General features: G+C 38.3%; 1 gene segment (V, D, J or C); it reads right to left on the reverse strand.

Moving 5' to 3' along the window:
• Nucleotides 1–9,342: 9,342 nt before the first annotated feature.
• Nucleotides 9,343–56,243, reverse strand: LOC110312026 (immunoglobulin lambda variable 4-3-like). The segment is given in 4 exon segments: nucleotides 9,343–9,794; nucleotides 11,095–11,129; nucleotides 55,743–56,064; nucleotides 56,168–56,243. Coding segments are annotated over 4 exon segments (720 nt in total).
• Between the last annotated feature and the right edge of the window lie 15,846 nt (nucleotides 56,244–72,089).

The following is a 72,089-nucleotide window of genomic DNA, read 5'->3' on the forward strand; positions in this document are numbered from 1 at the left end:
TATTACTAAAATGTCTCCTGGTGATATTCTTCTATCTCATAGATTGGTGCTTTATTCAGCCATCATCAGGGAGGCTACCTCATGCATCAGGGTTAGGGTTAGTGTTAGGGTTAGGCATTAGGGTTAGGCGTTAGGGGTAGGGTTAGAGTTAGGTCCCAGAAATGTTGGGGGATCTACAGTATTTTAAAATATCCTCCATGGCAAAAAGTTGCACAGCCTCTGCCCCAAAGGACAGCTTTGAATTTACTGCTGCATGAGTTAACTGGAATATTTGCATCCTAAATTTAGTTTGAAACTGTAATATATTTTATATCATATAACAATTTCAAGACTACATTTGATGGCTTAAGGCCTGGCTCTATGGCTTAGACATTAAAATTACTTGGCACAAACTGTGATGACCTGAATTTGATCCCTGAAATTTACATGGTAGAAGAGGACATCTGTCTACTTAACTTGCCCTCTGACAATGTTCTCTCTCTGTCTCTCTGCCTCTGTCTCTTTCTCTCTCTCCTTTTGTATCTCTCTCCATATCTCAAATAATATTATTTTAATCTTTTTAAATTTTTAATACAAATTTTAGGAATGAATAACATAATTAAGCCAAACAATGGCCTTCAAATGGACAAGATTAAGAAAAGCTATGTCCCCGGTACTACCGGAGAATCCCGCAATACCTCTACTGGGCATATATCCAGAAGATGTTCCAACTTGTAAGAAGGACACATGCTCCACTATGTTCATAGCAACCTTATTTATAATAGCCAGAAGCTGGAAAGAACCCAGATGCCCCTCAACAGAGGAATGGATACAGAAAATGTGGTACATTTACACAATGGAGTACTACTCAGCTATTAAAAAGAATGAATTTATGAAATTCCTAGGCAAATTGATGGACATGGAGGGTATCATCCTGAGTGAGGTAACCCAATCACAAAAGAACTCACATGATATGTACTCACTGATAAGTGGATATTAGCCAAGAAACTTTGAATACCCAAGATACAAGTTGCAAAACACTGAAACTAAAGAAGAACGAAGTCCAAAGTGTGGTCACTTTGCCCCTTCTTAGAGTTGGGAACAAAACACCCATGGAAGGAGTTACAGAGACAAAGTTTGGAGCTGAGACAAAAGGATGGACCAACTAGAGACTGCTGCACCCGGGGATCTATTCCATAATCAGCCACCAAACGCAGACACTATTGCACATGCCAGCAAGATTTTGTTGAAAGGACCCTGATATAGCTGTCTCTTGTGAGGCTATGCCAGTGCCTGGCAAACACAGAAGTAGATGCTCACAGTCAGCTATTGAATGGAACACGGGGCCCCTAATGGAGGAACTAGAGAAAGTACCCAAGGAGCTAAAGGGGTCTGCAACCCTATAGGTGGAACAACACTATGAACTAACCAGTACCCCCCAGAGCTCGTGTCTCTAGCTGCATATGTAGCAGAAGATGGCCTAGTCGGTCATCATTGGGAAGAGAAGTTCCTTGGTCCTGCAAACTTTATATGCCTCAGTACAGGGGAACACCAGGGCCAAGAAGTGAGAGGTGTGGGGAGGGGAGGGTATGGGGGACTTTTGGGATAGCATTTGAAATGTAAATGAAGAAAATACCTAATTAAAAAAATTCATTGAAAGCAAACTACAGTAAAACAACCCCAGAAAAAAACCAGAAAACCCACCAACCTACCAACCAACCAACCAAACAAACAAACAAACAAACAAACATAAAGGAAAAGAAAAGAAAAGAAAAGGAAAGAAAAGAAAAGAAAAGAAAGGAAAAGAAAAGAAAAACTATGTTCCAAGACAGCCATGCATGATAGCTGGCTATGTGCATAGATGTCAACATGAGAATTCAATTATTATAAAAAGACATTCAGTTCAAGTTGCCTTTCTGAGATGTAGCCACCTCTACTGAAAACACCCTTTCCAAAAAGCCACTCTGTGGCTTTTATGTGTTCCACAGGAGAAACACTGTGTAAGCAATTTAGAGAGAAAACCCCTAATTGACATCTCAGGGAGGCAGAGACTGTGGGCTGCATTTTATGTGGGAAGGTTCTAGCCTGGTAAAGAAAGAGAAGTTTAAAATTAGGACTTCCCAAGCAATAGTAGGATAAGAACACATTCAGGAGTCTCTATTTTAAAGTTCCTTTCGATTTTAGAATCAAGGAAAGTATATTAGAAACACCATAAATAATCAAAGAACCTCATGCATGACATTTGGGCAGGGTTTGAAAAAGACACTACTAATTGTTTATCCATTGAAATGTTTGTATTTCCTGTTTATGAAATGTAATCATATTTTTTTATGTTTGATATTCAGAATAAAATGGATATATTTAGAGGGGAATATGGAACACATGGAATTAACTTCAATGTATCATCTGTGTTTGGTAAATCAAAGATACTTGAAAGTGAATTATTATTTTGCAAAAATATGTCATGCATTTCATAGGAGTTTCCCATGGTTTCTTGATAATGTCAACTTGTTTAGTTCTCACTTGTAAAATGTTCTTCTGGCTGTGTGTCTCACATGTATGTAAGTATTTCAACTTGTGCCCATGTGAAAAGTGTAGTTTTGGCTTTGGGTCAAGTTATCTGTAAGTATCTGCCTTAGAAATGAAGCTGTACTTCCAGCTTATCTTTAGTTCTTCTCTATTCCCCACTGTGGCTAACTACTAGCTGTAGCTAATTACAAGCTGTATAATTAGACCTACTTTCTTCTCAAGTAAGATAGGTCTCCATCTCATGTTTGAACTTCAGAGACAATGAGTTCCTTTGCATCACAATTTCCAGCAGAAAAAGAAATGAACTCTGTCCTCAATGGGTTGGGTGAATGGGCAGATGGAGAGGTGAAATCTCACAGTGCAATTTCCTTTTATCCTTGGGTATGAGCCTTTAGCTAAAGACATCACTGGGCCTCATATTATCCTAAAAATATAGGTGGATACATGACTAGCAATATGAATAGCACCATGTACGATGCTTGCTTATAATAAACTTGTTAGAAAAGACTTGGGTATAATAAAGGCTAAGAAAAGGAATGTGTGATTGAGGAAGGTACCTTTCATGATGGTCCCCAGAGGGATGCATGGCATTGAAGCCATTTCCCTATTATAAATCAAAATTCCATGATTTCTTCTCTGGGACCTTAAAGCCATTTGAAACTAAGTATGAAATAAGAAAAAAAAGGAAGAAAATATTTTTAGGTTATAATAAGTATATTATTGGTCAATGATTGAGTTCAGAGTGAAGGGCTATTACAGTTGTTCTCAACCTTCCTAATGCTGTGATTCCTTAATTCACTTCCTAATATTGTGGTGACCCCCAGCCATCATATTTTTTTTTCATTTTTTACTTATTCACTTTACATTCTACTCATTGCCCACCTACTGGTTGGCCCCTCCCGTAATATTTCTCACATATTCCCTCTCCTCCTCTGAGCAGGTGGGGATGGACACCTGGGGATACAGCACTTCAAGTCTTTTCAAGCTTAGGCACTTTCTCTCCCACTGAAGCCAGATAAGGCAGTCTAGCTAGATGGACATATCTCAAACACAGGCAAAAGCTTTATGTATAGCTCTGCTCTAGTTGTTTGGGACCCACATGAAGACCAAGCTGCACATCTGCTACATATGTGCAGGAGGCCTAGAATCATCCTGTTCTTGGTTGGTGGTTAAGTGTCTGAGGGCTCCAAAGTTCCAGATTAGTTGATTCTGTTGGTTTTTAGATTAGTTGATTAGTTGATTCTGTTGGAGTTCCTATCTTCTTAGGAGCTGCAATCCTTCCTTCTATTCTTCTATAAGAAGAATCACAAATTCCATTCACTGTTTGGATGTGGGTATCTGTATCGGTCTGAGTCAGAAAGTGGGTGGCGCGTCTCAGAAAATCACCATGCTAGACTCCTGTCTTCAAGCATAACAGAGTATCATTAACAGTGTCAGAGAGTAGTGCTTGCCCATGGGATGGGTTTCAAGTTGAGTCAGTTATTGGTCATCCATTCCCTCAGTCTCTGCTCTATTCCCAATCCCTGCTATAAAATTATTTTTTGTTGCTACTTTGTAACTGTGAAGAATCATAATGTAAAATAACTGTGCTTTCTGAAGGTCTTGGGCAACCTGTGTAGAAGGGTCATTTGACTCTCCCAGTGAGTTGCAACCCACAGATTGAGAACCACTGGGATAAAATAAATAAATGTAGGAGAGGAAAATCTTAGAGCTCATAACTCCAGCCCACAATTGTAATGTGAATACTAGAACAGACTCTACAGGGACACTATCATTTCCCCTGTAATCCCTGAATCTAGAAGTGGTAGATCTTATGAGATCACGACTAATCTGACAGCAGAATGAAATAGCTTCTCATTATGTATTTGTTGTTTTTAGAGGGCACTGATGAGTCCTCATTCTTTGTTTAAAAGGTACCCTCTGCCTTATAGGCCACAATCATAATGTCTATAAAAACCACTTAGGGACATCTTGGTCTGTGAGAAGAACAAAAACTGAATCCCAGTTCAAGCAACTGTGCTGCTGTGTCTTTTGGCTGAATGCAAACTAGAGTGACCTGTGGACTCCACAGTTTCCAACAACCTAAGAAATATTAATATTATTTTAAGTTATCTTTCAACTTCTTTCAGATAGAAAACAAAGCTATAATTACTGAAACATAGTAGAGAGATTGTTCAGTGATACACAAATAAAGCTAAGAATACAAATAGGAAAAATTAGAATAATCAACAAATACCTTTTGATATTAGCCTTAAACATTAATGATTTTAACCCTCCAACCAAAGGACACACATAAGTTGAATAGACTAAGAAACAAAGCCATCTTTCTAATGCATAAATATAAAGAAGCAAGAAGTGATAGTGCCAGGATGCAAAACACTATGGATTTGTGATATGTATGGATATGTGTAAACAACATTATTCCTTTCTGATGTAAAAGGACTCCTGAGAAAGGATCCTACCTCAACAAGAATCACTTATGGACACTTTTCCTGTGTCCAAATACTAAAGAACTATAGAGCAATGGTGTTGAACAATGTCCGTATTTTAATGGGTTGACCTAGTTCATTTGAAGAGGCCTGGGAAAACCTCAGGAAACAGGTGCACATTGAATTATTATGACTGGAGCCAGGGAAGCAATGAGATTTGGCGGGATGGAAATTCTAAGAACAACCTTGTTATCTGTAGGATACTCAGATATTTAGCCAACCCTGTAACACTTAGCTATGACATTATATAACAAATCCTAAAATCTAGTTCTAAAGTAGAAACCTTCATGAACCCCACGTACACTATCTTTAGCCTGGTTTGTTTGACTGGATAGATCATGATAAACTTCCAATTTCCTGCTACTATATGTTTTGACTTGAATGATAGAAATTGTGATCTAATACAGAATTGTCCCTATTTCTAAGTTGCAATTTTAAGACATGATAATGAGGCACTAATAGATTGTTGGAAATGGAATTGAAACATGATTAGGTCTGTGAAAGAATAGGATTTTGGAATTCTATAATACTTGTATAATACTAAGTTGTGATCAGATGTCCAGATGAGCGTTTAGAAATCTGTGTGCATGTGAAGGTGGCACTACCTGGGATGATGATACAGGTTATGACCTTGCTTTCAAAGTATAGGGTGCCAGGCATCCCACGAATTACTCTGAATTCCAGTGACATATACACTAAAACAAATAAACTAGAGGAGAATTTCAGGTTGTGAACGGACATTTTATCGTGCAATTTGAGGTTAGGGATAAGGGCTATGGTAGGCAAAAATACTAGAGGTATACTTTGGCATGGTTCTGTTCTCAGCCTTTGTGGGTAAGATGAGGGTCAGATGACCTAGGAACACTCAGCACGGAACAAACTCTTCCCCACAGTGTTTCCTTCATGAGTGACATGGCAGCTGTAACTGCTATGAGATTCCCACACTTCTGCTGTGAAGAGCAGGCAACTGCTAGCCATGTACTTGTTGTCACTCTGTTTGGGAGGCTGGGTAGTCTCTACAACCTGAGTGATAGGGGTACCATCTGCCTTCCAGACAACTGTCACAGCAGCTGCATAGATCTCAATGATCATACACACCAGTGTGGCCCTTTTAGTCTTGAGCTCTTCAGAGGAAGGTGGGAATAGATTAACTGAGGGTATAGCCTTGGACTGGCCTGCAAGATGGAAAAAGAGAAGGTCAGAATCTTGGTCTTTCAGTAGAAATCCTGGAGGCGATATGTAAAGTGTTTTGGGGTTTAGTGACCAAGTTTGAACATTGAGTACAGAAGATGGTGTATGAATTTTTTCTACCTATGCCCTATGTGTCTAGGAATTATAAACCCATGCATTTGTGTGACACATCACCTGACACACGCTTGCCATTGACCTCAAATACAGACACCTGGCCCTCTGTTTCCTGCTCTTCTATCCTCTCTGGATTTTATGTATATCTGCAGTCTTCCTACCCCACCCTGAGGACAGTTCTGATGGAAAAACACTACTATAAGTAACCTAAACTGTAAACCCCTGAGTTTGTTTTTATCCAAATCTGTGCCTCCTGGGTACAAGCATAGCATGTACTTACTTGAACTATTTCTCATTCTGCAGAATGAAAGATGATTCACATCTCTGGTTGAGTTGCATCATTTTCATGCCTCAGGACCATATCTATGTGAACTCAGTTGCTGTATCTTCTAAGCAGTCTTTTAGAGAGACCTAGGAACCAAGATTCCCTGTGATATTATCTCTCCTCTCTTGAATTTCTATGGCCAGAGCTCTTTTCCATTTCTACTCCTTATTAAAATTCCTGAGTTTTAGGTTGGATGCTGCTCCGTCCATTGTCTGTCCATGGAGGCTCTGGGATTCATTCTATATCCCAACTTCCTAGGAACTTAATCTTGAGTTCCATTGTACAGGTTATCTGGCCTTTAACATGTTCTTCCTCAAAGCTTTTATGCTGAGTGTTTTGTGCTCTACAAATTCAACAGCTGTGTCTCCCTCTATGTCTCTGGTTTTCCTTCCACATGAAATGGCAATTCAATTTATTCCTCACAAAGTTCAACAGAAAAATTAGACATTCAAAAGTGATGGTACAAAGGAGCATTTATCAAAGTCCTGCATATCCCAACAGAATTATAGACAGACAATGACAGTTTATCTGTTTCAGTCCCCTTTCTTTGAGATTAGACTTGAAAGGCTACAGGGAGCAGTCTGAAATGAGACAGCATGTAGAGAAGAAAGAGATTATTCATCTAGAGTGAATTTTAGGCATCAAGTAGAATACAGAATGAGAAATTATCCAACAAATATCGCCTCAAAGCTTGGAGACAATAATCACAAAGGAGGGAGGAGTCACTCGCCTAGGACAGTCAATCTGGTTCCACCTCCGAACACCCAACACTGTGATACAGACTAATGCAAAAAACCCTGCATGTACCTTATTTTCCAGTTGCATCCATGTGTGTAGGTGGGGATGATTCTAGAATGGTGGTGACATCACTGCAATATCCTTCTTTCCAGGTTCCATATGTCCTCTTAACAAGCCTTGCCAGAAAATCATCCATGAATTTTCCATACCCTGTAAGGAAGAAGCTTTTCAGAGGATAAGAAAGAATAGAGAAGAGCCCTCAGTGACAGCTTGAGTAGACCACCACATGCATGGAATCTATGCAAAGTCTGGAGTCTATTAACTCAATCTCTCCAGCTCATGCCTGGCAAAGAGTAAAGAGAGACATCTGAGGCACTTCAGGAGAGAACAGTTGAAGAACACACACAACCATAAGTATTAATCCTCATTTCATCTTCTTTCACATGGTAGAATCATTGCCAATAATATACTAAACAACGTAGGATCATGATGCATACCCATTTGTTGACCATTTTATGAAGAAATGGAAGTATTCAATAACTTCTTTTGAGATTATTATTATTATTATTTATTTATTTATTTTTTTTGGTTTTTCGAGACAGGGTTTCTCTGTATATCCCTGGCTGTCCTGGTAGAGATTATTTTTTAGACATTCTCTTTTTCAGCTCAGAGGTATAATTTTAGCTAACAGGATATAGGCTCTGGAGTGGGTTTTCTTAACATGATATAGAAAAGAATTTTCTGTTATGGTTAAAGTTATAGTTATATTATAGCTATAATTATATAATTATAGTTATAGTTTTGAATCAAAATCCAGGTAAAATGTGTGTTAGAGTCTGCTTGGTGGGGATATGGGAACATTACTATTTCTGTGTTTCCTAATTTTTTTTTGTTCAAACTTATCAGTGAAAACTTGAAACAAGACAATGAGTCTCTGAGAAATAGATGGGTATGGATGAGTGTTGACATTGTCCCCAACAAGGAACATTACTGTGAGGGTACCCAGGATTTTCACTTTCAACTATTAGGCACAGATATTTTCATGGCCTAGCATCAGAAAGGGAATGTAGGGCACAGATCCCAAAAGTTCCTCCTGGCTCAGAAACTTGGAATTTGGATGCCTCAGATCAAGGTCTATTTTGTCAACTGTTACTTTGACTCATTTTAGAAGAATGTTCCTGATTTTGAAGACTATGCTATGGGTCTGTATGACCCACCAAAGAGTTGTGAATGTATTCAGTGTCTATATTGCTTATGAGCTGAAGAGGATGATGACTCCAAATCCTGCATACTAATTACATATTGACCTGGATATAGACTGAATTATAGAAGGTTGAATGTCAGGTTCAAAGACTTTGGTTGGGCAGTGCACACTGGCATGCTGATACACATGAGAGGACTTAGACAGTAAAATTGTGTCTGTTACACCTAAGTTTACCCAAGAAAATGACTTGAATTTAGCTCCCAAGTCACATTTAGTCTTACTTAACCTCACCTGACATTACCTTGAGTAGTCTTTGACTCTGAATCCACTTCCAATGCACAATTATTTGATTCCCCTTCTGAGATTAGGTTGAATGTATTTCTTAGTAGACACAGTTATTATGCTTGAGTGTTTATCCCATCACATGTCCCAGTATTGATGACCATGAACACCAATGTTCTGAAGCATATAATAAAGTTCTGTAACTTTATTTCAAGAACTCACACATTTGGGGAATTTCTATATATTAAGTTAATTGTTTAACTCTAAAACAAATATCTTACCTGATATGCATTCTAAATGGGTGTCCTTACATTGCAAGACTCAGAGAACAGTGAAGAACAAGGGAAAGGTCACTGCTGGGGTGATACTCTCATTATGTTTCAAATGTGAACTAATTTCTCACTGGTAACCATGATCCTTCCTCTCCATATTGTAAATTCAAAGGGTTGAAAATTAAATATATAATGATAACAAATGGGACAAAATAATACTTCTGATTAACTAATGATATTTTATTTAATATTCAGTGGGCAGGAAATAAGGGTTAAGATAGCTAATATAAAGAAGAGACCCCACTCTGGGTCCTACAGCTGCAGGGTTCCCAGGCTAAGAAGAAACCTGGGTTCTTAGAGACATTCTGCAGGAGACAGACTCTTCTCCACAGTGTCCCCTTCATGTGTAACTTGACAGGTAAAACTGTTGTGAGATCTCCACTGGTCCGATGTCAAATGTAGGAAGCTGCTGGCCATGAACTTGTTGCCCTCTTTGGTGGGATTTGAAGTGTCCACACCCTGGGTGATAGGTGTACCATTTGCCTTCCAGGCCACTGTCACACCACTCGGGGAAAAATTGGAAATCAGGCACACGAGTGTGGCTTTGTTTTCCTTGAGCTCCTCAGGGGAAGGTGGAAACACTGTGAGTGTGGGAGTGGACTTGGGCTGACCTGTGTGAATAAAAGAAGGGATTGATTCAGGAGACAATATAAAAATATCAAAATCTCAGTGACTGCTCAATTTGGCCACGCTTTTTACCTGGCACCTTTTCGTTTTTCTCACCTGCCCCATTGAGCCTGCTTGAATACAGACAATCTTCTTATTAGTCTTTTTCAAAACACATTCCCAAGTTACATGTCCTTGACTCTTCCTTTCTGCCTCAATTCCACTATTAGCAGGTATGGCTGTGCTCTATACACCCTATTGTTTTTAATCTAACTTGGGTTTGCACCACATCTGATCACCTTCCCCATAGTAGTTATTTCCTCTTTGTTCCTGTGGTGATCAGAGCTCTCTGGTAAACAGGGTAGATCTCACCTTTTTTTCCAGACTGCATTTTGATTGAGGAGGTCCCTTCTTTATCCCCAGCACCTGGGGATACTGAATCTCTAATTATCTTGGACAGCAAATTCTCTATATGAATATGTAGCGTTTCCAATATGTAGTGGTTTCCAACCAGAAAATATCAGAGGCTACTCTGGGGCTGGTGCCTACTGCACATTTTTATCTGACCACAATACTCTTCACTATGTTCTAGAGTTTTCTTTCCTCAGGAAGTAGAGCACAGCAGCCACTTGTTCACTGCAACAGTGAACAAGTTTGTCTCTCATTCCTGATCTCCTGCATATACTAGGCCATTTGAGGAAAATGAGAAGCTGGCAATGGAAATATGAAACAGCAAGATCCAGGATTACAGAGCTTTGTAGTCAGAATCCCTGATTATCAGATGACCAGGATCTGGTTACTCTACTAGTCAGTGCTGTCTCTATGTTCATAGGACTTTAGCAGCCCAGTTTAAGAACAGAGATCTCAACATTATTACAAGACTACTCTGTCACTATGCTTCTGTGGATCTAACTTAGATAACCTCAGTCTCTGGAACCTGTACTTACACCTCTAGATCCAATCTTGGACAACTTATAAAGATATTGTGGACTCCATGAAGGTCCTAGTGCCCCCCCACTTTTTGACCTGGACCAGAGTCCCAAATTATTAATCCTCCAGAGAACAAGGATGGTGCCATTCACTCTGGCTAGACAGTAACTAATGCCCCTGAGATCACAGTATCTCTATAAGAATGTAAGGCCAGCTGATTCTACTCTTCTGGTTCTTCCTTCAGATTACTTTAAAATGGTCCACCTCCCCTAGCCACAGTGGAGAGCAGATGAGAAAAATTTCCCAGAGAGAAAAAAGACCCTTGCAAGACAACAAGGGCTGGGCTTATTAGGAAGAAGCTTTGAAACTACTTACCTAGGACAGTGACCTTGGTTCCACCGCCGAAAACATAACACAATGACTAAAACCCAACCCAAAACCTATGGGTCCAGCACCTGGTCCTGTTGTCTCACAGCTGAGGTGAATCAAACTACTAGCTAGCTACAATGGGTGGAGCTGTGACCTCACTTGTGAAGCAGTGGGTGGTAATCCTTTTATAGGCTTGTCTTCTTGTCAGGAAGGTAACCCATGGAGTTGATTCAACACCATGTACTCTCTGCACTATTTCTGATACACTCTATGCTGGCAGCTGTGTAGTAGATCCCAAACAAATGCAAAATGATGTATTATTCAGGTGTCTTTGTTGCATGGCATAAATTTCTATGATTTTGGCTTGATTTTACAGGCCGAGTTTTTGTTGTTGTTGTTGTTTTTTTGTTTTGTTTTGTTTTTGTTTTTGTTTTTTCCTCACAAACATATTGTTCTACTTGGTCAGCTTCTTTAGAACCAAGGACAAGGGGGGCACTTCTTGCCTTATGAAAGAATGTTCCACAGAGAATTCTCTTCAAATTTCAACCCACAGAGATATAACTCATTTCCACTTCATTCATATGTGTTTTCTTATAATATAGTATCTGTTCACTATTTTATTTATCTATCTACACATACATACATACGTATTTTTATATATACTTATACCCAACAAGAGTCACAAATTATCCATCTCTTTGTTTTCCATGTTAGAATGTGGTAGACTACTCAGGCTTTCACCTTCATAGTTTCCTGAAATTTATAATGCAAAAGACAAAATTATCCTTCTCTCCATTTTGTAGTTCACCAGCACTCCATGTGGTTCAAAACATGTATATTTTTCATTAATTTTCTCTCCACTGTGTCTGAAACTGCCCGCATTCTATTCAGTTTTGCCTACTCATTCTGACTAGTCTGAGCATTCATTCTGACTATATTTTTTCTTTCCCTTTGTCCTGCAAATGGCCTTTCATTCTAACATTAACACCAGGGTTATGCTTTCCCTATCCTCTTCGTGCTATTACTGTAATTGACTCACATTGTGCACTCTGAAAACCCACGGCTACCCAGGAGTCATTTACAGAATGTTTTCCACTCATTGAATCAACATACTTTTCTTGACATTCTACAACACAGCATGCCATTAAAATGCTCAAATGATAAAGACTAACACTCAGCTCACACAAAAAGCTAATGATAAGAATCAATAAATAGGTTTTGCTGAAATTTGATTTCATCTCCCAAGATAATTTTTCAATAAAGAACTCTTCATGTGTATGTATGCATGTGAGTTTCTGTTTGTGAGTTTAGTGCTCTTAGAGACCAGAAGAGGCTGCCACATATTCTGGAGCTAGAATATAGGTCCTGGGGACCAAATGGGTCTTCTGTGAAACAGAACATTCTTTAAACACTGAGAAATCTCTCCAGCTCCCCATGATTACTTAGTTACAGTGGAAGATTACATATTGTATTGAGGCTGCCAGTTGATTTTTTTTCTTTCTTTTTCCTTTATTTAAATTTAATCAGTGTGAAATTTTTCTATTGGTTAAAGACTAGTAGAAAAGGTATTTATTATTTATTAGTATCTCCAGCTCTTCTTTGTTACTCAATAAAGAAAGCATTCTTCTTTTCATTTTAAATGGAAACTACTTCCTCAGTAAGTAATTTTTTCTTAAATTACAAGATTCTTCCTACCTAAGGCAAAACATTTAAGTCAGAAACAAGGGCAATCTGTCACTTATCCTTTCATCATTTACAATATTCCACTCTTCTCGACACTAGAATAGGCCTGGGACACAAATGCCTGGTAAAATGCCAGACAATCAACAGAGCAGCCTCCAAGAATCAGCTGAGGAGTCATTGAATTAACATGAAAACTAAGTGAGTGAATGCAGGAGCAGCCTACATAATCTTCAAGATTCTCCTCTATATGAAAAATCCATTTGTGATTAAGTAACATTGTAGAAAATACTATAGAAATAAGCAACATAAAATGTAATATAAACACGATTTGGCTGGTAAATAAACTACTTGGCTATTTAACATAAAGGCAAGTTATCAGAGAACATCTGGGTAGTGGCCAGATTGGTCCTGTCCCTAGGGACTGGTGAAGAAAAAAATAGATGAGCATAGCTTTCTAAGTCCCAAAGGAATAATATGGAGCTCTAAAACATCTCCCAAGTGTCCAGAGGTTTTCATGTGTTCACCCAAGTGGTCAGGAAGAAAAGAGCCACTGAAAGCATGAATTCAGGGTCCGTGTGTGTCTGTGTGTGTGTGTGTGTGTGTGTGTGTGTGTGTGTGTATGGGAAATGGCTTTCTAACTCAGTTTTTAAGGTGGCCCAGGAACTCTGCACTTAGGTCAAATAAGATCAACTGTTTCTTGGATAGAATAGCCCAGCCTATTCATCTCCTGTTTGGCCATTTCCTGAGTCATTCAAGAGCCTTGCAGGATGTGACTATATGGCTCACAGAATTTGTAATGTTGAGATCATGTTGGATCTTTCAAGCATGGACTTCAACTTTCTTGTGTGAAATGGAATGTTCTACACCAGGAGCTTTGGGGCAATAAATAGCATATGATATCTGCTGGCTCTGTGCTGTTGTCTAGTCAACAGTGTTCCCTTGTTGGCTTTTCTTCTTCTTTTGGTTTCTGAGGAAATTGTCAGGAATCCTCTTATAAGTTTTCCCATTCTGTTGGCATCAACAGGAATTTAAGGTAAGGAAAATAAAGGCAGAATATATATATAACATATATATTAGTTGGGGTCTAAAGTGAGCTAGAATCCAAAAGGGAGCATGCCCCGTGTTTCCAAATCAACCAACATCTAGGGGTTTGTTTTAAGCTCCTCAGTGAACTAAGAATTTGGATCTCATAGGCATTATGGCAGTGGAGGGGATGGGAATGTGGTTTTGGCTGGATTCTCATTTGAATCCTTGGCCTACAGTATACAGTACAACGGGAATTTTGACACTTTCTTACTCACTATGTGGCTTAATCTGTAAACCTGGGACTAATAATACTACCTACTCTTCCTAATATGCAAATTAATAAATTTATACTCTAGCAGATTCTCTAAATTTTGATGCCACAGAATTAAGAGATGGTTGAACTGGGATTGTTTGATAATGACTCTTTTATTCTAAATGGTGTGACAGTCCTTGGTGCATAGGAAAACATGCTGCCCAGAGCCTGATAGATAATAGATATTATTCAGTTAAATCTGCAGTTGATCTGATGAGGTGGAATCTTCTTCTGTTTAATTTGTCTGCTTGTGTTTTAGTCTCTCCATGCCTTTTTTTTTTTCAGATGCCATTAACTCCCTACATCCAGAGAGAATAGTTATTAATGTCCCATTTCCGTAATGTCAGTGAGGGTCTGCTCTCTTGTTTTCCAAGTGCTTTTTCTACCTTTAAAAAACTTCTTTTGTGCTTTGAATACTACTTGGTTGAAATTTATTGCTTCAAAGAAAACATATTTTTATTCTGTGAATTTGCTATGTCACGTTTCTTTTCTTTTAAATTTTACTTTTTACACTCCATATTCTGTTCCCCATCCCTCCATCTACCCTCCATCTGCTACACATTTCACACCTCCTCCCCACCCCACCTTGTCTCCCCACGGATTTCCCCACCCCCAACCTGCCTGACCTCTAAACTCCTTGGGGCCTCCAGTATCTTGAAGGTTAGGTGCATCATCTCTGAATGAACACAGACCCAGAAGTCCTCTACTGTATGTGTGTTGGGGGTCTCATATCAGCTGGTATAAGATGTCTGTTTGGTGGTTCAGTGTTTGAGAGATCTCAGGGGTCCATATTAATTGAGACTGCTGGTCTTCCTACAGAATTGTCCTTCTCCTCAGCTTCTTTCAGCCTTCCTTAATCAGCAACAGGGGTCAGCTGCTTCTGTCCATTGGTTGGGTACAAATATCTTCATCTGACTCTTTCAGCTTCTTGTTGGGACTTTCAGAGGGCAGTAATGATAGGTCCCTTTTTGTGAGCTCTCCATAGTCTCAGTTATAGTGTCAGGCCTTGGAACCTCCCCTTGAGCTGGATCCCACTTTGGGCCTGTTGCTGGACCTTCTTTTCCTCAGGCTCCTCTCCATTTTCATCCTTCTAATTCTTTCAGACAGGAACAATTATGGGTCAGAGATGTGACTTTGAGATAGCAACCCCATCCCTCACTTGATGTCCTGTCTTCCTGCTGTAGGTGGGCACTATATTTTCCCTCACCCTACTGTTGGGTGTATTCAGGCATAAGTGAAAGACTACTGAGTTATCTCAAAAGCTTTCACATAGACTTTTATAACATTAACTTCAAGTATACCTATTAATGAAGTGTATGTGATATGTTGGTGCTTGTCTACAATTTACAACAACTTGACCAAGGTTTTTGACAATTCACCAACATTTACTGTTTTTTTTCTGTCTTAGAAAGACTCAAAATCCTCTGTATAAAGCCAAAAAACATGGTGTGTGTATTAGCAGTAGACCACTGGAGACTGATGGAAGAGCATCACCTAATCCCAGGATTGCAAAACCAACTGAGCTTGTCACCATAGGGCCACTCTATCTCTGAAGAATGAAAAAAATGTGATAGTCAGATGGCACAGCAGTATAAAATGTATACTGCTATTGAAAAAGTCCTAGGTTTCTTACAGGAGGTGGTAGTCTTGGGTTCTATAAGAGAGCAGGCTGAGCAAGCCAGGGGAAGCAAGCCAGTAAAAACCTCCCTCCCTGGCCTCTGCATCAGCTCCTGCTTCCTGACCTGCTTGAGTTCCAGTCCTAACGTCCTTTGGTGATCAACAGCAATGTGGAAAGTGTAAGCTAAATAAACTCTTTCCTTCCCAACTTGCTTCTTGGTCATGATGTTTTGTTCAGGAATAGAAACCCTGGCTAAGACAATTGGAATAAAAAATATGAATTTAAAGATAGTGATCAAGGATTAATCGGTTGTTATTTCTCCAAGATCAGCTTACCTGGCACTTCAGGCTATATATTGTCACTGTACAAAACTGCTTAGGCAACTTCTGATGACCAGGCCTGGTGCTAAAGGTTAGGTCACACAAATCACTCCATATACCCCAATTTTCTAAATTCGAATGCTTCTAATCAAGTAAGGGGTATGGGCACCATTATTAGTGTGAGGGTGACCTACGAATCCTCTGATCTATTCAAGTTTCTCTCCATTGTGTCTTGGGCACTGTCTTGCCTCTGACATTGGACTCCTTTGGTCCTTGGTGACTGAAGGTTCCCTAGCATCTTTGTATGAATATGTCTGTTCCGTGATTCAGAGCCCAGAATATGAAGTCTCCTCAGGGACAGTCCATTGTCTTAGGAAAAAAGGTTCTGTTCCTAAATTTAGCAACATTAGTTGCTCTCCTCCAAGGCTCTGCATCTGTCATGTTTTCTGGGTATGCATTTCATCACAGACCACAAACCAAATCTTCAGAGTGTAGGTATAATTATATGTTCATATCTGGAAGGATACTAGGGATTTCCACATCATATAGTTTAAGGTTTGTCTGCCCAGACTGTGCTCCTCTGGACTGAAATGGGTTGAATGCTGGATCAAGTCAAACTTGTGAAGATAGGTGCAATTGAGCTGACTCTGTGTTCAAGACCTTTGTCACCTAGACTTTTTCTTCCAGGTTAGGGAAGTCTCCTGCCCAGAATCTTTATATCAACTTTAGTGTGAGACAGGCTTCTCTGGGTTCCTGCTAAACAGCTCCTAACCACTCTCCATCACAACTGTTAGAGTCTTTTTCTGCAGCTAGAGTATACTTCTCTTTGTAGGCTCACTGTTTTTCTTCCTGCTTCTCACATTCCCCAAAATAAATACAATTAATTTTAAATGTTACATTTAATTATTTAACCTATGTTTTGGTTAGTGGTGAGTGTGTGTGTGTGTGTGTGTGTGTGATGCCCATGTGGATGTCAGAGGACATCTGGCAGCAGTTGGTTATCTCCTACTATGCTAGTTCCTGGGATGGAACTCAGATTATCAGGATTTCCACAAAATACCTTTACCCACTGAGTCAGCTTGCCTGCACAAATCACCAAATATTTTCTCCTCTATTTATTTCCTCTCTTAGGAATCTTGGATAAAGATCAAAAGGTGTTGAATCTCTTGGGGTATTGGCTCTGCATAACCCAAACTACTTGTCACTCTTATGAAGAAGTTTCTTGATCATACTTTTTGAAACAGAACATACTTCATGTAAATATGGACCATGTTTATCTGTTCAAGGTTAAAAACCCAAAATAGCTTAGAAGAAGGAAACTTAGTATTTTGTCTGTTTATCTTCACTCCTGATGGTGGGCATATCTATCCTGTTGGGCACTGATTATACATTAAAGAAACCTCAGAGAGGGCAGCAAAATTCATCATGTCACATTAGAAAATGAAAAAATGAATAGATAAAATATCTTACTAAGAATGAACTAAAATTTTAATTTTACACCCCTCTTCCTGTCTATCGGTCTTTACCTCTTTTCTATTTGTGATGTATGTTTGTGTGCCTGTATTTTGTACCTACTTGTTGTATGTTTCTTTTTCTGTTATTCCTATGTTGTCTACCAGTTGTCTATCTACTGTGCCTTTGTTATGTGTTGGCTGTGTGTATCTGTGTCAGCCCTATTTTTGTAATTGCAGTAATAACTAGGGCATCCCCTGAGAAGAACGTAATACCTTGTGGGTCAGAAAAGGATATGGAGAAAAACTGCTTCAGAGGGTTTTACATAACTGTGTCTGTTTTACTTCTATAAGAAACTATTTTATTATAGGGAACCTATCAATTGTGATAGGTTAGCACATTACCTCAAATTAGACAGTGAGCACTAATAACACTTGTGTCTCTATGAAGAAGCACATAAAAGGAGATGTGGAAATTGTAGACACATCAGCAGGCTAGATCCACGCTTCTCATGCTAACTCAGAATTCAGTATTCTGAGTTCTGTGAATCCTCAGGAGCATTGTATGCCATGCTTCTAATTTAAAATTGTACACCCCGTGTGCTAGGTAGGCTGGCTGCCAGGTCAAGCCTGCATTTTCTCCTATTGTTCTCTCCTCTATATAATATTCTTTCTGGAGAGCAGATTCTTCTGATTAATAAGTGGAATATGCCGACTAATATATTATAAGTGAAAAGATAGTAGAATAGGAAAATAGATTATAATGTTTATGAAAGCAAAGAGGGTCATGGGAATGGTGCTATTCCAAATTTTAGAAACTTCTCTTATGGGACCTATATCAGAAAATTGGTTGGAGTTTGTAAACAGCTGAGGACAAGGTCCTCTGTCCTTTTTCCCTAATAACAAGAGAGGGTTATGTACCAGTGCCTGATAATTTTCAGCACTGGAATTATTTGGAGTCAGGCTCTAAGCCAACAGAAGAAGGTCTTGCTATCTTCTCTCATCTGCTCAACTTTGTTGCTTCATTGCTGGTATTAGCTGTCCAGGGTATGGTGAGCCAGGGTGGGATCCAGGGCTGTGGTCCATGTCCTGGAAAGACACAAACAAAACCTTTTCCAATGTTAAGTAATAGGACTGGTGATTGTCATTGTCATTTATCTTTTATTACAACTTTCCAGGCCACCAGAGGTAACTTCATAGTCCCTGACAAAGGTACCCAGTGTTAATGAACTGCAGTATTTCTCTTATCATCTGTTTTCAGGAAATTTAAAGTAAATGATGCAATATTAGTAAGATGTTGAGAATGAGTCATATTCAGACCAATATTCCCTCCCCTGTATTTATCAATTTGTGCTTTAGGTTATATGTACACTATCTCCAATACAGCTTGACCTTGAGGATTATAACAGATTCTAGAAAATTAAAAGGAAAGATTACTTGTATTTTTCAGGGGTAACTTTGAGCCCTATATTGTTCAAAATTTTCAAAGCCAGTTGAAAAACTTCTAATTTGCTAGAATCCTAATCAACAAGGAAAATATTCATGTAATAAATAAATGTTATAGAGAGATTATTTTACAAAGCATTCAAGGCCTGAAATACATAATATTAATACATAGTAGGACTGTTTTTCACACCTTGACACAACACTTTCCATTGCTATCTTTGAGCAGAATGTATATTGTTTGGCACAGGCATAAAAGAAGAAAAGCTTTCCCCATCCTCTTGGTATAATAGGATAGAATAAAAATAATCTTTAATGTACATGAATATAATTTGTTTATAATAACAATTACAGGGCCTTGTGGAGACCAGGCTATAAAGGCCCTTTGTTCATCTACAAATTAATAACTCTTAAATTATGTTATAATCTGTAACCTCCCCCCACAGCCTGAAACAGGCTAAGCCAGAACCTGACCTTGCTGCCACTAAGAAAATCACCTGGGATGGAGCCTGCCTCCCTGGATCACCCTATTGTTCTGCCACTGCTGCTGTTCCTCTTCAAGATACTGCTAGCTGCTGAGAGGCCCAGGAGCTATTCTGGAAACCATGCCCCATTCTGCAAATCATCACCTGCAGCTGGTTCCAGGCTTCAAGGATGAACTGGCGGGAATGGACTCCCTCCCCCCCCCCCCCCACCATCTTTTATAATGTGTGTTCTCCGACACTAGAGTTTGAACTTTGAACAGACTAGCATGTCTTGGTTCCAGTGTTTCTCGACCTGCCTAGGCTCCCTCTTTTCTTCCAGATTTCAAGATGCCTTCCAGGCTCGAATCTGGACATGTGAGCCGCTGGCTGCCCCCAACAATTTGGCGAACCTAAGAAAGGCAGAGGACATTTGGAAGAAGCACTGCTGGTTTGGAGCTCCATGGAAGAAGAAAAGAGTTAAAATTCGTACCAGAGAAGGTTGGTATGGGCTAAGCTGGATCAGCACTAATCCTGTGCGCTGGATTCACTTAGGTTCAGCAGTGAGCTAATGGTAACTAGGAACTCAACAGGCAGGCAGTTGGCCGCAGCTTCCAGAAGCTGCTTTTTTAGGCGAGAGAAATATTAAGGTTTAATAAAAGGGATTTAATAATCAGGTGGATGGCTGCAGTTGGAAACTGCATCAGGCTGAGGAAAGTGGATTTTGAAACTCTCCCAGGGACAGAGAGAAAATCCGGAATCCCCTCTTGTGTGTGTGCTTGCCAGTGTCTTCGTTCTGTTTCCAGAAACGAACATGTGCTTGTTGTGTTGGTTTGTTGTCTGTGTTTCATCTCGTGTCTCTGAAACATGGCACAGTCTGAGTTTAGATCTGCCTGAGTTTGGTTTCTCTGGTGTTTATAGGCAATGGGGTTTTCTGAAAAGCTTGCTTGGTATTTGCAGCTGTCCCTTCTGGCTGTGATCAGCAGATGTGCTAGGAAGACAGTCACCTCACCAGGGGATGCCCTGGGGAGTGGGGAGAGCCAGGGATGCCTGGTGGTCTCCAGAGTTCAGTCAGAGGGACCAAGTTTTGTTTATGAAATGGAAGCTTAGCCTTCTAATTCTTTTGCCTACTCGTGGAGGACAAGTAAGGGTTGCACGTGTCTGGAGCTGTTGGTTTCTGCTTTGTGTGTTTTGTGTATGTGTTTAGAGCTATGTGAAAATTTAGAAAAGTGCTAGTGCAGCTGCTTCATTTGTTTTTTTACTGATAATGTGCTCTGCGTTTCTTCCCAATCAGCTCATAAATTATTGGTTAGGATTAAATAATTGTTACATTGGTAACAGAGGGTTAGCCTTAAATTGGCAACTCAAGAGTCTTTTCAAGCACGTGGCATAGCAGCCAAAAAAACAAAACAAAACAAAACAAACAAACAAAAAAACCAAACTGGGCCTCCTAAGATATTTTTAACTGAGATAATAATTAATGTGATTATTATCCTAGAAAGTAAGATTAAGATAAGATTTAAAGCAATGTCTCTTTAATGAAGCCTTAAAGCTTACATTGTCATGCATTCATAGATATAAATTGGCAGCCAAATTTCGCAATGTAGTAGTAAAGTTTTAATGTTGATTCTTAAAGTGATAAATTGTTTAGAAATTGAGTTTTTTTTCCCCTCAAGGTTATAGTTACAATCCAATATTACTAAGAAACTTAGTAGTTCAAAAATTCGGTCCTCATTACAGGAGAGCCAAAATGCTTGAGTTAGAAAAAATTTTCATATATATTTGAGTTAATGCAAGTTCAGAGCAGCCTCAGGGAAGCTGGTGCGAAATCTCCTTTGTTTCACAAACTGTGATTGGGGAACTTCCTGTGACCTCACCTCTCCCTGCCTTCAGGGAAGATTCCTTAAGATTCAGAGGCAATATCTTTCGATACTTAGGTTTTTAGTTATACTAGAAAATCGTGGTCCAGAAAATCTAAGAAGGAAAAATTAATTTGCTTCAAGATTTTATTTTCAAAAGCTTCCAAGAGATGTTAATTGGCTAAGACTTCATCTTCAACTCACCACAAGAGAACTTAAGCCTTTGTCGGGTGCTATTAAGTGATACACAAATTAATTGGCAAAGAACACAAATTAAATTGCAGAAATTAAAGAAAGCTTCTATAGTTTATAGATCAATTATAATCAATGGTAATTAAATCTTAGCTGCCTATTTTAGTTATTGGTTATTAAATGTGCCCACAACAATTCCTTGGCTGGAGAAAACATTGTTGTGAAATCATCCTTCTTCACCTCAAAGCGTAGTTTCAGCATCCCATTAAGCCGCTGTGGTAGTAACAAAAATAATTGTAAGATAAATTCATATATTTTGGAGTAACTATAACAAAAATGGTGTCTTAAAAACTTAAGTATCTGTTCCTTGTTCCAAACAGCAATAAATTTGGTTATTACAGACTATTAATAATTGATCTATTACATACCATCATTTTAATAAGATTGACAATCAATATCCCAAAGATAAGTTAAAAATTGTTTTTATGCATGCTTCTGTATCTTCTATAAATTCATGCATGCATACATCCCAATTATTGTGTTTAAAAACAACCCCTCTATGGGAAGTAAGTAGATGTGAATTGGGTCACATGCTTATTCTTTGAGTTTCCCCCTGTTTCAGCACAGATAATTAAGTTGTGTGCTGTGGATGGTGTTTTAAAATGCTGAACAATCGAACCTTAATTTGTATATTAATAGTCAATATTATATCTCAGAGCTCACAATTGCTTAAGATTGTTCATCCCTCACACACTATAAATTCTCAAATTTGCAATTGCTTATACATATACAACTCATAAAAAATGCTGTCCTTTTAAGAAGGCTATTTTTAGACATTTAATAAATTGTTCTGGATTGCCTTGACATCTTAAAGCAATGCCATGCTGGATTTATATCTCAGGCAGGCTATAGGTCCTACATATAAGATAGATTGGATATATAATCTCATTCTTTATATATTCAAAACAGTTATGGTTTAAGATGATATTTTAGTATTCTTGAAAATTGTACATGTAAAATTCTTTCCTCCTAGTGTCCTCAGTTACTTCTTGTTTCCACATAAGGGTATGAATTCTTGAGGACTCATACTTAATAAATTGCTGCAAATAAATGCTCTTATTTCTAAGTTAATAAATAAATAAATTATGAAGATGTGATTATTAATAACCTTTCAAGCTTTCTAGTTACAACTGCTCCTTGAGAGAAACAATTGAAAGTACAATTAGTCACTGCCCATGTTACATGAATACTGACTATAACAGTCAAGTATTTGAGATGTTTTGTCAACAAGTTATTAATTCTGAAGGATAAGATATTGTGGAACTTTAAAACTTTAACTTATTAAAAGACAAAGAAGGGGGGGAATTATATCCCCGTGCATATTAATTAGTGCATTCCCGTGCACACTATTTAAATCATTCTTTTATTTTAGAATTTTGAAAATTGGATGTCAAAGAATTTAATAAATGCTTTATAATATCTTAAAAGGATCTACTTATTGGCATATGGTTTGATCCTAAACAGCTACCTTATTAGGGAAGGGAAACACATAGGTTCTCTCCACAGAACACTGCAGAAGCATGATGGCTAATTCATGTGACAAGCTGGCAGGTGAGTTGGCTCAGTGCCCTGACTGAAGTGACAAGGAAGCTAAATTGGATACATGTTTTCAATCCATCCTTGCTTGCCATTATTCCAGTTTGGACTAGTGAAGCTGCCTTGCTTCAAGCTTTTTAACTTTATGGCAAAAAGAACATCAGAGACTGTATATTCTAACTTAGCAAGATTAGTCGTTTAATAGAGTCATAATGATTTTTCTCCTTTCTTCAATGTGACCAGTTATTCTAACTCAATCTTAGACTGGTCTAGTAATAATTCCAATATTAGAGATTCCTATTGTAGATAGCTAAAATTCTTAACTACCTAGCAAAGTTAATTTAGAGCTCAGCCTCCACTTCCAGAGAATCTCTGGCCTTTCTGCTAATTCTCAAAGCCAGTTCCCCCACACTGGGAGCTCAAAGCTTTAGCTTGGTCGTTGCTAATTTGCAATTGAATGGAGTACCTGGACTTCCCCAAAAGAAGCTTCTGTATTGTTGCCTTTCACTGTCTGGATTTTGTTTTTCAAGCAGGTCAATCAACACCCTTCAGCCTGACTGCAGCAGGAATGCATCCCCGCCTCCAAGAGCGTGCAGGTGGCAGCTACTAATTTTCATTCTAAAAGCATTCCAGTACATATTGTGGCTTTGGTCTGATTTGGGATTAATGTTTGCTATGAGGGCTAGAAAGGCAGAAATTTCAGATATTAGAAGAATGTTGTTTTTATTCTGATAAGACTGGTTTAGTTCTAGATAGCATTGACAAAGTTAGAACTAGTTTAGAAGAGAGAAAATGCAACAGAGAGAAACAAGAATATTGGTATAAAAATTGGTTTTTTACTTCTCCTTGGCTCACTATCATAAACTGGATATCTGAGACTCAGACGAAGAAGATGTCCCTCCCACCGATGCAGAAAGATCAACTGCTGGTCTCCAGTTTTCCACCCTTGCTGCAAATGCAAGGTCCCTTGGTTCCTCATGCCGTGGAGACAATAGGGATGGGGAGGGTGACCTCCAGCTCCTAATATAGCCTAAGAGCCACAAATTGTGGTGTTACAATTGGCATAATTCTTGTAGAGGCCTTGCTGAATCTGAGGTTGGAATTCTCATTTAGGAGCTGCACAGGACTCAGAACTGTGCATATGATTCATGATAACACGAATCCAGTATGGGCACCAGTGTGGGTACGAGGCTAAGCACAGCAGGAGAAGGTCCAACTTGACCATTTCTGAGTTCCATGAGAGACACAACTGATTTGGATGGAGGTTGGTATCTAGTTCCAGTTACAACCAAAAGAATCTTTCTGAGGCTCTGCCTCTCCTCTCCAAACGATATCAAGAGCCATGATTGTGGGTCATGACAGCACCCATGGGAGGAATCGGGTCAATGCTCCCCCAGCCATGGTTAATGCCCGCTCATCCAAGGATGAGAAGATCATTTGATCACCTCAGTTAAGTGTGGCCTTATTAAATTTAATTCAAAAGGGGGAGATGTTAGAGACCATACCATGAGAAAGCAAGCCCTTCACAGTCTCCCACCCTAACAAGCCAAATGGCCTTGTGCTAAGGATCCAGTCATCACCCCCTCCTCCCTGTTCCCTGCCTGTCACCCAAGGCTGTTAAGGAAGACCCACGTGCTCTCCTTTAGTGTTATCTTATTGTAGTGCCTTTTAAGATTGAATTCTGATATAGTTAAGTCTTTGCCAGAGTTCCAACATCCTAGGAAGACCTTGAAGCTGACAATTTGGAATTCAGTAGGGATTCAGCAAGGAAGTTACCTATTCAGTAACTAATTAAGCATTACAAAAGATGGAGACAACAGCTCAGGGATGGTCTGCAAAATGTTTAGTAGGACAGAAGGGACAGTCTTAACTAAATAAGGGTTTACCATGAAAAAAGTTAGGGAATCCCACTGAGACAGGTTTCTTCACTAGACCCTAAGAATTCAGGCAGAATTATACAGCATAAATAAATTTTATGCCTCAGTCCAGCCTTTTTTATATTAATAACAGGGAGGAGATGTAACCTCCCCCCACAGGCTGAAACAGGCTAAGCCAGAACCTGACCTTGCTGCCACTAAGAAGATCACCCTGGGTGGAGTCTGCCTCCCTGGATCACCCTATTGTTCTGCCACTGCTGTTTCTCTTCAAGATACTGCTACCTGCTGAGAGGCCCCCCAGAGATATTCTGGAAATCACACCCTATTCTGCATGTCATCACCTGCAGCTGGTTCTACGCTCCAAGGATGAACTGGTGGGAATGGACCCCCCCTCTTTTATAAGGCGTGTTCCCCGACATTAGAATTTGAACTTTGAACAGACTAGCATGTCTTGGTTCCAATGTTTCTCGACCCACCTAGGCTCCCTCTTTTCTTCCAGATTCCAAGATGCCTTCCAGGCTCAAACCTGGACATGTGAGCCGCTGGCCGGCCCCAACAATAATCTTCATTTTCTTTACCTTTTTTTCTGAATGACAAAGATAGGAGAGTTCCAAGCACTGAGGCTTGGTTCAACATGTTCTACTTGTTTTTATTCTACTAATCCCTGAGAATGTTTTAGTTTCTCTTTACCAATTATAGGTTCATCTGTTTTCTATTGAAATTTTATGGGACTAGGAAGTGAAACAATAGCCCCTAATATTGGAAGTGAAGATGTAATTTATCTTTCATGAGCTCTAGACCATTATGAAAGGCTTTATCACTAGTGCTAAAATTGCTTTCAGCCAGTTCTAATGTATCTTTTTCATAGAGATTATTAGATAAGCCTTCAAGAATCAAGGGTTTAACTTTTCCAGTGTGTCCATAAGAGTTTTTCCATATAAGAAAAGTCAAAGGTGTTTTAGAACAGCTTGGATTACCAATACACTCCACAGTAAGATCTGCAGTTAGAACCCACACAGAGGGTGCCTCTTTTGCCCTAATAATGGAACACCTGTAACTTTAATTGCCTTAAATCTTTTTCCTTCCCAATATCTATTCATCTGAGGCTTTACTGACTCAGTTAGTACAGTCAAGTAAACTTTAGATTGTGACCTATTTCACAACCATTTAATTTGAAATGGTTTCTTTGGAGAAAGACCCTCTTGTAGGCAGGGCCAAAGTTTGTCCCTTAGGAGTTTAAAAAAAGCAGGATGATACCATCCCCATCATATTTCAATTTATAATTGATTGCCCTTGTGAAATTTGGGACACTTAGTAGATTGCTTTTTGGATTCACCTTTTTCCCCCTGCATCAGGCACTCTTTCTTAAAATTCTCCCTTGTTTGACACAAACAATAGGAGGCATAAGGCTTTAAGACTGCTGTTAGAACTTCTGCAATGATTCGTCTGAGCCTGTATTTCTAGACACATTAGGATCCAGTTATCCAGAGAGGAGTTCTTTAACAGACCTAGCACCCTTTCCATCTCTGCTGGAGTACCAGCATGGGAGATGCCTCAGAACACTGCACTTTCCTTTCAATGAAACTTTGTACTAAAGTCAGACATTTAATAAAAGGCTTAGCGGGTCCCAGCCTTAAATCTTTGAAACTTGTGTGTCCCTTGAAGAGGGAAAAGCTTTCTAAGATCTTAGGGCACACAAGTGACAAAATCAGTCAAAATACTGGGTGGGCACAGGAGCCATTCAACAGGCAGTGAGAATGTTCCATCTCCTTGTAACATATCCACATTCAATGATACACCTGAATTTCAATTTCTCTCAATCCAAAGTTCACATTAATCATAATCATCTTCCTACCAAATCAAAACATTATTGAGGGTTTATGCCTGGGCCTGTGGCTTATAATCCTCCAGTGTTTAAATCCATGCTTATGAATTCTAATAATTGAATTATATATGAAGACTGACATCCTTCAGCTTGACAAGTAGTCTGTGGCTGCTGAATGGTTTTAAGGTCATGTGGAGACCATGTTAAAAGGTCTCTGCAGGGCAGGATTTAAACTCACTGGAAAGTAGAGGCTCTGGGTTCTTCATTTGACAAGGACTCATCATGAGTAGCATAAAGTCATGAAAAATGATTTAAATATTGTAGTGGCTGAGATTCTTCACTTTCTAAGTGTCAGTGTTCAAGCATTGCATCCAAAGAGGAATATAAAAACATAACAGTGAGAGGCCTTGACCTGGACCACCCTTCACGTGAACTATTCTCCCCTTTCTGTTCTCTTACTGTGTTCTCTTACTCCGTCTTTCTTGATGAACAGGCCATCTGTTGTGGCACAACAAAAATTTCTATCAGTGTGTCTTTTTCTCCTTGTTCTTTTTCTCTGTCCTATCTCTATCTGCCACAAGATAGGCTTGCAGAAGCTGCTTTAACCATGTTCTCCCCTACTCATATGGGCAACAGATTAGAGCCATAATAATAGGGTAGAAAGATTCAAATAAGGATCATCCAGTCCTAAGTTCCTCTCTCCATGCATGATTCAAATCTCTCTGACCCAGCTTTAGATCAAAGGGCCCCTCTATAGAACACCAAGGGCTTACCTGGAGGTACTCAGACACAAACTTTTCTAACTCAGGTGTTTGTACTTTATTTCTTTTCTGTTTTAGTGTACCACTTATTTCAGAGATGCTTTCTGCCCCAGCAGCCCATTTTCCCTTCTACCTGCCTTTTTGTTTTTTAAACAAGTGAGTCCCTTTACTCCTTGTTACTCACATGGCCCACATTTGGATGCTAATCAACATTGCAGTCATTATCTGGATATGGGTTAGAGCATTGGACTATGAGTGATCATACCACCTGGGTTTCTATGTAGAAGTGCAAAAAAGAGACTGGACTTCTGGTCTTCAACTTTAATCTGGGTTCCCATCTTCTTTCTGGTCTGCAACTCTGCCCTGTACAGATCAGGTGTCCCTCTCCCCCATCTTGTAGTCTGCCTGTCTTCCAGGAGGTCTACTGTATTGAGGGAAATGGGAGGCCTGTTCTAACCAGAGACATAGGAGGCCTCCTCTAACCAGAGACAGTACTCCCTGCCTCCAAGGAAGCCTGCTCTAACCCATATCACAGAGGTCTACCTGCCTCCAAGGAGGGACAGGCTCCAGTCAGAGACACTCAGGTCAATTAACACCAGAGATAACCAGATGGCAAGAGGCAAGTACAAGAACATAAACAACAGAAGCCAATGTAATTTGGCTTTCAAGGAGGATATAGGTAGCTCCCTTTAAGAAATACAGGAAAAAGAGACTGGAGGGTTTACAATCATCAGTAGGGCAGCTACCAGCTACCAGTTACTAGCTATCCATAATACTTCAGAATGAGTGTTCTGACTTGAGGGAAAACTCAGGAGCACATAGTACTGTGCTTATTTAGAAACACTGTGTGCCAGGTAAGCTGTCTTCCATGTCATGCCTAAAATATTTTCTGTTTCTAACAAAAAGGCTTTTTCTATGTATTTATGGAACAGCATAGAAAACTTGGTATGGACAGGAATGAGGATTATATTTTTAAGGAAGTTAAACAGAGTTGAACAGAGTTTTACAGTGGGAAGTTACTTTGCTGACTCCCAACTGACTCAAAATAACATCAGAACCCACTATTTGGTGTTATCCTCCTGAATGCACATTGCTTCCAACATTCATGGAATATTCATTTTGTTTAGAATTATTTTCAATGTGTTTTCTCTTTTCAGAAAGTGATTACAACATGCACTGAAGGGCTCTAGCAGTCCTAAGCATGGCAAACATGGTTGTAGGAGGCCTTACCCTTCCTCAACTCTCTTTGCTTTCTAAATTGTTAGATTATATTCCTAAAGCTAGCTGCCAAGATCTATTTCTTTATTTTGTCACTTTCTCCTTCTGAAGCTGACTACCAAGGTCTAGCTACAAAAACATTGAAGTCCAGCACTGAAAAAAAAAAGCCCTTTTGGCTACCCTAAATAACATATTCAATCAAAACAAGTAGACTCATCTTAACAAAATATTTCCCCTGTGGGGCAAGTGGAGTTTTTTTTTTTTTTTTTTCTACATAAGTGGATTCAGAAACCGCAGTACACTTATGCCTGAGGATGGTAGGAGTTTCATTTACTCCAGAACACGTTCCTATCCTGAAACATGTGATCATGACACCCCATGAAGATGACTGTGGCCATTAGTCACATAGGGGCAGTGAGTGAAGCCCCCCCCCCATGAAGATGAGGCATCCCTAACATCTCAGAACAAGCAATAGAAAACATCTGCCTTTAGACCCCACCCCACCCCAATATGCATACAAGACCTTGTCCACAAGTGATAAAACACACACAAGTTATTTCATCAAAGACATTCTGATAGTGTCTATTGTATAGAACTCTAATACATTGGAGAAGAAAGTTCTTTCCCTCATTGCTGGAAGCTGCTACAGCCTACCACAGTCACTTTCCACTCAGTGGCACCCATCTTGGCCCCCAGCTGCCCGCTACACTGCATTGGCCAGCCAGCCCACTAAATAGTGTTCCACCATGCCACACTGAGCCAGGAATAGCTGCAGCCCTGGAAGATACCTGGCAGCTTGCCTGGGGTTCTTTTTGTTTTGAGAGATTCTGACATGTATACAATATATGTTGACCATAACCATACCTTCTTCTGTCCAACTCTCCTTCAGAACACCACCACAAAAGCAATGAACATGGCAGAGTAAGTATATGTGAAGTATGATGCTCATTTATGTGGGCATAATCGAAAGAGTGATATAAGTGAATCATATGGTTGACTTACTTTTAGCTATTTGATAAACCTCCACACTGATTTACATAGTGGCTTTACAAGTGTGTAAGCCTACCAACATCAAATGAGGGTTCCCTTTCTCTGCACTCTGACAGCATTGTTATCAGTTGATTTGTTGATCATTGCTGTTGTGACTGGAGTAAGATGTAATCTTCTTTTGATTTGCTTTTCTCTAACTGCTAGCATACATTTTTTTGAGACATTTCTTACCCGTTTTTTCATATAGGTCATTTGATCTTTGATTGTTTCATTGAATTATTCATGCACTTCATGTCTTTATCTCCTGTGAAATATGTAGTTGGTAAGAATTCCCTCCAATTCTGTGGGCTTCTTCTTCACCAAGTTGCTTATTTCTTTAGCTGTGTTGAAACATTTTAGTTTTGTGAGATCCTGTTTGTCAATTGTTGACTTTAGTTCTTGGTTAAACAGTCTTATTCTGGAAGTACTTCCTAAGTCTATATCATGTAGGGTATTGCCAACATTTTTCTCTAGCAATTTCATATTTAGTTCTTTGATTCATATAGAGTTTTTGAATGAGGTGATAGACATGGAGCTGTTCTTCACCAAGACTAGTAATTTTTTTCCAGGATCATTTGTTGAAGCTCCATTTGAAGTTTTTGGCATCATTTTCAAATATTGAATGGCTGATTATGTCCTCATGTTTGGATTTTAAATTTTGTTGCATTAGTCTACATGTCTGTAACTATGTCATGCTCTTATTGTTACTTTATTGTTTGTTTTATTTTAAGGTTGTGTTTAAATTACAAGATTTCTTTTATTCTTTCCTCCTCTCAAACCATCCTATATATCATTTAGGCTCTCCTTCAAATTAATGTACTCCTTTTATATCAACTATGCATCTATCTATCTACCCATCATCTATCTATCTATCTGTCTGTCTGTCTGTCTGTCTGTCTGTCTGTCTATCTATCTATCTACCTACCTACCTATCTATCTATCATTATCTATCTATCGCTATCTATCTATCTATCTATCTATCTATCTATCTATCTATCTATCTATCTGCCTATCATCTATCTGTCTGTCTGTCGGTCTATCTACTTACCTACCTATCTATCGTTATCTATCTATCTATCCATCTATCTATCTATCTATCTGCCTATCATCTATCTGTCTGTCTGTCAGTCTATCTACTTACCTACCTATCTATCGTTATCTATCTATCTATCTACTATCTATCTATCTATCTATCTATCTATCTATCTATCTATCTATCTGCCTATCATCTATCTGTCTGTCTGTCTATCTATCTGTCTATCTACCTACCTACCTATCTATCGTCTATCTATCTATCTATCTATCTATCTATCTATCTACTTACTGTCTATCTATCTATCTATCTATCTATCTATCTATCTATCTATCTACTTACTATCTATCTATCTATCTGCCTATTATCTATCTATCTATCTGCATATCATCTATCTGTCTGTCTGTCTATCTATCTACTTACCTACCTATCTATCGTTATCTATCTATCTATCTATCTATCTATCTATCTACTTACTATCTATCTATCTATCTATCTATCTATCTATCTATCTATCATCTATCTATCTATCTATCTATCTATCTATCTATCTATCTATCATCATCATTTATCTGTCTGTCCATCTATCTATCATCTATCTATCATCTATCCATCATCTACGTGTCTGTTTGTCTATCATCTCTGTCTATCTATCTATCTATCTATCTATCTATCTATCTATCTATCTATCATCTATCATTTACCTATCAATCATCATTTATCTGTCTGTCTTTCTGTCTATCATCTATGTGTTTGTCTATCATCTATGTGTCTGTTTGTCTATCTATCTATCTATCTATCTATCTATCTATCTATCTATCTACCTATCTGTCATCTTCTACCTATCTATGATCTATCTGTTTTCTCTCTCTCTCTCTCTCTCTGAAATACAACCTGTTGTATCCACATAATGTTACTTGTATATATGTATTCGGTCACAACCATTTGTCAATGAACAACAAATTCAAATTGCTATGTTCTTCCCTGAGGAGGGCCATGTCTCTTTTGCTTTTGCTCAGTTGCCTAGAGGGTTTTCATTTGTTCATTTGTTTTATGTAGAATGCGTGGAGTTTTCTTGGTGGCATTCAGTATGTTTTTTTTTTTTTTTTCCGATGCCTTCCTCATTCAACTCACATTTGTTGATGAGACTATGAGGCAGTTTCTGATGTTACTAGGAGATACAATCTAACAGCAAATTTGCTGATCCTCTGGCTCTTACAATCTTTCCACCTCCTCTTGCACAAAATTTATTGAGCCTTGGATGTAAGTGATTTGTGGATGTATCCATTAGGATTAGGCTCCAAAACTCTGTATTTTGATTGGTTGTGATTTTCTGTAGTGTTCTTCCTATGTTGCAAATAGAGGCATAAAAATGACACATATCTGTGGATATAAGGACAAATACTTAAAGAGTACCCTTTACTCTTTCTCTCCATTCTTCTATTTTTATTTCCTTGCTGATCACTAAGGTGCTCCCTTTTGCCATCCTTGATTAGATTATTAGCTAGTACCCTGCTATTCTCCCTCTATTGTTACCAACTCCTTATTTGGACAATGCTCCCATTTTACCTTTCTAGTTGCTGTAGTTACTACAAGCTATGTTTTCACATCTGAAGATTTGTAACTAAGATCCTGCAATAAGAAAGAACAGACTATTTTTTATCTGTTTGGGTTACCACATCCAATATGTTCTTTTCCAGATTAATTCATTTTACTGAAAAGTTCATGATTTTGTTCTTCTTTATGACTGAATGGTATTCTTTAGTGTGTATGTACAACAATTTCATTATCCATTTAGTTGGTTGAGGGTCTTTTAAGTTGTTTTCCTTTCAGAGCTGTTGTTAATAGATCAGGAGTGTACATGGACAAGCAAGTACCTGTAAAGCATTATGTTGAGTTCTTTGGATATATACTAAGAAGTGATATAGCTGGGTCATATGGTAGATTTGTTTTTAGTATTTTCAGAATTCCCACAATAATTTCTATATTGGTTATATTAGTTAGCAATCCCACCAAGAGTGAATGAATGTTGCACAATCTATATCCCCTTTTTCATTTGTGGTCAGTTATTCAATTAATAATTGCCATTCTGACTGGGACAAGATACATTTCAAAGATGTTTTTATTTGCATTTTCCTAATTGCTAGGAAAGGCAAACATTATTTGAGTTATTTCTTGTTCCAAATTTTCATCTTTTGAGAATCCCATTTTTGGATTGCTTATTTAGTTTGACTTTTAAAAATTCTGGATATTAAACCTCAGTTCTGTATAGTTGGCTCGGATTCTCATTCTGTGTGCCTCTTTTCTACCTGCTTGACTTCTCTATTGTTATTCAGAAGCTTTGTAGTTTCATGAGGTCCTGCTTTTCAATTGTTGGCCTCTATTCTTGGGAAAATATAGTTCTATTCAGCAAGTGCTTTCATACATCTGTATCCTGTACAGCACTGATTTGTTTTCTTTTAACACTTTTAGTGTTTCAAGTTAGGTCTTTGATCTATTTGGGATTAGTATTTGTGCAAGATGATAGATACGGGTCTAACTGAATTTTGTTGCATGTAGACATCCAGTAGTCATGACACCATTTGTTAAAAATGATTTCTTTTTTCCAGAGTATTCTCTTGATATCTTTGTCAAATATTAAGTGGCTAAAGTTACATGTGCTCATGCTTGGGTCTGTGATTTTGTTCTATTAGCCAACATGTATGCTTTCCTACCAATGTCATATTTTTAAAAACTAAGTTATTTTTTCTATGTATTCTCTTTACATTCTGTTCACTGCTCTCCTTCTAGTCCCCCGTCTCACAATCCTTTCCCCTTCTTTTCTCCTACGGGCAGTTGGGGGCCCTCCTGTGTATCCCTCCTTCCACACCATGACACTTCAAGTCTCTGCAAGGCTATGTGCTTTCTCTTGGACTGAAGCCAGACAAGGCCACACAGCTATAAGAACACATCCTACATACAGGCAACAAATTTTGGGATAGTCCCATTCCAGTTATTCAGAACCCACATGAAGATCAATCTGCATATCTGCTAACCTATGATTGGGAGGCCTAGGTCCAGCCTATGTATGCTCTTTGATTGGTGGTTCAAACTGTGAGAGAACCAAGGGTCCAGGTTAGTTGACTCTGTTGCTCTTGCTGTGGAGTTCCTATCTTCTTGAGGACTCACAATCCTTCCTCCTATTCTGCTGTAAGAGTCTACAAGACTCATCCACTGTTTGGCTGTGGGTGTTTATATTTGTCTGAGTCAGCTGCTGGGTGGAGCTTCTCTGAGGACAACTTGCTCCTATCTTCAAACAAGATAGAGTATCATTAACAGTGTTAGTGATTGGTGCTTGACCATGGGATGCACCTCAAGTTGGACTGGTGTGGAACAGTAGACCATGCCAGGAAACTTAGTATAGTTGAGTGGGTTCAGAGTCCCTGACATCTAGGCATCCACCTGAAATGGTTGACAGCTTCCCTCTCCCTGCCAGAGTCCTGTCCTGGAACATGTGCCACACTTCCCACATAGGAAATGTGACCTGTGGTTATGTAGCCCCAGAATAGATTTCTCCATGCTAATGGAATAGCTAGAGGCCATGAGGCTTTGGCCAATAAACTTCTCTTGCCAGACATTCCTTCCTGAAAAAGTTATTTAATCTCTAGTCCACCCTGAGGAATTGGTATGTATCCATTTTCTATGATCAACAGTCAATAAGTGATATAGATAAACATGAACTGTCTCTTTCATTGAGAACCACTGTGGGGAGCATGGAGAAGGCCTTTGCCTGCAGAGCTGCAACCTAAGTCTCCCAAAGAAGGCCTTTCTATGCTTCTGCTAAGTTAAGGACAATCACCAATGAGCAAAGCCAGAGGTTCCAGTGAACCTCCAATCCTTCATTTTCATGTGTGTACAGCACACTAGCAGAGACTGAATGCCCAGGAGTTTTGGAACCATAGCTTTGGTCTCCTAAATCCTAGGCTACATTTTCCCAATTCCCAACCATGGCTCAGTGCTTTCTGAACGCCTACCAACCTGACAGTGGCTGTGCAGGTTAGATGAAGTCAAGTGTAGCCCCACATTTTGCTTCCCCAGTGGTGCTTCTACACTCCAGTGTCAGGCAAAAATGCAGTCCCACAGGTCATATTTTTTATTGGCAATTCCATCAGGCTCTGTGTCATCCCAGGTGCTTGCATTTCTTAAAGACAAGATAAATTTTGGGTTGAATGTTTTATGAGTTGTGTTTTGGTTGTTTTTTCTATTGTTTCACTGGGGTTATTGTCTGGCTCCAGGAGGTAGCCTCTTCATGTTCCATATTCCCAATGTAGTGAGTCACAGCTAAGATCACCATCATTGATTCTTGGGCACCTCCATTGTCCAAGGACATGTCTTATCCTGAATATGTCTTCTACCTCCTCACTCCAGTGAGTTGCAGATTTCCATTCATTTTCATGGTCATCTAGCCATCTCTCTTGGCTTTCCCCACACCTGATCATGAATCTCCCATTCACCTCACCATTCTCCCTCCTTCTCAGTTCCCTCTCTTCATTTGACTCTTATGACTACTTTATACCCCCTACTAAGGGAGAGTCAAGCTCCCTGTATGGATCTTTCTTCTTGTTTTGCTTCTTTGAGTCTGTTGAGTATAAAATGGTACCTGTATTTTATGGGTGATATTCACTTATAAGTGAGTAAATACAATGCATATCCTTGTGGGACTGGGTTACTTCACTCAGGATGATATTCTTCAGTTCCATGCATTTGCCTGTAAAATTCATGGTGTCTTGGTTTTGAATAGCTGAATAGTATTCCATTGTACATATGTATCACAGGTTTTTTTTTTTTATCCATTTTTAATTGAGGGGTATCTAGGTTGTTTCCAGTCTCTATTACTAATAAAGCTGCTATGAACAAAGTTTAGCAAGTGTCTTTGTGAGATGTTAGAGCATCTTTTGGGTATATGACCGGGAGAGGTACAAATATTCCCAGTTTTCTGAGAAAATGCAAAATTGATTTCCAAAGTGTAAATCCAAAGGATTTACAAGTTTCTATTCCTACTAGCAATGGATGAGTATTCCCCTTGCTCCACATCTCCACCAGCATGAGCAGCTGCTTGAGGGTTTTTTTGTTTTTGTTTTTGTTTTTTAATCTTAGCCACTCTGACAAAGGTAGCAGGACTTTGGCTGCTTTGGGGGCTCCTTTTTATTCCACCTTTCTCCATAATTTTTCTTCCCTTTCAATCCATTATATAGGGGAGAAAAAAAAGAATAGAAGGGAAAGGGGGCAATGTTATCATCAGAACACTGATTGAACTTCCTGCTAAATAAGGGTGTCAAGTTCCTTGGCACCAAGTTTGATTTTCACTATCAGGATATCTAAAACCTTGTTACCATTTATTATTTGTTCATAACTACTTAACAATGACCAACAGCAACCAACCAACAACCCACCAATTGGGTCTTTACCATTTATATACCTTCTGAAGAGTCCACAGATTTCTAAACCTAACACACTGATAAAAACTATCAGCAGCTGGCAAAATCATACCCCTGCTAGAGCATGTGCTAAATTAAGTCAGCTGCTGTGGGCAAGCTGAAGCAGCCTCATATCCCATACCTGGGATTAAAATGAAAACATATTTCTGTGTTTTTTAAGAAATCAAAATTTCACTACAGATAGATGTAAGATGTAGTCTCAGTTAGAGTTGTTTTGATTTGCAATTTTCTGATCACTAAGGATGCTGAACATTTCATTAATTGCTTTCTGATCATTAAAGAGTCCTCTGTACTCCATTTAAATTGGGTTAGTAGGTTTGGTGATGTGAGTTTCTTGAGTTCTTTATATATTGTGTATATCACCTGTCAAATGTAGTGTCAGTGAAAATCTTTTCACGTTCTGTAGGATGCTGTTTTGTCCTAATGACATTGTCTTTTGCTTTACAAAAGCTTTTTAGTTTCATGAAGCCTCATATATTAGTTGTTGATCTTAGTGCCTGAGCTGTTCAGGAAGTTTCCTCCTATGATAATGAGTTCAACACAATTCCCCTCTTTCTTTCTTTCTTTCTTTCTTTCTTTCTTTCTTTCTTTCTTTCTTTCTTTCTTTCTTTCTTTCTTTCTTTCTTTCTTCTTCCTTCCTTCCTTCCTTCCTTCCTTCCTTCCTTCCTTCCTTCCTTCCTTTCTTATTAGATATATTTTTTTAATTTTTAATATTTTTATTACGTATTTTTCTCAATTACATTTCCAATGCTATCCCAATAATATACATTTCAAATGCTATCCCAAAAGTTCCCTATACACTTCCTCTGCCCTGCTCCCATACACACCCACTCCAACTTCTTGGCCCTGGCATTCCCCTGTATTGGGGCATATAAGGTTTGCAATACCAAGGGGCCTCTCTTCCCAGTAATGGCCAACTAGGCCATCTTCTGCTACATATGCATCTAGACATACGAGCTCTGGGGGTACTGGTTAGTTCATATTGTTGTTCCACCTATAGGGTTGCAGACCCCTTCAGCTCCTTGTGTTCTCTCTCTAGCTTCTCCATTGGGGCCCTGTGTTCAATCTTATAGATGACTGTGAACATCCACTTCTATAATTGCCAGGCACTGGCATAGCCTCATATGAGACAGCTATAACAGGGTCCCTTCAGCAAAATCTTCCTGGCATATGCAATAGTATCTGCATTTGGTAGTCTGGATTGTCCATCCTTTCGTCTTAGGTCCAAACTTTGTCTCTATAACTCCTTCCATGGGTATTTTATTCCCTGTTCTAAGAAGGAATGAAGTCTTCACATTTTGGTCTTCCTTCTTCTTGAGATTCATGTGTTTTGCAAATTGTATCTTGGATATTCTAAGTTTCTGAGCTAATATCCACTTATCAGTGAGTGCATATCATGTGTGTTCTTTTGTGATTGGGTTGCCTCACTCAGGATAATACCCTTCAGATGCATCAATTTGTCTAAGAATTTCATAAATTCATTTTTTTAATACTGAGTAGTACTCCATTGTGTAAATGTACTATATTTTCTGTATCCATTCTTCTGTTGAGGGGCATCTTGGTTCTTTCCAGCTTCTTCTGATTATAAATATGGCTGCTACGAACACAGTAGAGCATGTGCCCTTATTACAAGTTGGAACATATTTTGGGTAAATGCCCAGGAGAGGTATTGCAGGATCTCCCGGTAATACTATGTCCAATTTTCTGAGGAACCACCAAACTGATTTCCATGGTGATTGTATCAGCTTGCAATCCCACCAACAATGGAGGAGTGTTCCTCTTTCTCCACATCCTGGCCAGCATCTGCTGTCACCTGAATTTTTGATCTTAGCCATTCTGACTGGTGTGAGGTAGAAACTCAGGGTTATTTTGATTTGCATTTCCCTGATGATTAAGGATGTTGAACATTTTTTTCAGGTGCTTCTCAGCCATTCAGTATTTCTCAGTTGGGGTTTCTTTGTTTAGCTCTGTACCCCATTTTTAATAGGGTTATTTGATTTATCTAGAGTCCAGCTTCTTGAGTTCTTTATATATATTGGATATTAGTCCCCTATCAGGTTTAGGATAGGTAAAGATCCTTTCCTAGTCTGTCAGTGGCTTTTTGTCTTGTCAACAGCCTTACAAAAGCTTTGCAATTTTATGAGGTCCCATTTGTCAATTCTCGGTCTTACAGCACAAGCCATTGCTGTTCTGTTCAGGAAAATTTCCCCTGTGCCCATTATCTTTGAGGATTTCCCCTCACTTTCTCCTCTATAAATTTCAGTGTCTCTGGTTTTATATGGAGTTCCTTTATCCACTTAGACTTGAGCTTTGTACAAGGAGATAAGAATGGGCCAATTCACATAATGCCAGTTGAGCTAGCACCATATGTTGAAAATGCTGTCTTCTTTCCACTTCTTTAGGGGATATGGGGCTGTTTAGATTGTTCTTCTAATTCTGATTTAGCTTTGGTACATGGTATCTGTCGAGAACATTGTCTATTTCATTCAGGTTTTCAGTTTTGTCGAGTACAGCCTTTTGTAGTAGTACCTGATGATGCTGTGAATTTATCAGGTTCTGTTACTATGTCTCCCTTTTCATTTCTGATTTTGTTATTTAGGATACTGTTCCTGTGCCCTCTAGTTAGTCTGGGTAAGGGTTTATCTATTGTGTTGATTTTCTCATAAAACCAGCTCTTGGTTTTGTTGATTCTTTGTATAGTTCTTTTTGTTTCCACTTGGTTGATTTCAGTCCTGAGTTTCATGATTTCCTGCCATCTACTCCTCTTGGGTGAAGTTTTTTCCTTTTATTCTAGGGCTTTTAGGTGTGTTGTCAAGCTGCTAGTGTGTGCTCTCTCCAGTTTCCTTTTGGAGGCACTCAGAGCTATGAGTTTTCCTCTTAACACTACTTTCATTGCGTCCCATAAGTTTGGGTATGTTGTGGCTTCATTTTCATTAAACTCTAAAAAGTCTTTAATTTCTTTCTTTATTTCTTCCTTGACCAAGTTATTATAGAGTAAAGTGTTGTTCAGCTTCCATGTCAACACTGGCTTTCTATTATTTATGTTGTTAATGAAGATCAGCCTTAGTCTGTATTGATCTGATAGGTTGCATAGGAAAATTTCAACACTTTTGTATCTGTTGAGGCCTGTTTTGTGAGCAATTATATGGTCAATTTTGGAAAAGGTACCATGAGGTGCTGAGAAAAAGGTATAGCCTTTTGTTTTAGGATGAAATGTTCTGTAGATATCTGTTAAATCCATGTGTTTTATAACTTCTGTTAGTTTCACTGTGCCTCTGTTTAGTTTCTGTTTCCATTGATGAGAGTGTGGTGTTGAAGTTTCCCACTATTATTGTGTGAGGTGCAATGTGTGCTTTGAGCTTTACTAAAGTTTCTTTAATGAATGTGGCTGCCCTTGCATTTGGAGCATAGATATTCAGAATTGAGGGTTCATCTTGAAAGGTTTTATTTTTATGAGTATGAAATGCCCCTTTTTGTCTTTTTTGATAATTTTGAGTTGGAAGTGAATTTTATTTGATATTAGAATGACTAATCCAGCTTGTTTCTTCAGACCATTTGCTTAGAAAATTGTTTTTCAGCCTTTTACTTTGAGGTAGTGTCTGTCTTTGTCCCTGAAGTGGGTTTCCTGTATGCAGCAAAATATTGGGTACTGTTTATTTAGCCAGTCTATTATTTTATGTCTTTTTATTGGGGAATTGAATCCATTGGTATTAAGAGATATTAAGGAAAAGTAATTGTTACTTCCTGTTACTTTTGTTGTTAGAGTTGGGATTCTGTTCTTGCAGCTATCTTCTTTTATTTTTGTTGAAGAATTAGTTTCTTGCTTTTTCTAGGGTGTCATTCCCCTCCTTTTGTTGGAGTTTTCCCATATTATCATTTGAAGGGCTGGATTTGTGGAAAGACATTGTGTGGATTTGGTTTTGTCATGGAATACTTTGGTTTCTCAATTTATGGTAATTGAGAGTTTTGCTGGGTAGAGTAGCCTGGGCTGGCATTTGTATTCTCTTAGGGTCTGTATAACATCTGTCCAGGATCTTTTGGCTTTCATAGTCTCTGGTGAAAAGTCTGGGGTAATTCAAATAGGTCTGAATTTATATGTTACTTGACCTTTTTCCATTACTGCTTTTAATATTCTGTCTTTATTTAGTGAATTTGTTGTTCTGATTATTATGTGTCATGAGGAATTTCTTTCCTGGTCCGGTCTATTTCGAATTCTGTAGGCTTCTTTTATGTTCATGGGCACTTCTCTCTTTAGGTTAGGGTAGTTTTCTTTTATAATTTTGTGAACATATTTACTGGCCCTTTAATTTGAAAGTCTTCATTCTCATCTATACCTATTATCATTAGGTTTGGTCTTCTCATTGTATCCTGATTTCCTGGATGTTTTGAGTTAGGATCTTTTTGTATTTTGCATTTTCTTTGATTGTTGTGTCCATGTTTTCTATGGAATCTTCCGCACCTGAGATTCTCTCTTCCATCTCTTGTATTCCGTTGCTGATGCTCGCATCTATGGTTTCTGATTTCTTTCCTAGGATTTCTATCTCCAGAGTTGTCTCCCTTTGTGTTTTTTTAATTTTTTTTTAAAATTTCATTTTAGATTCTGGAGGATTTTGTTCAATACTTTCACCTGTTTGATTGTGTTTTCCTCTAACTCTTTAAGGGATTGTTGTGTTTCCTCTTTAAGTGCTTCTCCCTGCTTACCTGTGTTATTCTGTATTTTTTAAATTAATTAATTAATTTATTTATATATTTTTAAAATTTTTAATATTTTTTATTGCATATTTTCCTCAATTACATTTCCAATGCTATCCCAAAAGTCTCCAATACCGCCCCCCACTTCCCTACACACCCATTCCCATTCTTTTGGCCCTGGCATTCCCCTATATTGGGGCATATAAAGTTTGCAAGTCCAATGGGCCTCTCTTTCCATTGATGGCCGACTAGGCCATCTTTCGATACATATGCAGCTAGAGACAAGAGCTCCGGGGTACTGGTTAGTTCATCATGTTGTTCCAACTATAGGGTTGCAGATCCCTTTGGCTCCTTGGGTACTTTCTCTAGCTTCTCCATTGGGAGCCCTGTGATACATCCAATAGCTGACTGTGAGCATCCACTCCTGTGTTTGCTAGGCCCCGGCATAGTCTCACAAGAGACAGCTATATCTGGGTCCTTTCAGCAAAATCTTGCTAGTGTATTCAATGGTGTCAGCGTTTGGAAGCTGATTATGGGATGGATCCCTGGATATGGCAGTCTCTAGATGGTCCATCCTTTCATCACAGCTCGAAACTTTGTCTCTGTAACTCCTTCCATGGGTGTTTTGTTCCCAATTCTAAGAAGGGGCATATTGTCCACACTTTGGTCTTCATTCTTCTTGAGTTTCATGCGTTTAGCAAATTGTATCTTATATCTTGGGTATCCTAAGTTTTGGGCTAATATCCACTTATCAGTGAATACATATTGTGTGAATTCCTTTGTGATTGTGTTACTTCACTCAAGATGATGCCCTCCAGGTCCATCCATTTGGCTAGGAATTTCATAAATTCATTCTTTTTAATAGCTGAGTAGTACTCCATTGTGTAACTGTACCATAATTTCTGTATCCATTCCTCTGTTGAGGGGCATCTGGGTTCTTTCCAGCTACTGACTATTATAAATAGGGCTGCTATGAACATAGTGGAGCATGTGTCCTTCTTACCGGTTGGGACATCTTCTGGATATATGCCCAGGAGAGGTATTGCTGGATCCTCCAGTAGTACTATGTCCAGTTTTCTGAGGAACCGCCAGACTGATTTCCAGAGTGGTTGTACAAGCCTGCAATCCCACCAACAATGGAGGAGTGTTCCTTTTTCTCCACATCCTCACCAGCATCTGCTGTCACCTGAATTTTTGATCTTAGCCATTCTGACTGGTGTGAGGTGGAATCTCAGGGTTGTTTTGAGTTGCATTTCCCTGATGATTAAGGATGTTGAAAATTTTTTCAGGTGCTTCTCTGCCATTCGGTATTCCTCAGGTGAGAATTCTTTGTTCAGTTCTGAGTCCCATTTTTTAATGGGGTTATTTGACTTTCTGGAGTCCACCTTCTTGAGTTCTTTATATATATTGGATATTAGTCCCTTATCTGATTTAGGATAGGTAAAGATCCTTTCCCAATCTGTTGGTGGTTTTTTTGTCTTATTGATGGTGTCTTTTGCCTTGCAGAAGCTTTGCAGTTTCATGAGGTCCCACTTGTCAATTCTCGATCTTACAGCACAAGCCATTGCCGTTCTATTCAAGAATTCGTTCCCTGTGCCCATATCTTCAAGGCTTTTCCCCACTTTCTCCTCTATAAGTTTCAGTGTCTCTGATTTTATGTGAAGTTCCTTGATCCACTTAGACTTGACCTTAGTACAAGGAGATAGGAATGGATCAATTTGCATTCCTCTACATGTTAACAACCAGTTGTGCCAGCACCATTTGTTGAAAATGCTGTCTTTCTTCCACTGGATGGTTTTAGCTCCCTTGTCGAAGATCAAGTGACCGTAGGTGTGTGGGTTCATTTCTGGGTCTTCAATTCTATTCCATTGGTCTATTTGTATGTCACTATACCAGTACCACGCAGTGTTTATCACAATTGCTCTGTAGTAAAGCTTTAGGTCCGGCATGGTGATTCCACCAGAGGTTCTTTTATCCTTGAGAAGAGTTTTTGCTATCCTAGGTTTTTTGTTATTCCAGATGAATTTGCAGATTGCACTTTCTAATTCGTTGAGAATTGAGTTGGAATTTTGATGGGGATTGCATTGAATCTGTAGATTGCTTTTGGCAAGATAGCCATTTTTACAATGTTGATCCTGCCAATCCATGAGCATGGGAGATCTTTCCATCTTCTGAGATCTTCTATAATTTCTTTCTTCAGAGACTTGAAGTTTTTATTATACAGATCTTTCACTTCCTTAGTTAGAGTCACGCCAAGATATTTTATATTATTTGTGACCATTGAGAAGGGTGTTGTTTCCCTAATTTCTTTCTCAGTCTGTTTATTCTTTGTGTAGAGAAAGGCCATTGATTTGTTTGAGTTAACTTTATATCCAGCTACTTCACCAAAGCTGTTTATCAGGTTTAGGAGTTCTCTGGTGGAATTTTTAGGGTCACTTATATATACTATCATATCATCTGCAAAAAGTGATATTTTGACTTCATCTTTTCCAATTTGTATCCCTTTGATCTCCTTTTGTTGTTGAATTGCTCTGGCTAGGACTTCAAGTACAATGTTGAATAGGTATGGAGAAAGTGCACAGCCTTGTCTAGTCCCTGATTTTAGAGGGATTGCTTCAAGCTTCTCACCATTTACTTTGATGTTGGATACTGATTTGCTGTAGATTGCTTTTATCATGTTTAGGTATGGGCCTTGAATTCCTGATCTTTCCAAGACTTTTATCATGAATGGGTGTTGGATCATGTCAAATGCTTTTTCTGCATCTAACGAGATGACCATGTGGTTTTTGTCTTTGAGTTTGTTTATATACTGGATTATGTTATTGGATTTCTGTATATTGAACCATCCCTGCATCCCTGGGATGAAACCTACTTGGTCAGGATGGATGATTGTTTTGATGTGTTCTTGGATTCGGTTAGCAAGAACTTTATTGAGGATTTTTGCATCAATATTCATAAGGGATATTGGTCTGAAGTTTTCTATCTTTGTTGGGTCTTTTTGTGGTTTAGGTATCAGAGTAATTGTGGCTTCATAGAATGAGTTGGGTAGAGTACCTCCTGTTTCTATTTTGTGGAATAGTTTATGAAGAACTGGGATTAGATCTTCTTTGAAGGTCTGATAGAACTCTGCACTAAACCCATCTGGTCCTGGGCTTTTTTTGGTTGGGAGACTATTAATGACTGCTTCTATTTCTTTGGCAGATACAGGGCTGTTTAGATCATTAACCTGATCTTGATTCAACTTTGGTACCTGGTATCTGTCTAGGAACTTCTCCATTTCATCCAGGTTCTCCAGTTTTGTTGAGTATAGCCTTTGGTAGAAGGATCTGATGGTGTTTTGGATGTCTTCAGGATCTGTTGTTATGTCTCCTTTTTCATTTCTGATTTTGTTAATTAAAATGCTTTCCCTGTGCCCTCTAGTGAGTCTGGCCAAGGGTTTATCTATCTTGTTGATTTTCTCAAAGAACCAACTCCTCCTTTGGTTAATTCTTTGAATAGTTCTTCTTGTTTCCACTTGGTTGATTTCGCCCCTGAGTTTGATTATTTCCTGCCGTGTACTCTTCTTGGGTGAATTTGTTTCCTTTTGTTCTAGTGCTTTTAGGTGTGTTGTCAAGCTGCTAATGTGTGCTCTCTCTAGTTTCTTTTTGTAGGCACTCAGAGCTATGAGTTTTCCTCTTAGAAATGCTTTCATTGCGTCCCATAAGTTTGGGTATGTTGTGGCTTCATTTTCATTGAATTCTAAAAAGTCCTTAATTTCTTTCTTTATTCCTTCCTTGACCAAGGTATCATTGAGAAGAGTGTTGTTCAGTTTCCACGTGAATGTTGGCTTTCTATTATTTATGTTGTTATTGAAGATCAGCCTTAGTCCATGGTGATCTGATAGGATGCATGGGACAATTTCAATATTTTTGTATCTGTTGAGGCCTGTTTTGTGACCAATTATGTGGTCAATTTTGGAGAAGGTACCATGAGGTGCTGAGAAGAAGGTATATCCTTTTGTTTTAGGATAGAATGTTCTGTAGATATCTGCCAGATCCATTTGATTCATAATTTCTGTTAGTTTCACTGTGTCCCTGTTTAGTTTCTGTTTCCATGATCTGTCCATTGGTGAAAGTGGTGTGTTGAAGTCTCCCACTATTATTGTATGAGGTGCAATGTGTGCTTTGAGATTTACTAAAGTTTCTTTAATGAATGTGGCTGCCTTTGTATTTGGAGCATAGATATTCAGGATTGATAGTTCCTCTTGGAGGATTTTACCTTTGATGAGTATGAAGTGCCCCTCCCTGTCTTTTTGGATGACTTTGGGTTGGAAGTCAATCTTATCAGATATTAGAATGGCTACTCCAGCTTGTTTCTTCATACCATTTGCTTGGAAAATTGTTTTCCAGCCTTTCATTCTGAGGTAGTGCCTGCCTTTTCCCCCTGTTTTTCTTTAAGGACTTGTAACTCTTTAGCCATGTTCTCCTGTAATTCTTTAAGTGAGTTATTAAAGCCCTTCTTGATGTCCTCTACCATCATCATGAGATATGCTTTTAGATCCGTGTCTAGCTTTTCCGGTGTGTTGGGGTGCCCTGGACTGGGCGAAGTGGGAGTGCTGGGTTCTGATGATGGTGTGTGGTCTTGGTTTCTGTTAGTAAGATTATTACGTTTACCTTTCGCCATCTGGTAATCTCTGGGGTTAGTTGTTATCATTGTCACTGTTTAAAGATTGGAGCAGACTCTGTGTTCCACTCACCAGAGGTCTCAAAATCCTGTGGCGGGTGTCGTTGGTAGCTGGCGGGTGTCAGCTGACCCTGCACTCTAGCTATCCTGGTGCTGGTCTGACTGGAAGAGGCTTGTGGCCCTACTCAGGCCGGATTTCTGCCTCCCCAACCAAAGCAGTCTCAGGTCCCACGCGACTGGACTGGAGCAGAAGCTGTGTTCCACTCACCAGAAGTCTCAAGATCCTGTGGTGGGTGTTGTGGGTAGCTGGCGAGTGTCAGCCGACCCTGTGCCCTAGCTACCCCGCTGCTGGTCTCGTCTGTATTTCTTTAAGGGAGTTATTTATTTCCTTCTTAAAGTCCTCTATCACCATTATGAGAAGTGACTTTACATCCATATATTGCTTTTATGTTGTGATGGTGTATCCAGGAGTTGCTATGGTAGTAGAGTTTGGTTCTGTTGATGCCAAGTAAACAGCTTCTGTTGCTTCTGTTCTTATGCTTGCTTCCTGCCATCTGATTATCTCAAGTGCTTGCTACCCTCAATATATCTGATTGTAGCCTGTCCTTCCTATAGTCCTGCTTGATTCAGGACTCCTCAGAATCCAGCTTTCTCTGGGATCCTGTGATGCTGGGATCCTGTGAACCTGAGATTCTGGGTGTGTCAGAGTTCTTGGCAGTCAAGCTTCCTCTGAGACTCTGAGATCCCGGTGTGACCAAGCTCCTGTTATCCTGGGATCCTGGAATCCTGGAATCCTGGAATCCTGGAATCCTGGAATCCTGGAATCCTAAAATCCTGGGCATGTTACAGCGCCTGGAAATGCTGTCTCCTCTGAGGTCCATGGGGCTGTCTGTTGTGTTTGAAACCAAGGTATACCAGCACTGATCAGAAGGAACCTGAGCTGCGGGTCAGGCAGGGCTCCTGTGTTGTTGCTCCTGCTGTCACAGGCCTGTCAAGATTGGTTTGGAACAGATGTGTTCCACCAGTGATCCTAAGATCCTGGGTGTGCTAGGGTGCCTGTGGCATGGAGAGTCCTCTGGGGACTGAGGGACTGTCCACCAAGTTCACGCCTGGCAGTTTCATTCATTCTTAAGACTAACAAATTTTTTCTAATTTTTTTGCTATCCCCTCAAAGGGAATTCTTTACTCAAAACAGCAGAAAGAGAGAGGAGTCTTGGGACACCCAAAAGGACCCGCACAGGATTCCCCACAGGATCCTAAGACCTTTGGTGAGTGGAACACAGCTTCTGCTCCAATCCAATTGAGCGGGACCTGAGACTGTATTAACTAGGGAAGCAGGCAACCCGGCCTCTGCTGGGGCATAAGTCCCTTCCGGTACACTCGAGCACTCGGGAGCCTTGACAGTGTAGTCTCTGGACACCCACAAGGACCCACAGAGGATTCCCCATGGGATCCTAAGACTTCTGGTGATTGGAACACAACTTCTGCCAGGAGGCAGGTTTGAATACCAGATATCTGGGCACCTTCCCTGCAAGAATAGAGCTTGCCTGCAGAGAATACTCTGACCACTGAAACTAAGGAGAGAGCCAGCCTCCCAGGTCTGCTGATAGAGGCTAACAGAGGAACACCTGAGAAACAAGCTCTAACCAGAGACAATTATAACAGCTAGTTTCGGAAATTACCAGATGGTGAAAGGCAAACGTAAGAATCCTACTAACAGAAATCAAGACCACTCACCATCATCAGAACGCAGCACTCCCACCCCACCTAGTCCTGGGCACCCCAACACAACTGAAAATCTAGACCCAGATTTAAAAGCATATCTCATGATGATGGTAGAGGACATCAAGAAGGACTTTCATAACTCACTTAAAGAAATACAGGAGAACACTGTAAAAGAGTTACAGGTCCTTAAAGAAAAACAGGAAAACACAACCAAACTGGTAGAAGTCCTTAAAGAAAAACAGGAAAACACATCCAAACAGGTGATGGAAATGAACAAAACCATACTAGACCTAAAAAGGGAAGTAGACACAATAAAGAGAACCCAAAGTGAGGCAACGCTGGAGATAGAAACCCTAGGAAAGAAATCTGGAACCATAGATGCAAGCATCAGCAACAGAATACAAGAGATGGAAGAGAGAATCTCAGGTGCAGAAGATTCCATAGAGAACATCGGCACAACAATCAAAGAAAATACAAAATGCAAAAGGATCCTAACTCAAAACATCCAGGAAATACAGGACACAATGAGAAGACCAAACCTACGGATAATAGGAGTTGATGAGAATGAAGATATTCAACTTAAAGGGCCAGCAAATATCTTCAACAAAATAATAGAAGAAAACTTCCCAATCCTAAAGAAAGAGATGCCCATGATCATACAAGAAGCCTACAGAACTCTAAATAGACTGGACCAGAAAAGAAATTCCTCCCGACACATAATAATCAGAACAACAAATGCACTAAATAAAGATAGAATATTAAAAGCAGCAAGGGAGAAAGGTTAAGTAACATATAAAGGCAGGCCTATCAGAATTACACCAGACTTTTCACCAGAGACTATGAAAGCCAGAAGAGCCTGGACAGATGTTTTACAGACACTAAGAGAACACAAATGCCAGCCCAGGTTACTATATCTGGCCAAACTCTCAATTACCATAATTGGAGAAACCAAAGTATTCCACCACAAAACCAAATTCACACATTATTTTTCCATGAATCCAACCCTTCAAAAGATAATAACAGAAAAAAAAATACAAGGATGGAAATCACGCCCTAGAAAAAGCAAGAAAGTAATCCCTCAAGGAACCTAAAAGAAGACTGCCACAAGAACAGAATGCCAACTCTAACAACAAAAAAACGGAAGCAACAATTACTTTTCTTTAATATATCTTAATATCAATGGACTCAATTCCCCAATAAAAAGACATAGACTAACAAACTGGCTACACAAACAGGACCCAACATTCTGCTGCTTACAGGACACCCATCTCAGGGAAAAAGACAGACACTACCTCAGAGTGAAAGGCTGGAAAACAATTTTCCAAGCAAATGGTCTGAAGAAACAAGCTGGAGTAGCCATTCTGATATCGAATAAAATCACCTTCCTACCCAAAGTTATCAAAAAAGACAAGGAGGGACACTTCATACTCATCAAAGGTAAAATACTCCAAGAGGAACTCTCAATTCTGAATATCTATGCCCCAAATGCAAGGGCAGCCACATTCATTAAAGACACGTTAGTAAAGCTCAAAGCACACATTGCACCTCACACAATAATAGTGGGAGACTTCAACACACCACTTTCATCAATGGACAGATCATGGAAACAGAAACTAAACAGGGACACAGTGAAACTAACAGAAGTTATGAAACAAATGGACTTAACAGATATCTACAGAACATTTTATCCTAAAACAAAAGGGTATACCTTCTTCTCAGCACCTCACGGGACCTTTCCGAAACTGACCATATAATTGGTCACAAAACAGGCCTCAACATATACAAAAATATTGAAATTGTCCCATGCATCCTATGAGACCACCATGGACTAAGGCTAATCTTCAATAACAACATAAATAATGGAAAGCCAACATTCACGTGGAAACTGAATAACACTCTTCTCAATGATACCTTGGTCAAGGATGGAATAAAGAAAGAAATTAATGACTTTTTACAGTATAATGAAAATGAAGGCACAACATACCCAAACCTATGGGACACAATGAAAGCATTTCTAAGAGGGAAACTCATAGCTCTGAGTGCCTACAAAAAGAAACTAGAGAGAGCACACACTAGCAGCTTGACAACACATCTAAAAGCTCTAGAAAAAAAAGATGAAAATTCACCCAAGAGGAGTATATGGCAGGAAATAGTCAAACTCAAGGGTGAAATCAACCAAGTGGAAACAAGAAGAACTATTCAAAGAATTAACCAAAGGAGGAGTTGGTTCTTTGAGAAAATCAACAAGATAGATAAACCCTTAGCTAGACTCACTAGAGGGTATAGGGACAACATCCTAATTAACAAAATCAGAAATGAAAAGGGAGACATAACAACAGATCCTGAAGAAATGCAAAACACCACCTGATCATTCTACAAAAGGCTATACTCAACAAAACTTGAAAACCTGGACGAAATGGAGAAATTTCTGGACAGATACCAGGTACCAAAATTAAATCAGGATCAAGTTAACGAGCTAAACAATCCCGTATCCCCTAAAGAAATAGAAGCAGTCATTAATAGTCTCCCAGCCAAAAAAAGCCCAGGAACAGATGGTTTTAGTGCAGAGTTCTACAAGACCTCCAAAGAAGATCTAATTCCAGTTCTGCACAAACTATTCCACAAAATAGAAGTAGAAGGAACTCTACCCAACTCATTCTATGAAGCCACAATTACTCTGATACATAAGCCACAGAAAGATCCAACAAAGATAGAGAACTTCAGACCAATTTCCCTTATGAATATCAATGCAAAAATACTCAATAAAATTCTCGCTAACCGAATCCAAGTACACATTAAAGCAATCATCCATCCTGACCAAGTAGGTTTTATTCCTGGGATGCAGGGATGGTTTAATATATGGAAATCCATCAATGTAATCCATTATATAAACAAACTCAAAGACAAAAACCACATGATCAACTCGTTAGATGCAGAAAAAGCATTGGACAAGATACAACACCCATTCATGATAAAAGTCTTGGAAAGGTCAGGAATTCAAGGCCCATACCTATACATGATAAAAGCAATCTACAGCAAACCAGTAGCCAACATCAAAGTAAATGGTGAGAAGCTTGAAGCAATCCCACTAAAATCAGAGACTAAGACAAGGCTGTCCACTTTCTCCCTAACCTATTCAATATAGCACTTGAAGTCCTAGCCAGAGCAATTCGACAACAAAAGGAAATCAAGGGGATACAAATTGGAAAAAATGAAGTCAAAATATCACTTTTTGCAGATGATATGATAGTATATATAAGTGACCCTAAAAATTCCACCAGAGAACTCCTAAACCTGATAAACAGCTTCGGTGAAGTAGCTGGATATAAAATTAACTCAAACAAGTCAATGGCCTTTCTCTACACAAAGAATAAACAGACTGAGAAAGAAATTAGGGAAACAACACCCTTCTCAATAGTCACAAATAATATAAAATATCTTGGCATGACTCTAACTAAGGAAGTGAAAGATCTCTATGATAAGAACTTCAAGTCTCTGAAGAAAGAAATTAAAGAAGGTCTCAGAAGATGGAAAGATCTCCCACGCTCATGGATTGGCAGTATCAACATTGTAAAAATGGTTATCTTGCAAAAGCAATCTACAGATTCAATGCAATCCCCATCAAAATTCCAACTCAATTCTCAACGAATTAGAAAGAGCAATCTGCAAATTCATCTGGAAAAAAAAATGTAGGATAGCAAAAACTCTTCTCAAGGATAAAAGAACCTCTGGTGGAATCACCATGCCTGACCTAAAGCTTTACTACAGACCAATTGTGATAAAAAACTGCATGGTACTGGTATAGTGACAGACAAGTAGACCAATGGAATAGAATTGAAGAACCAGAAATGAACCCACACACCTATGGTCACTTTATCTTCGACAAGGGAGCTAAAACCATCCAGTGGAAGAAAGACAGCATTTTCAACAATTGGTGCTGGCACAACTGGTTGTTATCATGTAGAAGAATGCGAATCGTTCCATTCCTATCTCCTTTTACTAAGGTCAAATCTAAGTCGATGATGGAATTCCACATAAAACCAGAGACACTGAAACTTATAGAGGAGAAAGTAGGGAAAAGCCTTGAAGATATGGGCACAGGTGAATGATTCCTGAATAGAACAGCAATGGCTTGTGCTGTAAGATGGAGAATTGACAAATGGGACCTCATGAAACTGCAAAGCTTCTGCAAGGCAAAAGCCACGTCAATAAGACAAAAAGACCACCAACAGATTGGGAAAGGATCTTTACCTATCCTAAATCAGATAGGGCACTAATATCCAATATATATAAAGAACTCAAGAAGGTAGACTCCAGAAAATCAAATAACCCCATTAAAAATGGGGCTCAGAACTGAACAAAGAATTCTTACCTGAGGAATACCGAATGGCAGAGAAGCACCTGAAAAAATTTTCAACATCCTTAATCATCAGGGAAATGCAAATCAAAACAACCCCGAGATTCCACCTCACACCAGTCAGTATGGCTAAGATCAAAAATTCAGGTGACAGCAGATGCTGGCGAGGATGTGGAGAAAGAGGAACACTCCTCCATTGTTGGTGGGATTGCAAGCTTGTACAACCACTCTGGAAATCAGCTGGGCGGTTCCTTAGAACATTGGACATAGTACTACTGGAGGATCCAGCAATACCTCTCCTGGGCATATATCCAGAAGATGTCCCAACCGGTAAGAAGGACACATGCTCCACTATGTTCATAGCAGCCTCATTTATAATAGCCAGAAGCTGGAAAGAACCCAGATGCCCCTCAACAGAGGAATGGATACAGAAAATATAGTACATTTACACAATGGAGTACTACTCAGCTATTAAAAGTAATGAATTTATGAAATTCTTAGGCAAATGGATGGACCTGGAGGGCATCATCCTGAGTGAGGTAACACAATCAGAAAGGAACTCACACAATATGTACTCACTGATAAGTGGATATTAGCCCAAAACTTAGGATACCCCAGATATAAGATACAGTTTGATAAACACATGAAACTCAAGAAGAATGAAGACTGAAGTGTGGACACTATGCCCCTCCTTAGAATTGGGAACAAAACACCCATGGAAGGAGTTACAGAGACAAAGTTTGGAGCTGTGACAAAAGGATGGACCACCTAGAGACTGCTGTACCCAGGGATCCACCCCATAATCAGCTTCCAAACGCTGACACCATTGCATACACTAGCAAGATTTTGCTGAAAGGACCCAGATATAGCTGTCTCTTGTGAGACTATGCCGAGGCCTGGCAAACACAGAAGTGGATGCTCCCAGTCAACTAGTGGATGGATCACAGGGCCCCCAATGGAGGAGCTGGAGAAAGTACCCAAGGGGCTGAAGGGATCCACAATCCTATGGGTGGAACAACAATATGAACTAACCAGTACCCCCGAGCTCTTGACTCTAGCTGCATATGTATCAAAAGATGGCCTGGTCGGCCATCACTGGAAAGAGAGGCCCATTGGACATGCAAACTTTATATGCCCCAATACAGGGGAATGCCAGGGGCAAAAAAATGGGAATGGGTGGGTAGGGAAGTGGGGGGGGGAGGGTATGGGGGACTTTTGGGATAGCATTGGAAATGTAATTGAGGAAAAGATGTAATAAAAAATATAAAAAAACCCAGCAGGAAGCAATCATGGAAAATGATTGTTCTAGTCCCTTAATTGGGTTAAATAGTTTTGATTATTTTATGATTTATAGATAGATATACTATCATTTTAAGGAATAATTTAAAAATAATTATGGTCTTGTACAAGTAGTAAAATAAACAGAGAGCTTATACTCAGTGATTTATATATTTCCTTTCCTCTTCTCTGTTCTTATTTTTTAGGTAAAGGGAAGGGGGTTGAAAAGAAAAAAAGAGATACAGTAATACAAGTCATTAGATAAATAGGGATGGATTCATAAATTTACTCTTTATTATTTATAAACAAAGCATTTATAGCTATAGTGTTACATTGGTAGAAATATATATATTTTCATGCAGAATTGAAGCTATATTTTCTTACATTGGTACAAAAATGATAGTGATGCATACTTAAGGTTTTCAATGGTATAAATCTTTGTAAGTTAATATAAAATTTAAAATTAATTTTTTAACTCTTAGATAGCTATTGAACCTATTAAACTGATTTAATAATACAAAGATTAGTTCCAGTTCTTTTATAGGCTGTTATTAAAAAAATTTTGGAATATTTAATATTACCAGTTAATAGTCAGATACTCATTTTCATGTTCATATTAGATTCTAATTCAGTTAATTACAATAGAATGTTTTCAAGGTTAATTATAAAGTAAATAGCTAAAATCAATCAATGTTTGTTAATTAATTTAGGCTCTATATAGATAGATGGTCTTCAAAAGCAGCAGAGATCTACAGAATATGGCATTCAATGCTATTTCATTATTAAAAGATCTTTTGACTACAAGACATGTCTCCTTCTAATACTATCCCTATTCCACTTCAAAGAAGATATTGAGTATAAATAGTTCCATACGGAGTTGCTTCAATTGGGGCAAACTATCCACTGCAGAAGATATATCCTAATTTTATCTGCAGAAAGAATGCTATTTATAGAGGACAAATGGACATAGGGACAGCTGACTGCTAAGCTGTGCCAAGAGAGAGTTAGCTAGTCCTTCATAATTCCTATTTTACTTAAGGTCTGTCAGATGTTTTAGGCTAGAAGGCAGAAGATAGATGAGATGTTCCAATGTTATATGGAATATTGGGGAGTTTCTAGGCAATCAGCTGTTTCTTCCAGTTGTTTAAGTTTTTACACCTGTGCCTTTGTGCTTTCTGTATACTCAGGTAATATTTAATTACTTCTCAAATTTTTCATGGGGTTGAAGATTAGATATTCATAGTCTCACAATTAAACTTGTTGTTCAGCATTAAAGATGTTGTAGAGTTGAAAGGATGGTTTCAGATGGTAATTCATGTTGAAATCAAACATGATTTAAGTACAGGATTGTGACTCACTAAATTTGGATAGATGATAGAATACGATAGAATACTTCTTCTAAAGAGTGAAATATGATTGTCTGGATATTATAAGTGTATATCACATCTTATGATGTGCATAATTGTTATAATTGTGTTCAATTTATATCTGAGAGAAAGGAGACATTTATTGGAATAACTGGGGGAATTGTTGAATTGTTTTATCTTTTACTGTATATTGCAAGGCTAAGTGTAGGCCTACACAACATAGAGTCTTCACATAACCCCTGTGACCATGCCAGTAAGTTAATTCTGATTGGTGAAAAAAGATGCCAACAGTGAATAGCTGGGCAAAAGGTGAGATTGAGGTTTTGCAATCTTGAGAGGACCATGAGGAAAATAAGAATGAAGAAGAAACTGCAATGAGATAGAAGAATATGCAGGAAGGAACAAGAAGAATTAGCCATGGGATAAGGGTCAATAGGGTATGGTACAAAGGACTGCCAAATTGGAGTTAAGAGCAGTCTAGATAGGCCATAGTTAATTATAAGTAATAACTCAATTTTATTAATAGGAAGTAGATTCTAACAGCATATAAGGTAGGCATCTGCCCAGGTATTGTGCTACATAAGGATATGAGTATATATTTCATCTTAGAACCTAATGATCAAGGTGCGATATAAGCCCCAAGATGGGAATTTTAAATATTTATTACTATACTTTGGAGGTTTCATTTCAATTCCTGATTCCTAGTGATTTCATTGGTTATTTTAAAACCTAAAGTGAGAGTCTAAAGATGACATTCATGTGGAGGTAGACAGAATCTCAAGGAGAATATATCAATGTCACATGTAAGCATATTGGCATGGACAAAAAACACATGGCAATCCCTTTCTCCTTCCTTGAGTGTCACTGGGAAGTCTTACTAAGAGGGGATGCAGGAGCACCATGGAGAGGGTCATACATACTCAAGAACACTGTGGCTGTCTCAGTGGCTCAGACACTGGCAATAGGAAGTTCCAACCACACTGTCTCCTTAACTGTACTTATAGTGAACTTGGTAAATTGCTAGAGTTATAAAACACTTAGATCACGGAACAAGAAGGCTGTCTTACAAAGAACAGGCATTACTCTAAACTTTGTTGAGGTAACACTGAGAGCCTCAGATACATTGCTGCAATTATATAGGGCAGTAGTCTAAGCCCCTAAGTTGTATACATACCAGCTTTAACTTTTACATAGTCATCATTGTTATACAGTAGTTCACTCTATACAATCCCTGCCATTTTGCTCCTTTCCCTATGAGTTCAAGAGGATTGCTAGACTATCTACTTTATTAATAAGCAAAAATAAATGTTCAATGATTCTGTTAGAAAAGAACTTTGAAGAGAAAAAAATAGTTTCTGTCCTGCTTCCTCCTTTATCTGGCTCACTGTGGTTACACGAATTGTCCTCTAATATTGTCATCTACACCACAGATGTATATTGCTTCATCTTCAGGCTGGATGTTGGAAATGCTAAGGTAGCGATCAGCACCAGAGCTGGATCCAGAGAATCGATCAGGGATCCCATCACCCTTGCTGTGGCTTCCATCTTTCTTAAGCTGCATCACATACTTAGGAGGCTTGGGTGGCTGTTGCTGGTACCATTCAATGATGTATGTACTGTGCTCACTACTCAAGGTGCAGGTGAGTTTTGCTGAGGCTCCCAGGGAGAAAGAGGCTGAAGATGACTGAGTGAGCACAGGTTGGGAGAAAGAACCTGAAAATATAGAAACTGTTTATTTCCTGACATTACAGACAGATGTGGAATGTATCTGCCTCTCAGATGAACAGAGGTTCAGGGTGCAAGTGATTCTCCTGACCTGAGCAATGAAGAAGGAAGAAGAAGAAGAGAGGAGTCCAGGCCATAATGCAGATACTACTGATCTCTGCTGAGACAGACAGGTTGTAGTTCTCTCTTATCCTTCAAAATTCTCAGAGAAATGAGAGGGCCCTTCATGCAAATTTTATTGGCCAAACAAATCTTGTTTCAGGTGTGTGTGCTATCAAATGTCTGAGTGTTATTTCTGGCCTGAGGTTTCCCAAGGGACAAGAGTGTGCCCAGCTGCTGAACATGCTCAATCCTGACCAGTCACAAAGAGATAGAGATATTTGTGTTCTAATCTGAGATTCTTCAGTGTTACCAATAGATCCCTTCTGACAGGTTTAGTTGTATTGTGTTTGTATTCACAAGACTTTCCTCAAGGAATTGGCCACTAAACTCTTTCTCACAAAGGTCAGGACTGGCATCATCTGCAGATGGCTTACATTATTGATTTTGTTTTGATTGCTTGTCCTCAGTGGGAACACTATGTAGACCAAGGGTTCCTAATCTATGTGTTCAAACTCTAATAGAAAGCACATACCCAAAATCCTGCATATGAGATACATTATGATTCATCACAGTAGCAAATTACAGTTATAAGATTGCAAGAAAATCATTTCCTGTTGTGGATCAATATGACATTTCTGAATGTATTAAAGGATCTCAGCATTAGAAAGGTGAGGAACTACCTATGTAGAGTTTAATTTATGAAAAGTTATTTATTCATGAATTTTTCTCACACAAACTGAAGACAGAGAATATACCTTCATGAATTTCCCCTTCTTATAACTTTCAAGGATCCTAGACTCTCTCTATATGGTTCCTAATCAGATTCATATACAGGGACACACCTGTGAATATTGGTATCTAGAAGGATACATATTATACTGCATGACTCCCTTGATGCGTTAGAAATAAAAGTTTTTAGAAAACTACATGGCAAATCCAAACAGAAAATTTAAATAATGTACTAGTTTGATTGAAAAAAATATAGCAGTGTTTCCATAGTTGTCTTTAAATGAGGATTAGAGAAGACTGATAAAAATTAAATGTATGATATGGTTTCAATAGTAATTAATGGAAACATACTTACTATAAATTTTATATAAGAATATTATCTTTAACTTCCAGCTCTTTGGAAAGATGATGTTCAGAAAAGGAACGTTCCTAAAATTGAGATAAGAAACTATGCATTATGATAGAAGTTATTGGAAATATTGGGCAGGAGTGAGAAGAATATTATGACCACTGGTACTTGCTGAGGTTGCAATAACTTGAGAATATTTAAAGAAGCTGCCTTATATAAATTCTCTTAATAAAATCCCTCTTCCCAGGATCAGGGAATATGGACAAGAGCATGTGGAATCATTGTAGGAGGAAGATGTGCTAGATGATGCCAAGAAAATAGCATTTTCCAATCACAAGGAAGCTGAATAGACATGTGGATTCTCAGAGACTATGAGAGAAAGCACAAGAAGACTTCAATACGTTCAAACCAGACAAAATCCAAGTACTGAGAAGCAAATTGAACAAATAGGTACACTCTTAGCCATGAACTTATTTGTAATAGATACTTTCTGTAAAAAGAAAAATCAGTTTTCTCCAATGGAATGTTATGAGAAATAACAGTCATAATCCAGGCTCAGGTGTAGTTGGCCAACCATCAACATACTACATGGTGTGTTTGTCTTTGTGTGTGTATGTTTAAGTATGTGACTGCATGCATGCATGCCTGTACTTTTTGATTCATTTTGGAATATTTTACCTTATTGGTTTTACTTTTTAAGTTTTTCCTTGTTTATTTTTGAAAGTTTTTCCAATTTATCTATCTATCTATCTATCTATCTATCTATCTATCTATCTATCTATCTATCTATTTATGTATTTATTTATTTATTTTTGAGACATAATGAAGCTGAAGTTGGAAGGTCAAATGTGGGAAGGTCAAAGAAATCTATCTATCTATCTATCTACCTATCTATCTATCTATCTATCTATCTATGTATTATTTATTTATTTATTTATTTTTGAGACATAATGAAGCTGAAGTTGGAAGGTCAAATGTGGGAAGGTCAAAGAAATGTTGCGGAAGATGAAGGAATATTATTAAATATTTTATATGGAAAAATTAAAAGAAACAAACCTCAAAACAAAAAGTTTATTGACAAAAACAGTAGAAAGACAAACATAGAAAGAAAGAAAGAAAGAAAGAAAGAAAGAAAGAAAGAAAGAAAGAAAGGAAGGAAGAAAGGAAGGAAGAAAGAGAGAGAGAAAGAAAGAGAGAAGGAAGAAAGAAGAAAGAAAGAGAGAAGGAAGAAAGAAGAAAGAAAGAGAGAAGGAAGAAAGAAGAAAGAAAGAGAGAAGGAAGAAAGAAGAAAGAAAGAGAGAAGGAAGAAAGAAGAAAGAAAGAAAGAAAGAAAGAAAGAAAGAAAGAAAGAAAGAAAGAAAGAAAGAAAGAAAGAAAGGAAGGAAGGAAGGAAGCTAGGTTTCTGATATCCCTAGATGAAAAGAGGTGAAGAACTATACATTGTACCCTAATCAGAACCTTTTAACCATCAAGATGCCATTTCATATAAGGTAACTAACTGCCAACACTGAAAATATAAGTTCATTTCCTAAACAATCACGATGGAAAGAAAAGTCCAACTTGAAACAAGATTTCCTTTAACTGACATAGTCATGTTGTGTCATTTACACACACACACACACACACACACACACACACAGAGTCATTAAAATATGTAAATAAATATTTTAAAATTTTGTCGTATTTTGGTGAGTGTTTTGTCCTCTATGGTTATTTTTTTTTAATTTATTTAAACTTTTTTATTTTATCTTTCACATTCATATATTGATAGGAATTACTTTCAAAAGTGGTCTTTATACATGAGAAAAATTAGACCCCTTTTCTGATTCACAGATTCAGTACCCATGTGCATCTTGAGTTTTAGAAAATGTTGATGTATTACACACTTCAAACTATTTTGGCTTGGATTGCAAAAATTTCCTGAACCCTTTATTATTCTTATGTATCCACCATGTGTGACAAAAGAACTTCCTGACTCCCATTCTGTGTATTATATCCCAGACTAACTTACTTAACCTTTTTGAGTACAAATAATAGGCATGCCTCTTGGTGTCATATAATTTGCAAAATATTCAAAATGATTTTTTAATAACAAGTTAATACTTGCATGCTCATACACTCACGGGTAGACGCTCACTAGAAGTTCACTTTGGTGTTATTTCTAGAAGCTCACTTTTGGGTTATTTTTTACAGTATTAAGATACTGGAAGAGGAGAAATATACTTTAATTTTGATTTAAGACCAGAAATTGTTTAAGTTTAGAGATTCATTGTAATCCTAAAACTAGAAATATGACTTAATGTCTCAATGTCCTTGGGGATAAAATATTGTGTCAAGATGAAAGAAATGTGTGACAATTCAGAAATATTTTACAAATGATTACATGGTTTGTTTGTTTTCTGGGATGACAGTAACATCATAAAAATAATAAAGCGATAAAAATCCTGTATGAGTCAATAAGAGTGAACTGTGTTATCTCATAATGATTTCTGCTGGACAGATTTGCAAAATGTACATGCTGAATTAAGCACCACACTGCACCTTTTCCTTCTCTTGTGTGACTCAATTATTTGTGGAGAATCTTAGGTGATCGTTGGTCAGCAGTTTCAAAGTCAGTATCCAGACCGTTCTTCACATGGTAGTCTATTGTTACATCCATGTATTCTCATAGGCATCTAGCAAAGGCATGGGGAACTCAGTGGTTCAGCATACCCTCATCTGACTACCGGAAACTCTAGTGGTATTTACAATTCATAAAAGAGATTATATCCTGTGGTACTCAGACTTATCATTTCAGCATATCTTCTTTAGGGGGAAATTTGTTACCTAATATCAGAGGAGAAATTATTTCATAGCCTTTTAAAACTATACAATGGATTTGCATTGCCATTAAATGAAGCCTTGTAAAATAACAAATTAAGAATGAGTAGTTACTTCATTTTGATCTACTTGTATAAAGAATATAACTGACAATGATTCTTTCTTGAGACCTTTTAACTCTAGTATTACAAACAATCATATCTAAGGGAGAATTAACATGTTTGAATTCTGCACTTTTAAAAACCTCTATCAAAATAGTTGACAAAATCTCTCCTTGTATTACTTTAACTAGAACACAAATGAAAACAAGTAGTTCCCTTCACCTTTTCTCTGGAGTGTCAACAATACGATGGCTACAGAACCTGATAGTGGATCACACTATCAAAGAACAGTGATTATTTCAAGCTTCAAGCAAATGTTTATCTATTTCTTGCTTGGGGAGGAGATTCTGAAGAGAAATAGCTGTTAAGAATGAGTCAAAGAATGAAATAGGTCATTCCAAAGGCATGCATCTTTACTCTCCATAAAACCTGACAGACATAGAGGAAATCTGGGAAATGCAATCAGCATCCAGCCCATGCTGTAATGTTTCCAGAGATTTCCAGGACTCACAGATGCTGCTGCACTAGGGAGTTCTTAGGTTATTTGGCACATGGTGATTTCGTATATCATTAGCATTTTACTATCACCACTATTACTACATTAGATATTTTCAGGCAAAGAGACAACCCTACTCTCAGGGAGGCTGCACAACTTTGAGGAAACACTTGCAGTTTTGTATTCTCTAATTCTGACCACTAAGCTTGATGCAGGATATTACATGTGAGTCAGGAGTCAACTTCATAACTTGCCAATTTCTGAGAAGTACACAGTGTCCCCTGCTGGACATAAATACTTTCTTCATGATATTTATGAAATATCTTTTGCATATTTTCACTTCCCCTATTATAGGATCTTTAGTTTCTCTTAGAAATGCTACTAACTTACTTTTGTTATATGTTAAAATTCTATTCATTAATTTTCTTTGATTTATTGACTTTATGTATTTGTGATCCCAAGTAATTTTTCTCTGAATCAAAAATAACTGTAATTTTCATCTTCATAGGATTCTGTGATTTTTCAAGTTGAAAAACCTTTGTAAAAATTAATAATATTATTTAATTACATTCCAAAGTTGTCCCCTCCTGGTTTGCTTTCCAGAGTTCTTCACCCCATCCTACCTCCCCCTCACCTCCCAGAAGGTGATCCACATTGCCACCAACACCCCCTTCACTGTGGCATCAAGTCTTTACAGGATAAGACCCATCTTCTCACACTGAGACTAGACAAGGCAGTACTCTTCTACATATGTGCCTGGGGCATCAAAGGACCCCTGCTATAATCTTTGGTTGGTGATTACTCTTAGGAAGTTCCCAGGGCCCATGTTAGTTGACACTGTTAATCTTCCTATGTATGGGATTTTCATTCCCTTCATTTTCTTCAATCCTTCCCTTAACTCTTCCAGAGTTCCCAAACTCAGGCAAATATTTGGCTGTAATTATCTGTATCTGCTTCAGTCAGTTTCCAGTAGAGCCTCTCAGAGGACAGCCGTGCTAGGCTCATGTCTGCAAGCACAACATGGCATCCATAATAGTGTCAGAATTTTGTGCCTGCCTATGGGATGGATCCCAAGTTGGGCAAGGCACTGGATAACCTTTCCTACAAACTCTGCTCCATTTGTATCCTGACATTTCTTTTAGATAGGAACAATTCTGCATCAAAAAAGTTGAAGGTGAGTTGTTGTCCCCATCCCTCCAGTGGGTGCCCTGTCTAACTAATGGAAGTGGTATCTTCAGGTACCTTCTCCCCACTGTAGAACATGTCAGGTAGGATAAATTCCTGTGAGCCTCTCACATCCCAGGTTTATGGGACTTCCTATAGGTTCTCCTGCAACCACCGTCCATGGCTCCATATTTTCATTCATTCTTCTGGTCTTTTGGACTTCTCTCCTGTCTCCCCTATACCTGATATTGCCCTTGTTCCCCTCCCCCCATCTCACCCAGGTCCCTCCCCCCTCTGCCTTTCATGGTTATTTTGTTAATTATAGTTAATATTTACCTACAATTGGAGCATTTGATCCACTTCAATGTTTGTGTACATGTACTGTATTTTTCTTATTGACATTGTAACTTTCTATTATATAATAAAAACTATGTTTTTTTCATTTAAGTTTTGTGTCACAGAATATTCTAGTGCTGTACCATCAGACCTGAAATAATATCTACCTTTTGGTTAATTCATTTGCTTCACTTCCATTTTATTTACCTGTTTGGGAAATATAAGTTATATTTAAATATAACATGCTTTGGAAGTTATAATTAAATACAATATCAGTTTCAGATTTTATAGTCAGTGAGAAATTAATACACATTCATAACTTCTTGGAGTGTTTTCTAAAAGAATAATTCTATATCTGACATACTTTGAATGTATTAAGTAATATTATCTAATGACAGAGAATCCTCAGCTATGGAATGACCATGGCTTGGTCTGACACCCTTAGAGTCTGTGTTATTTCTAATTATCATAGTTCATGCTTTAAGAAATGTCAGAGGATTAAAAGAAACAGGGATTTTGGCTTCGAGGTGTGAATTAGTAATAGGGAAACTGACTAGCATGTGTGGAGAACTCTGTTCCAGATGTAGAGGTGAAAAATAAAAGACTGTAGTGGAAAGTAGTGAAAAGTAATTTTTGATGCCTTTTATTTTAAATTATCCATTTGGGCAAGCTCTCTCTTTTTCTTTCTCTTTCTTTCTCTTTGTCTTTCTCTTTCTCTTTCTTTGTCTTTGTCTTTGTCTTTCTTTTTCTCTTTCTTTCTCTTTCTTTCTCTCTCTCTCTCCCTCCCCCTCTCTCTTTCTCCTTCTCTTTCTCTTTTTCTTTCTCACTCCCACTTTCTTTCTAACACACACACACACACACACACACACACACAGAGAGAGAGAGAGAGAGAGAGAGAGAGAGAGAGAGAGAGAGAGAGAGAGAGAGAGATTGATTGAGATTGACCAGAGCTGTTAGATCCATCTGGAGCTGAAATTACAGTCAGTTATGAGCTGGCCTATATGGGTTCTAGGAGTAAAGATAACTCTTTTGCAAGAACAGTATGCCATTAACCACTGAACCCTCCAGCCATCCTAAGTGTTATAAAATCATCCAAATTTACTGAAATAATATTACTGAAAGGTATCTTGAAAGAATCAGCTTTGGTATATCAAGAAATCTATTTTCAAGTTTAAACATTATGACATTATTAATCTTATAAAGAATGAAAACTATGGTGTCTAAGATTATGAACAAACCTACACTGATTGGTCAAACATTAAGAATATAGTCTTGATATATATTTTAGTGGTAGGTCCTATGTTGGATTCTCAGCATCCATTCAAGACATCCGTGTGTTTTCCAAATGTGTGGAGTTTTACAGCTCTCTCTCTCTCTCTTTCTCTCTCTCTCTCTCTCTCTCTCTCTCTCTCTCTCTCTCTCTCTCTCTCCCTCCCTCCCTCACTACTTCATAGTAATTCATATTCCCATTTAGTCTAGGGTATTAACTGATTAGTCAATTTATTTGGGTATGTCTTTTATTAATCTATCCCCATTTTTTGTTCTGAAATAGTCCATTAAGAAAGTTACAAATTTTGCTCCCTTTCTAAGTGGAATGGAAGAATCAATATTTGGGTTTTCCTTCTTGTTAAGCTTCCTATAACCTGTGAATTGTATCATGTGTATTCTGAACCTCTTGCCCTATATTCACTTGTAAGTTTGTACATACTATACATGACCTTTCATGGGAGGCAGAGGGAGGAAGGGATGGAACTGTATGGGAGAGTAACAGGGCATGGGTCAGGATCAGGTATAGGAGAAACCCAGAGTGCCAGGAAAATAAATGGTAATACATAGCATTGTGGGGTACAGGGTGATGGGAATCTCTAGAAAACCTCAGAGACCTGGGTTTTAAGAGGTTCCCAGAAATCAATAGCATGATCTTAGATAAAATTTCCCACAGTGGGCTGATGAAACCTGAAAAGGCCACCTCCAGTAGATAGAAAATGTTGAAGCATGGGATCACCCAACCATCTCCAATACTTTTGATCCAGAATTGTTCCTGTTTAAAGGAAAATTGGGGACATAAATAGAACAGAGACTAAAGGAAAGGCCCTCCAGTAACTGGCCCAACTTGGGATCCTGAAGTGGCCTATTCATACCATTGTGTCTCTACTCAGAAACTATGCTATAAGCTATGTGTTCCAGAAGCAGACCCCAAAGTCCAGGAACAAGATAATAAAATGCCCCACAAGAGGAATATCCAGAAGATAGCCACATGAATGAGAGATATCTTAACTCCAAATAGGCCATATGTACTGGGAAGCCCATCTTGTGGTTAATCATTCATGATGTAGGAAGACAGTACATTTGGGGAATCCTTGCATCTATCAATGAGGTTTTAGATTACCTATCTCTAACTATATAATAAAATGTTTATGTATCTTAAGTCTAAGTGATTATGCTTCTGTAGCTGACTTGCCACCCTGAGTTGTTCTGAGGCTTAAAGCTGCAGTCTCTGGTGTTTGGCACCTCATAGTAAAACAGTGGGGGATTAAGAAAAGTAGCCTTTGTTCTATCTCTGTGAGGACTGTTGGGCTCTAACTCTCAGTCTCCTAGTTAATGTCTCAGGATGAAAAGGGGGAGAGAGGCCTGTCTCTGGTCTTTGTCCTCCATTTGTAAATCTCTCAAAGTGCATGATCACATGGTAAAATGTTCACAACAACTTTGCACATACATTCAGGTCATAAATTGAAAAGAGTTTAGCAATAGAGAATGTTTACATGTATAGACACTAAGAGTAATTATTTGGCTAAACATTTGACATCTGTCAGTAGCTCTGTGGGTTTATGCAGAGTTAAAGACAATAAATCAGTTATCCTTGAATTTTTGTATAGAAAAACGCAGTCAATATTTTATCTTCTTTCCTTGCAGCCATAATGAATCCTTAATATCTGATCTTTATTTAATGGTTTTATAACCACTTGGAATGTGCTCTAAGTTGTGGGTGCCTGCTTGTTGTCTCAGAAGCAATTAACTCATGACACTTGGACACTGTAAGAGTTTTCATTACCGTTCTGACAACAGAAAGGACTTGATGGCAGTACTATTATAAAAGAGACATGAGGGTCTTTGTCTAGATCAATATTTTGAAGGGGTCATAAATGCTGCATGCTGGCTGTTTGTACAGAATAAACACTATTTGTTCTTGCATACTGTTTGAGGCTGGGATCTTCCTTCAGTAATTCTTTTTTTTTTTTTTTTACAGACTTAAGTCGTTTTTTTATTAGAACTCTAAAGCACAGGAAATTAACAAGATTACCCAACACAGAGATTAACAAGTGGAATTTTATGAAATTTAAAAGTTTCTGAACACCAAGGAAACTATTACCAGAGAAAATAGATAGCCTACAGAATGGGAAAAAAATCTTTGCCAGTTCTACTTTAGACAGGAGTTAATATCTATAATATATAAAGAACTGAAAACACAAAACACCAAACCCCCCAAATGGCCAAACACTGAACAAATAGCCCTTGAAAGGAGAAATACATAAAGATAATACATTCTTTTTTTAAAATTAGGTATTTTCTTCATTTACATTTCAAATGCTATCCCAAAAGTCCCCCATACAATCCCCCAGTAACTTACCATCCCACTCCCACTTCTTGGCCCTGGCACTCCCATGTGATAAGGCCTATAAAGTTTGCAAGACCAAGGGGCCTAAGTAGGACACCTTGGGGTGGGATTATCCAGGAGGATGAAGCTACGGGTTTTAAGTATTTGTACCCACTGACCAATCATATGTAATACTTATACTTGTCCTCTTAAGGAAACCATTGCTATTCCTTTTGAGCCTGGTCTTTATGGGCAATGACTTAATCAATTTACCATGGGCCAATTAGTGTCAGAGTCTTAAAGAGCTCTGGCTCATTACAAACACACATTCAGTCAATATCCTACTCCCACAGGGATTCCTATGATTCCAGAAAATATGCCATGGTGGGTTTCCTTCTAGTTTCATTCTATCTATTCGGTGTTCTCTGAATTTCTTATATTTGGATGAGTACTCTTCATTCTGTGTTTGAGATTGTTTCTTCTATGATTTTATTGAAAATAAATTCTATGCATTCCTCCTCATCCTCCTCCTCCTCTCTTCTTCTTCTTCTTCTTCTTCTTCTTCTTCTTCTTCTTCTTCTTCTTCTTCTTCTTCTTCTTCTTCTTCTTCTTCTTCTTCTTCTTCTTCTTTTTCTCCTGCTCCAACTACTACTACTACTACTACTACTACTACAGCATAATCTGAAGGTTGGTGCTTTTCCTGATGTCTCAAAAATTTCCCATGTTCTATATATACTTTTCATTCATAATTAACCAATTATGAGTAACCTAACTCTTCTACCTTGTCTTCATTCCCTTGGAAGTCTATTTACTATGTGGTCCACTCCACTGATAAGGGTCTACCTGGGTTACTGTTTGGCCTAATTAGTTTTTATAGCATTATTTCAGCTTGTATTTGTCAGTAATTCTATTTACTCAGTGAATTATATTTTTATATTTTAAATTGACATCCTTATAGCACTCAGCTATTTGTTTTTCTTCTGAAATTTATATTCATGTATTCTATGAATTATTTGAACATAATTTTAATATACTTTTGATTTCTTGTCATGTCTTTCTTCAGATAAATTTTATTTTGTGTCACTTGGATAAATTTTCTCATTAGTGGAAGATACATGGTATCTTTGTCATTTTGGGTTTTTTGTTTGTTTGTTTGTTTCAGTCTTGGGATTGACAAATCTAGAAATAAAACTTTTTGTTGCTTGAGACAACAGCTTTTATAATCTCCATAGTAAAAGAGAACAGACTAGGGAGATGTAGCCACCTGTTAAGAAGATGGTAGTTATGAGACTGTACCAGAGTGTTCTTGTTCTACTTCCCCATCAACACATGTCATTGTGGAAATGGTTGCTGTACCATAGAGCACAGAAATACATTCCATCATCCTCAGTCTGTGCCCCTGTGATGGTGAGGGCAGCCTTGTCTCCAATCAGGGAGCCTGAGAATCTGACAGGAACACCTGGAGCTCGGTTGCTGGTACCACCTATTAGACCAGTGAATAAATGATCTGGTTTTTCTTGGACCCAGTTGGCATAGTTACTAGTTGTAACAGCCCCAGTACTTGAGCGACAAGTGAGTATGACTGTTCCACCAGGTGATGTGGTGAGTGCAGATTCCTGAGTCACAACAGCCTGGGAAATGGCCCCTGCAAACAGGTGAGAAATCCAGTCATCAGTAGCAAATCACAGACAAGATGTGTACTGTTGCATACCCACTGCAGTGTAGAAAGGATGCTGACCTGAGCAGAGAGCCAGGAGAGAGAGTATACGTGAAGTCCAGGCCATAATTCACAAGCCAGATCTATTCTTTTCAATATTTGTCAGCAGCAGGCAGTGAGACAGACATAATATAACCCTTAGTATGGGCTGGGCTGGGCTAGTAATGCAAATTACTTTCATTTACAGGATTATTATAAGATGTCATGTGAAATCTACTACACTGACACAAATAAATGTTCACATGTTACTAAGAACAGAGCTCAGGGGCATTAATCATCAGTTGTTCAGGCTTATCCAGAGTCATAAACACCTACTATCAATATTATAGAGTGACAACAGTAATTAAATTCATGTTTTACCACATGTTGCCCTACTCACAGCATTACAAATATGTAGGCCAGTGTAAAGGAATGAATAAGGAGAAAAAAAGCAAAGTTTTTATAGAGTTTCCAGTAACTACATTAATTATGGAAAAGTGACTTATACTGTGTTTGTTCATCCCAATGGTCAGTTCATGGAAGAAGATTAATGTGTGTAATATAATTAGTCTAAATCTGGGAAATGATATAATTAAGATGAATTGAGAAATGGACTGAAAAGGGCAGAGAGTGCCTAGGTTTTAAAGACTCATGCATTTCAAAGCAGTCCATTGTAGAATTAACACAAATAATTCAAACAGAGTATCATTCTGTTCTAGCTCAACAATGCATTAATACTTGGTAGAAATATTCACAGTTCAGAGAAGTTAATGTGTATATAGCAACAAAAACTCCCTAGTATATCTACAGAAAGATGTCCTGCAAAGATTGGAAAGGCTCAACTGCATACAAAGACAAACTGATAACTGTGTTTTGAAATCACCATGACAATATTTAAAAAAAACTATTTCTTTGTGTATGTGCATGTTTTGGTAAAAATAGGATGCAGTTTTAAGCAACAAAGCAGATTGATTACTGGATCTATTTGTAAAATGGATGGATGTGGAAGGGAAAACGTAGGGTGACAGAATCTAACTTTTCATTTTGTTAAATATGTATGTCTACCTGTTCTAGGATTCTCAAAATCAGTTTTTAATATAAATTTTATGTGTATGTGTACATTTTGTCTTCAACGTGGGCATATATTTGAGAACAAATCTTGCTTACAAAACTTGTTTAAAATATATCATAATAATGTAATTCTGAAAATATTAATAACAACATATCTATATTGGAAACTCCGCACAGAAGATTAATAGAAATATGGGCATCAAACCTGAATTGTAATGTATATTTCTCACATTTTCTTTTTGTATACATGTGATTCATATACATTTCTGTGACAATGTCAACATTTGGTGTTAGGATCTTGAAACTGTCAGGAAAGTACTGTTTGAGTATGGGGAAAACATAAGGAACTATTCCCAAGACAATCAGAGCTACCCTTGTCAAGCAGAAATTAAATTTATGTGTGGAGTAGAAAATGAGATTTAAATCAAAAAGGAAAATAGTTACTGGTAAAATCAACAGGGCATCGGTGTGGATGATCATGGAAATAGCAGAGCTTCCAGAACTCAGTGATTGGGGGCTGGATTTGACTTGGGTATGGACACAGACAGGTGTTGACCTTGTTTCCAGCCTTCACAGGAAGAAGAATGTGTACTTCTACCCACTTCTTGATATTTGATATTGAATAATTCCATCAGTTTGGGATTGAGTGAAATCAGAAGTTTTGGGGAAATAAACTATACATGAACAGTGGGGCAATGGGCAGAGCAGTGGCTGAATGCTGGGGTTCTCTGCACCTCCACAAGATAGACAGTGTAGGCAGCTGAGTACCCATATTTTGGCAAAGACCATGAGAAAATACCCAGTTGAGATCAAAATAGGTGTTCCTAGGTATTCCTGGTCCAGGTGTGCAATATGCAGTAGGAATTCAGATCTGCAAATATACATATCTCCCTCTGACTTGAGGGAAGAACAGAAGGAAAGGCAAACACAAGTCACAGATGAAGGGACACTGATCCTTACATTCCAGAGGGCTGACTCCTGATTCTTGTCTCATTGTACCCATACCTCTTGCCAGAACCAGTCTTCTCTACAAATATGTTTTCATCAGTGATTACCTCACTCTTCTCTCAAAAGTATTGTTGATGGTTGTCACACACACACACACACACACACACACACACACACACACACACTTAGTAAGATGGAATTTGATTTTTGTCTTGGGAACCAGTCAGGAACCCATACCAGCTGAGCTTAATAAACTTACAGACTTGAGAAGATGCAGCTACTGATTCTTAATTAGTGAGCAAATAGCATCTCTTCTATGCCAAGGTTTCTTTGGGTAAATAGTCCTTAGTAATTTATTTACTGCAAACCAGGACTGTGGCACAGGCACAAGGAGCACAGTCATCATGCCCAAGGAGATATTTTCACTTTGCAGCTCCCCTAATCTCTGACTGAAGTAAAACATTCATAGACTAATTTCTAACTTTTGTGGTTCTGATATGCTGTGTGTAATTCTGAAATCTCTCACTATCAAGAAGCTCTTCCCAGTGAACTATATGTACTGTGTGTTATGTTTATGAGCTGTAAAACCCTTCTAGCACCTTGTTACACCATGAGAGTCAGATCAAAGGAGGCCCTGTATTTTTTGCGATGGATTTCCCCCCTGGGAGGAATCGGGTGTTGTAACACTGTAAGGGGCCAATGAGCAACTGTACATGATTCAGGGAATTTAAACATGTGGTCTCTGAAGACTTCTGAGAAGGGTCACACCACCCTCTAGTGGCCTTATTATTCTCGTTTGTTCATTTAACCACTCTTATTGTACTAGGGAACCCTACATTTATTTCCCAAGCTGTCTAATAAGTATTTCATTTTCCTCTTCAATTATTTCAGTTTATATTTTGTTTCAGAAATTAGTCCCAATTTTTTGTACATTGATTTCAATGTTTTGGGGATTTATCCTTATTTAAGTGCTTTAACAGAACACAAGTAATGATTTTCATGACTGAAAGAGGAAATCATTGATTTTGAGCATCATATGTACAGGTTATTTTAGTGAGAATCATACTTAAGAAATTAAAGAATATGGGAAAACAAATAGTCCAAGATTGGGTTAATGTATCCAAGATCATGGATCATGTATTAGATACTAGTGACAGAATTTCATATTCTGTGTCCAGAATTATTGCCAAAAATTCAACATTATGTGACATTTTATAATGACAACTAACCTCAGAGGACATAATTGGAAGTTCTCATGTGTCTTCAACTTGTGATAGGTCTTGTTTCCTCTGCAAAATGATCCAATTCAATTTAGAGGAGGATTACATATTTTCACTGGTATGAAAGTCTTAGAGGAGCCTAAATCCCTCAATTTTCTGGCATTTTCCAGGACTCTTAGTTGAATGCCTATTTTAGAATCAGTTTTCATGGATTCCTGATTTGGGGAAGTAGGGACATTTTCTGGGGAAAATTTTGGCACTCCTAACCACTACACTTTGAAAAAAAGTAGGAAGTCTCTGCTCTTCACAGCCTTAACTGTAAATAAGGCTTGCTAATCACTTTGTTAGTGGATAAATTATGACACTTAGAGAATTAAAGTTAATGTGGTAGTGTCTTGATTCCAGAGCTTATACTCTACATGGTGTGTAGTTATTGTCAATGTGCTTATAATCTTTCCTTGGTTGAAGGGATCAAAGTTTCAGCATATGAAATCACTCTATGAAGGAAGACAGAGAATGAGGAAGGAGACATCCTGAGCACAAACTTTTACTAAATGTTCACAAGTAGCATAGGGCATGTATGATCCCACTTTGGGTTCAATTGTTTACAGGGGGACAAAATATATTTCAAGCAGGTACAGAATTTTTTTCTACCTGTGAAGAAACCCAGTGGTAAACTATGTGTTGCTTTTGCCAAAGCCTTTGTCAGTAAATATTTAAGATATTCATCACAATATTGCCTAGTAACTAAAAACTAGAATAAATTTTGAAATGCAATCAAAATATTTATGGCAGGTACTTCCTGTAGTCATATGTTTTTTCCAATTAGGTTTGTTGTAAGGTGGTGGTGGTGGTGGTGGTGTGTGTGTGTCTGTGTGAGTGTGCATGTGTATATGTGTGTTTTGTCTAATGTGAGGAGGATTGTAGCCCAAATTTTCTGAAATTCCTGTATGTGTGTCATTGGTATATAAAATAGATTTTGGTTTTGTGTTTATTTTTCAATCATTACATTATGCTGAAATTATTTATCAGCTCCAAAACACTTGTGGAGTGTTTAGAGTATCTTATACAAAAAATCATGTGAAAAAAGAGTTACCTTTATGTCTTTTGTCATTCATAACCCTCTTATAACCTTCAATTAACTTATTGCTTTAGAGAATACTATAAGTAATAAATTGAACAATAGTGCTAGGTTTTGACATCCTTTTTTTTTCCCCATTGGTGGAAGTGGTTTGTATTTTCCCCACAAAATGTTATGTTGATCCCTAGGCCCTCTACATATTTTATAAAATGTAAAATTGGTCCTTCTTGCGCACGCCCAACTGGCCAGGAAGAACGATGCTGCAACAGGATCCTTCTGCACACGTTTATTGGGAGAGCTTGATT

This window comes from Mus caroli, unplaced genomic scaffold (genome assembly GCF_978045245.1).
Source record: "Mus caroli unplaced genomic scaffold, Mus_caroli_1 scaffold_17, whole genome shotgun sequence".
Taxonomy (NCBI): Eukaryota; Metazoa; Chordata; class Mammalia; order Rodentia; family Muridae; genus Mus; species Mus caroli.